The sequence below is a fragment of the Panthera uncia genome, chromosome B4, assembly GCF_023721935.1.
Source record: "Panthera uncia isolate 11264 chromosome B4, Puncia_PCG_1.0, whole genome shotgun sequence".
Taxonomy (NCBI): Eukaryota; Metazoa; Chordata; class Mammalia; order Carnivora; family Felidae; genus Panthera; species Panthera uncia.
The window spans coordinates 71,465,007-71,536,885 of record NC_064809.1 but is presented as its reverse complement, the minus strand read 5'-3'; the positions used below and the strand labels follow the sequence as shown (position 1 = coordinate 71,536,885).

The following is a 71,879-nucleotide window of genomic DNA, read 5'->3' as shown; positions in this document are numbered from 1 at the left end:
GACTACTGGATCACATGGTAAGACCATGTTTGTTTGTCTTTGTAAGAAACTGCCAAACTGTCTTCCAAAGTGACTATTGTAGTCTGCTTTTTAATTAACAATTTATTGTAGACATCTTTTCATATAAATAATAACTGCATCATATTCCAGAGTTTGTAGATACTGTAGCTTGGACGTTCCCTACTTATGGTCATCAAGGTCATTTCCAGTTTTTTACTATTGCAAACAATGCTGAGATAAACATTTTTACACATACATCTTTGACCACTTGTCCAATTATATCTGGAAAACAATCTGAAAAAATGTAAAAGGCTTGCACATATTTAGTTTTGATGAAGGTCTATATAAATGGGCACTCCCATAAGTAGCAAATGAGAATGCTATACTCCCTTTGCTTCTCATAATTAGTCCTCCTCAACCTTAGCAGCCCAATTGGTAGAAAAATGCATCTCAGTGTTGTTTTGGCTTAACTTTTTTTTTGATTATTCACAAGATTAAACATGTTTTCACTTTTGTTGGCTGTTTGTATTTCTTTGTGAATTGTGCTCATATTCTTTTTACTTTTGCTCTTGGAGTATGCAAGAGAAATTTTTTTTGCTTTCTAAAAACTCTTTGTATACCTTATTTTTGGTTTCTAGCAGGTAGTTTATTAGAATATGCATTATTAATTTAACAGTTCTGAAGACCAAAGGGAAAGAGAAATTATCACATGAATGTATACACTAACCTCAGAAAGGATGAAAAAATTAGAGTAAGGAACTATAGCGTTTCTGTGATATGTGTTGTTTAAAAAAACAAACAAACAAACAAACAAATTAACTTTTGTCGGTAGTGACTTTGATTTTGATTTATTTTGTTTTTGCCACATTCAACTTTTATTGTCGGATTTGTGAGCCATTCATTTGTGTTTTCTGGCTTTGTTATCGCGGCTTAATAGGCCTGCTCTAGTCAAAGAGTAGGAGTGTAAAAATATTTACTTAAATGGTCACCTAGCAGTTTAATGTGTGTCTTTTAACATTAAAATCTTTTATCCATTTGTAAATTTTATGTGATGTACAATCCCAACTTCTTTTTTCCAAATGGCTAGCAAGTTGTTCCACACCATTTATAAAAAGTCCATCTTTTGGCCCGCCTTATCACATGCTAAATCTCCATACATATTTGGGGCAATCTCTGATCTCAAGATTTTATTCCATCCTTCTGTGGCTCTTTGGAGCTAAGACCACGCTGTTTTAATTACCGTAACTTTTTATATCCCAGAGAATCTCATGACTCACCTCCTGCAGGTCTTTGCTCAAATACCACCTTCTCTGTGAGAGTTTTCATAAGCACCCTACTTACAACCACATCTTCTGTCTACCCCCACCCTGCCCTGCACCCTCCCATTATCTAGTCCCTTCTTTGCCTCATTCTTCTTAACACACGTCACCATCAGACAGCTTACATATTTTACTTATTTGCACATTGTCTGCATTTCTAAACTAAGTTCCACAAGAACAGGGATTTGGGTCTGTTTTATGTACTTTTGTGTCCCCAGTGCCCAGAACACTACCAAGCACAGAATAGATGCTCAAAAATAGTTGTTGAGTGAATGGCTATCTGGTAGAGAAAAACATCCTACATACAACCACTACTTTTTTTTTTTTTTTGAGAATTCAACAACTTTTTTGTACACAATGATTCTTTCATGAAATATAGAATAGATTTGATCAACTAAAAAAAGAAAAATCGATGGGATTTGGATATGATTAATGTTGAATCAAAAGATTATTTTAGGAAGAATTGACAAGTTTATTTTTGTAAGATTTTACATTTTTTTAATGTTTATTTACTTTTGAGAGAGAGAGAGACAGAGACAGAGACAGAGCGCAAGTGGGGTTGGATTAGAGAGAAAGGGAAACACAGAATCCAAAGCAGGCTCCAGGCTCCGCGCTGTCAGCAGAGAGCCCAACACGGGGCTCAAACTCACTAACTGTGAGATCATGACCTGAGCCAAAGTCAGAGGCTCAACCGACTGTTCACATTCACGCGTCCCTAGAATTGACAACTTTATAGCATTGAATACTTCCAAGTAAGAACCCACTATTTTCCTTTTGTTTTTCAAGCCTTCTTTTATGTCCCTCAGTATACTTTAATAATTTTCTTCGTAAAGGCCCTATGTATTTCCATATTATGATAGTTCCTAATCTTTAGTGATGTTTTTATTGCTATTTGCTCACTTACTCAATACATATTTATTGCTGTCCACTATGTACCAGGCATGGTTCTAGGAGATGGGGAGGCAGTAGTGAGCAAGATGAGGTCTATCCTTGTGGAGTTCATGTTCTAGTGAGAATGGGACTTTTTTCTCTCTTCTATTTTTTTTATATTTTTTTCTTTATTTATTTTTGAGAGACACAGTGAAAGTGGGGGAGGGGAAGAGAGAGAGGGAGACACAGAATCCGAAGCAGGCTCCAGCACAGAGCCCGACACGGGGCTTGAACTCGCAAACTGAGAGATCATGACCTGAGCCGAAGTCAGACACTTAACTGACTGAACCACCCAGGCGCCCCCTCTCTTCTAGTTTCTAACTGGTAATTTTGGGTATATAAGAAAGCTATTGAATTTTGTGCACTTACTTTTAACCTGTCTTCTTATTAAATTCTCTTGTTTCCAAAATTATTATGATTGATTTTCTAGCTTTACCAAACAATCATATCACCTGCACATAGTGATAATTTTGTATCTCCTTTCCAAAGATGTACACCTCTGGTCCATTTTCTTCTTTTATCCATTAGCACAGTGATGTTTTCCAATAGTCCCTGTATTTACCCACACTTGAATTTCTGGAAGTCAACTGTATTTTTACAGTCAAGGAAAAAAGTCATAAAAGGAATTTTTTTTAGTATTAGGCCTGTATAATATACCAGAAATTTTAATTTAGATGAATCCAAATATCTGATATGATACAATTGACATCAATTGTATGCAACTGGTATACAGATCATTTTGACAAAATCTTAATTTTCTTCTCTTTGCTGGCAGCTTGTTGATGTAAAATTGATAAAAAGAAAAGAAGATTGAAGTTGGTTTATGTTTAGGTGGCTAATTAATTCATTGAATCACCTACTGCTGAATCTGTTTTTGAAATAAAACATAAAACCATGTCTCTCCATTGAAAGTTAGAAAATATTAAATCTTCTTATTTCTTTTATATTACTTGCTATTTACTAATTCCTGGTACAAACACTGCGATAGCCAAAGATTTAATTTGCATCTCTAACCACACTGAAATAAGGCTCCATGAGGAAAGCTTTATGCCACATCAGTAAACTAAGATTTTCTGGGGAGTTACATTTGTCCTAATAAAATAAAACAGAGACTAAGGGCCATGATACAGCACCCATTTTACAGCTAAAGAAAATGAGACTGAGCAGCCCTACATATCTTACCCATGCTCACATAATATACTGGTCATGGAGCTCAGACTTAAACTCTGATTTTCCGTTACTCATCAAACATTCTTTCTACATGCTTTTCTTTCCACTTGGCATTATGCATGTAATTAGAAACACTCAAACATGTTTTCTCACCTACTTACAAAATTTTCTCGACTGCTACCATTACATATTATTTTACTAGGAAGTTATTTCTTATAACATTCACGTGTGGCTTTTGATTTTATGGCACCCTTTTCCTGGAGGTTCAAATAATTAATGTATGCTTGAAAAGAGTACATTCTTACAACAGTCCTGTGTGCGGGGAAGCAGAAATGATGAGCCTCCTATGATATAAATCAACACTCTAATCATTAAGAAATAGATGCACTCATTCATAAGTGTCACAAAATACTCCCAACTGAAGAGGAAGGAATATCTGAGTGGAACTGATAACAGCCAGGCCTGAAGAGGAAGCACAACAGCCCATTACAAGCTATTGAAAACTTCCATAAAAAAAAAAAAAAAAAAAAAAAAAGGAAAAGAAAAGAAAAAGACACAGGGCAGGAAATTCCTGCCCAGTAGTGTAATCTCTTACATAAATGTGCTGGCAGATAAATGGATTTTTATGATTTTGCCTACGCCCCCTGCTTATGGCGCCTTTAGATATGTCACCTTGCAAATGTATTATAACTTCACTCTAGCTCTACTTAATGGTCTGATTCAATAAATTGTAGGCTCATCTTAATCCCTTCAAAATACTCCTGGCCCTTAGCCCAAGAGTGGGGGAAGGGGTCAGTAAACTAAAATACCAAAAGAAACTTGCTATAAATCCCAGGAAAAGTATTATGTTGAGGACTCAATACCCTAATTTACTATTATCGTATGTAAGGAATTAGTGGAAATTTTAACGTATTGATTAAGGCCATAGAACTATAAGCATGGCAATGAGAATAAAGAGCTAAAGAGTAATTGAAATAAATATGTATTAAGCTCCGTGCATATGTTCAATACCGACATGGATGTTTTACCTACATTACCTCATTTCATTTTTATAGCAATACTGCATGCAAAATGACTATTATGCTCATTCTACAGTTCAAAAAACTGAGTTTCTAAAAGATGAAGTTATACAATCCATGCCCTCTCACTCCCTAGGCAGACCTAGATTTAGTAATTCCTGGCTCTACCACTTTCTGCCTACGCAACCCTGGGCAAGTCTTGAACCTCTGCGAGCCTCCCTTTCCTCACTTGTTAAATGAGAGTAATGAGACTACCTACCCCCCCACCACCTCAGGAGGTTACCCCCAAAAAACACCAAATTGCAAAACAAAGCACAGCCGGGGTTACTACTATGAACGCTAACAAAGGATAGTTGAACTAAGAGAAAGTGATGGGAACTGATTTCCAAACTGTTTTCTCGGACACTTTGTTTTCAAATGCTTGGTTATGCAATATGAGCTGTGTTTTCCAGGCAAGGTCTTTCAGGTTGAGTATCAATGAATCATTTCCTTCATATTCAGATGAAAGATATGCCCGGGTAGGTCAGGTTCCCACCCTGCTTTATCTTCACAATCCCTACGTTGCAGGTAAGCAAACAATTAGTATTGTTAAGAATTTCACTTATAGGAGTCTAAGATTCCCTCTCTACAGATATTTCTAGCATAAAAGACAAGGACTATTGTATCAGGCCATTGACCTACTGACTCTGGGTCTACAATGACAGGCTCCATGCCAGCAAAGTGAGAGAGGCAAGAAAACTAAATCCAGAGTTTTTCACTTTTCTTGTCGACTAGACTGGGTTTTCTTATTAAATCTTATGTGGATCTACAACATAAAAAGATAATAAAAGTAATATTCTATTAAACTATTTTATCAGCTCAAATTTGTTACATGTGTTTAACATAAGATTAATAAAACGAGAACAATGAGTTTTAAGGCACACAAAAAAATTTGAAATTGAAGGTTATTCACGGTAACGATACAAACCTTAACCTCAGTATCCAACTATCTCATTTGGATATTTTGTTGTTTTGTTTTCACTAAATTGAGACAAGTCTGATTCACAAGATTACACATGAGAAGAGTTTTTTTTTGTTTTGTTTTGTTTTTGTTTTTTTTTTTTTTAATTTTTTTTTCAACGTTTTTTATTTTTGGGACAGAGAGAGACAGAGCATGAACGGGGGAGGAGCAGAGAGAGAGGGAGACACAGAATCGGAAACAGGCTCCAGGCTCCGAGCCATCAGCCCAGAGCCTGACGCGGGGCTCGAACTCACGGACCGCGAGATCGTGACCTGGCTGAAGTCGGACGCTTAACCGACCGCGCCACCCAGGCGCCCCAACATGAGAAGAGTTTTTGTTGGTTGATTGTTTGGTTTGGTTTTTATGGTTGACTGTAGATTTGGTTGTTTTGTCTGTGTTCATATCTAATAGCTCATATTGCCTTTTGCCAGAGAGACTTGGTTGGAAAATACACACATAAGGAAGTTAACCTAGCCATACACATCATCGTAGTTTAATATTGTTCTGAAGGTATGTGCAGATAAAATTCTTGCTTAGCTGGAGAACTCAAGACAATCAGCTAGACAACTACTATAAACAATGAAAAAATCCAGTATGGTAAAAAACATAATATGGAAAAGCAATAGTTTTCATACATATAAAAAGCAACCAGAAGCTATAACAGAAGGAATCACTACCCAAAAAATTTATAAAAAGATACAAAGTCCTCCAGATAAGCTTAATGGCCATTTTTCAAAAGACTAAAACAAATGGAAAGCATATCATGTTTTTTGGCTTAAAAGACTCGGCATCTTGTAAGATGTCAATTATTTCAAAGCTAACTTATAAATATTGTGCATCCCACTTCTAAAATTATTAGTAGGGTTTTTTTTCTCATTCTAGACAAGTTGATTTTAAGGTTCTATCATAAAACTAAATGAGCAATAAGAGCCAGGAGAAAGTATTTAGGGAAAAATAAAAAGAATTAGGAAGGACTGATCATACCAATTACTAAAGAGAGAAGAGAGGGAGGGAAGGACAGAAGGTGGAAATGTAAGTCTATATAATTGCCTGCATCTGCATGGAACATCTCAGAAGAAATTGGCAACACTGGTTGGCTCTGTATATGCCTTTTGCACCATTTAAAAATTTTATATCATATGCATGTATAATGCACGTAAAATGTAAAAAATAAAATAATTATAATATTTAGATGTTAATTGGATAAATAAAGATTGTAATAATTTTCTGTTCTATCAAACTAAGGGAAGGATTATCAACTGCATTGAATTATCTGGAATCCATTTATGTATAGCAGGTTTACAATCTTAGTCAGAGATTACTTATACCTCTGTAATAGAAAATAGCTTATAATGTGCTATATTTTGAAGATTTCATTCTAGAATCTAGAACAGTCAAGTCTTCCAAAACCATTTCACATTAAGCCATAGCATTCAGAATAGTCATTTTAAGAAAAGAAAAAAGAAAAAGAAAGAAAAGCACTGTTTCTATAAGTGCTATCTAGGAAATACATTAAAATACAATTTTTAATACAAATATATTACTTTTCCCCTCCTGTCCACCTTACCACTATACAAATGTCTTATTATAGATTTAATGGAACAAATGAGCAATTATCTTGTACATAGTTCTTAGTCTTGAATTTCAGCAGAATTTCAATGATACTAGGAGGCATAAAATCTATTAAAACCCTTAATATTGTCCCTGGTACACAGAGGCACTCAAGAAATATTTGTTGAATAAACACTAACTACTAAAGATATTTGGTAACTTGTCTTTTGGGATCCAAATGCCATTAAGTGGATTTTAAAATTATGCTAACTGGGATATTTTTCAGGTGTAATTGATATTTTTAAGCTTAATTTTGAAAAGTTGAAATCATAGGAATTAGTACCAAAATAGTATCAATACAAAAGTAGCCAGAAAAGAAAACAAAGCCCCTATTTTCCAAAAAATATAGCAAAAATATTCTATTTGTTCTCCTATAATGACTTGGTCATTCAAGATCCCCAAAAGGTATTATTATAAAAAGACACATCCCTCCTTGCAGCATTATAATAGTAGTAGCAAAAGTCTGAACACAGTCGAAATATCCTCCAATAGAGAACTGAATAGCTATTTAAAAGAATAAATTAGGTTTCTATGTGCTGGTGTAGAACAAACAAGATATTCTGTTAACTTTTTAAAACATGTTTATTTATTCTGAGAGAGCACCTGTGCATGCACACACAAGTTGGGGGGGGGGGGGCGGTCAGGGAGAGACTCCCAAGCAGGCCCGACCCTCAGCATGAGCCCAGTCTCATGACTGGGAAATCACCACCTAAGTGGATAACAAGTCAGACGCTTAATCACCTGAGCCACCCAGGCGCCCCTGTTAACTCTGTTAAAAGCAGGAAACTGAACAAGGAGCAGAGGGTTCTCAAGTCAGTGTGTAAGGGCTGGAATTGCACACAATCCAAATGTCCCTTGAAGATCCGTTGGAGCAGTGCCAGTCGGGCGGCTTACAAACCCTCTCTCAGTAAATCCTGCATAGAGCTGGTGTTTCCTCTGGCACCGAAAGGCATTTCAATTCTTCAGTTGCACATCAGATGAAGCAGGCTTCCATTTAAGGGCCATGTTGTGTGATAAACACAGTCTTTAAAAGCTAGGCTCTCTTCAGCCATAGAAAAGAAGGAAATCCTGCAGTCTGCAACGACATGGATGAATCTTGAGGGCATCATAGAAAGTAAAATAAGCCCGTCACAGAGGGACAAATGCTGTGTGACTCCACTTATATAAGGTCTCTAAAGCCGTCAAATTCATAGAAGAGTGGTGGTTGCCAGGGGCAGCGAGGAGGGGAAAGGAAGAGCTGCTAATCACCGGGTATAAAGTTCCAGTGATGCAAGATGAGGAAGTTCTAAAGATGTGCTGTGCAACACTGCGCCATGTTGTACGTAATTAACAGTATTTATGGTGCGCTTTACAGTCTGTTGAGAAGGTAGATCTCATATTAAGTGTTCTTACCACAGTAAAATAGAAGTCCATGAAGTCTAGATTCAAAGCTGTTGGACTACAACAACATCTATCTGTGGGATTCTTGCCAAAAAATGTTTAAGCTGAATCTGTTCATGAAGAAATAATCAGATAAATCCAACATATAGGACAGTCTTCTATGTAACCAGCCTAAGTTCTTCAAATATTAAATGTTACAAAATAAAGTAAAACAAAAATATAAATGCAAAGAGACTAAGAGACACAACAACTAAATGGAATGTGTGAATCCTGAATTGGGGAGGGAAAAAAATCTGTAAAAGACACTTTCTGGACAACTGGAGAAATTTGAATATGGATTCTAGATCAGATGATATTATAGAACCACTGTATATCTTAAGGGTGTGATCATGCCTGATCACCAAGAGGTGAAATGTCAAGAGGTCTGCAACCTACTTTTATGGTTCAAAAAAATACACAAATAGTGCAGATGAATGTGACAAAATGTTAATAATTGATAAATATATGTGAAGGGTATATGGGTATTCATTGTACTATTTTTCTTTCTATAAATCTGAAAATATTCTATTTAAAAATTGAAGGAGGGGCACCTGGGTGGCTCAGTTGGTTAAGCCGCAGACTCTTGATTTCCACTCAGGTCATGATCTCACCCACCGGTGATTTTGAGCCCAGTATCTGGCACTGTACTGACAATGCGGAGCCTGCTTGGAATTCTCTCTCTCTCCCTCTCTGTCTCTCTGCCCTTCCCCCACTCATGCTTTCTCCCTCTCTTAAAATAAATAAACCTTAAAAAAATAAAAAATTGAAGGACGGGGCACCTGACTGTCTCACTTGGTAGAGCATGCGACTCTTAATCTGAGGGTCAAGAGTTCAAAGCTCCACATGGCGTGTAGAGTTTACTGAAAAATAAAAATAAAATAGGGGAGCCTGGGTGGCTGAGTCTGTTAAGCATCCTACTTTGGCTCAGGTCATGATCTCAGGCTCAGCTCGTTAGTTCCAGCCCCGAGTCAAGCTCTGTGCTGACAGCTCAGAGCCTGGAGCCTGTTTCAGATTCTGTGTCTCCCTCTCTCTCTGCCCCTCCCCTGCTTGTGCTCTATATTTCTCTCTTCCAAAAATAAATAAACATTTAAAAAATAAAATAAAACTTTTTAACAATGAAAATTTAAAAAATTTTAAAAATTAAAAATTTGAAGAGAAAAATTCCCTTTGCTCCTAACACAACATCACTACCAAATTTCCCCTTCCTTCTTACTCAACCATGTGGCTTTCCATCTCCATCCTTCTTGCCAAAATGGATTGTCGGTGCTGTTCAAGAAAGCCAGCACTTGATTCATTTCTTCCAAAAATATTATGAGGCATAGACGGTGTCTCAACTTGAGCCCGTGCTTCCTTTGTCTTTGCCTCTCTTGGCTAACCTGTGAACTTGGTGAGATCAGGAACTATGCTTTTATCATCTTTATAACCCCAGTGTTGAAACACAATAAGGGAAGACAATAAACATGAACTGAACTGAGACTTTGGGCCAGTTCACTGATCTTTAGTACCTATTGTGTTACTCTTTAATAAAGTGGGTACCAGATTTCATGGCCAGATGAAAAAAATGCTGAAACCAAATCATTAAATTGAAATTCTAGGGCTGCCTCTTCCATCAGTATGGATACAAAGAGCCATGCTTATGGTAGCTTTGGGCCACCTTAGCAGGAGTATGAAATACAAAGCCTGCCCAAAGTAGAATAAAGTGAAGGTTTTTGTATTGCCATCTGTGCATGCTGCTGGCTCTATCTGACTTCCACCTGTTAGCTTTTTATTCCTTAATACTACGCTGACAGTATTTTCTGTGGTGATAGAGCTGCAGAGCCCGTCCCTGGCAACGTAACTGTATCCTACTTTAGAGTAAATAAGAGTGTTTCAAGCAAATTGGAAACCATAGGACAGAAAGAGCCACAGATGGAACACACTGGGAACAGGAGGGGAATGCTGCATTGCTCATAGGCCCCACAGCCCAGGAAAGGAGTGACTCCGAAGTGCTGGCAGTGGACCCGAGCTGACTACAGCCATGTGTCCGAAGAACAAGCCAAATAAGAAGAAGCTCCTTCATTCTGTCACAACAAGAATCAAATCTATCCATCGTGATCGATGTTTCACTTTTTAAAAAAGGTTTCCTCTTAACTTCAGTCATTGCCCGTTACTTTTCCTTCTCCTTTCCTATCCCTTCTTTTCTCTTCAGAGATGTCTCTAGAAAAGAAACACGTAGCCCTCAACCAGTTGACATTTAAATTCTGCAGAACACTCTGAAATGAAAGTTCTTTTGTTTACAGTAAGGTTTAAGAGACACAATGCAGCCATGAAAAGTCATGAAAGTCATGATGATTGGTTAAAAACAAAACTAAATTTAAATAAAAGTATTGCTAAGAGTATTAGGAATGGCAAAAGTAGGTCTGAGGACCTTTTCTGAAAGAAAGTAAGGCTAACACTATGTTACCTGGCTTTAGGAAAATTGCTTATTCTTCTCACAGCCATGTATTCCCTTACTTCCTATTCTCCTTCTTTTTTTTTTTTTCTATTAGTCCAGGAAGACATCAGAGGAGAATACAAGAAGGTAAGAACATATATAAAACCAGAAAATGTAAGGCCATTGTTTTCAAAGCAGTGCTCAGGCAAGAGGCAGCCTGTTGAAATTCCCAGGAGATTTCTATCTACCTACTCAGCCTCGCTCTGAACAAAATATGTATAATTCCCCCAAACTGATGGGTGACCTGTTGTGTACCTACCCCTATTTACACAGTTGATCCCACGCTTCCTCTCCCAATCACCACTATCAGTTAGTCTGGGCCCAGGAGGTCAGATACTCAGATTTACCAGCTCCGGCTCCCTGCCGATACCAGAACTCTTGGTCTGGCTAAAGGAAGAAAAATAGTGACACACTTTTCACCACCAAAGTTTCAGCCCTGACTTCTTTCCAATTGAGAGTCCAATAAAATCTAATCTCTTGATTAAGTTTAAAAAAAAAAAAAAATGGAGACGTTTGTCATGGCAGAGCACACTGGCCCAAGACAGGGGCTGGGAACTGGTAGAAATAATTGGTGATGTAAAATATGTTCCCTTTCCTACCCTCTTTTGTATCTTCAAGTCCTTTCTTCTGCATCTACCTGCCCTCTCCTTTTCTTTAAATTGTATTCTAGGGGCGCCTGGGTGGCTCAGTCGGTTAAGTGTCCGACTTCAGCTTAGGTCACGATCTCGCGGTCCGTGAGTTCGAGCCCCGCATCAGGCTCTGGGCTGATGACTCAGAGCCTGGAGCCTGCTTCCGATTCTGTGTCTCCCTCTCTCTCTGCCCCTCCCCAGTTCATGCTCTGTCTCTCTCTGTCCCAAAAATAAATAAACGTTAAAAAAAAATTTTTTTTAATTGTATTCTAATTCTAGTATCGTTAATATACAGGGTTAGATTAGTTTCAGGTGTACAGTATAGTGATTCAACAATTCTAGACATCACTCAGTGCTCATCATCGGTGTACTCTTAATCCCCTTCACCTAATTCACCCATCCCCCCAGCCACCTTCCCTCTGGTGACCATCTGTGTGTTCTCTATAGTTAAGGGTCTGACTTTTTGTTTGTCTATTTTTTTTTCCTTCATTCATCTTTTGGGATCTTAAATTTCACATATGAGTGAACTCATACGGTTTGTCTTCTTCTGACTTATTTTACTTAGTACTATATTCTCTAGATCCATCCACAGTATTGCAAATGTTAAGATTTCATTCTTTTTATGGCTGAATGATATGCCATGTATATGTGCCCCATCTTCTTTATCCATTCATCTCTTGATGAACACTTGGGCTGCTTCCATAATTTGGCTATTGTAAATACTGCTCCTATAAACAGAGTGGTATATATATCTTTTAGAATTAGTGTTTTTCTATTCTTTGGATAACTATCCAGTGGTGCAATTACTGGATCCTGTGGTAGTTCTCTTTTTAGTTTTTTAAGGAACCTCCATACTGTTTTCCACAGTGGCTGTACCAGGTTGCATTCCCACTAGTAGTTCATGAGGGTTCCTTTTTCTCCACATCCTCGACAACACTTGTTTCTTGTGTTTTTTATTTTAGCCATTCTGACAGGTGTGAGGTGATATCTCATTTCCCTGATTTGCATTTCCCTCATGATGCATGATGTTGAACATCTTTTCATGTATCTGTTGGCCACCTGTAGGTCTTCTTTGGAGAAATGTCTGCTCATGATTTCTGCCCATTTTTTTGACTGGTTTATTTTGGGGAGGGGTGTTAAGTTGTATCAGCTCTTTATATACTTTGGATACTAACCCCTTATGAGATGTGGCATTCGCAAATATCTTCTCCCATCCAGTAGGTTGTCTTAGTTTTGTTGATAGTTTCCTCTGCTGTGCAGAAGCTTTTCATTTTGATATCATCCCAATAGTTTATTTTTGCATTCATTTCCCTTGACTCAGGAGACTCATCTAGAAAAATGTTTTTTGCTTTCTCCCTTTGTTCTCTTCCTCTTGACCCCTTCCCCACCCTATGGGGAATTAGCGACTCCCACAGGTGTCAATTAGCAACTCCCAAAGGCACTTGACTTACTAAAATTATTTGTCTCCTGGAGTCAAGACTATGAGCTCCCTTCTCCTTTTCACTCATTTGTCAGGTTGGTGGCCAACAAGAAGATTTGGCCCAAATTAGTATACAGCGATCCACTAGCTTTATGTGCCCTGATGTTTATTGAGCAATGCTCTGTACCAGTGAAGAGAAGAACGTCTTGTCGTTGTCTGCAAGAAGTCTATGTCCCAACAGAGGAAAACAAACATACAAACAACTAAATCTAACACAAAGAGAATCCCAGAGGTGAAAATACAGAGGGGAGTGATTTGTGGTGATCAATGAATGGTGATTTCACCAATGCTACTGGATTGTACTGCAGGAAAAAAAAAAAAAATGGTTTTTTCTAAAAACATTTAAACAGACAAAAGTGTAAACCAAAGATTTGTTGGATATCATACAAAGAAATCTTCAACCTCAAAAAGCATCTCTCCTCCCAAATTTTTTAAACGGGTGAGGCACTGCACAGTACAAATGCTTATGCTTTAGCAGAGCAGGAAGTATATCGATAGAACACCAGAGCAACTGCTTATAATGCTGTGTTCCCACCTGTGGTGACTCTTACTCAAGAATAGCACTTATTGGGGGGGTGCCTGGGTGGCTCAGTGGGTTAAGCGTCCGACTTCAGCTCAGGTCATGATCTCATGGTTCGTGGGTTCAAGCCCTGCCAGAGGGCTCTGTCCTGACAGCTCAGAGCCTGGACCCTGCTTCGGATTCTTTGTCTCCCTCTCTCTCTGCCCCTCCCCCGCTCATGCTCTGTCTCTCTCAAAATTAAATAAACATAAAAAAATTAAAAAACAAAAAATAATAGTGCTTAATTTGTTGCAAGATACTACAAAATAAAGCTGCCTAAACACGTAGGTCTACACAACATAAAGCAAGCGGGGGGGGGTGAGGGGGCAGGATATCTGACTGGGAGGTCATTCCCCTCCTTCCCTTCTTTTAGTTACCCAGGGAATTGAGGGAGTTCACAGAAAGTGGACCTGGGTGAGTAACCTAACAAACATGTTCTAGTGTTGGGCAACCACAACACATGGAAAGGGCAACACCACTGGGAGAAGGGAGGAATGCAGGAGGGAGAAGGAAGCCAGTCACAGGCAGCATCCGAGGCCCCAGAGGCCCTGACTATAAATAACCGCTTTCCCCCATGTCCCTGTCGCCTCTTCCCAAAGTTAGAGTTAGATTCCTGGCCAAAGGCTACACCATACTCCCGCGGCTTCCTTTCCCACAAAGCGACATTCCCTAATGAAGTAAGGTGGCGGCTGCCAGTGACCAGCAGGGGATTGGGAATCCAGTGTTCCCTTGTTCCATCCCTGCCTCCCATTTGCTAGGGTTTGGAGAACCTCTGTGCTCCAGCTTCTTCATCTGAAAAATGGGGACAGTGATGATGATGATGATGATAACTAGCCATCATAAAATGGGTGCTGTGCTAAGTGCCTCACGTGCATTATTCACGTAATCTTCAGGAAAAAACACTTCAAGGCAGTATTAATTATTATTATAAGTAATGATAATACTGTCTCCTTTACAGATGAAGACATTGTAATTCTGAGAGGAGTTAATTAACTAACCCAAGGTCTAACCTCGCTGCCTGAACTCTTGACTCTTGATCCTTTATATTATTGTAATAATACCTGTCTAAACGGGATGTTGAAAGGTTAACATTAATGGATATGCACACCAATTAATGCTACTGTCAGTATTTTTAACAGCTATTGCTGTTGACGGTGTTACTGTTTTTGTTGCTTTTCTCTACCTCCAGATGTTGGGAATTCTGAAGTCTATTAAGCACAAATCACCGACCCATATATACACTGGCAAGTCTAAACCGATGCCTTGGGGACATTTTTGAGCCCCAAGTAACAAAACCAATATACCTTTTAGATATTTCGTTGTTAAAATATATCTTCTGAGGATGAATGAGACATCAAGAGGGAAGGAAATGGGATTCAGTACTAGTATCTCAACTTACTACCTAAAATGCTTCCCAATGCTTATGTTTTTAAAAAAGTTCACAATGACAGGGGCACCTGAGTGGATCAGTCAACTGAGCATCTGACTTCAGCTCAGGTCGTGATCTCACGGCTGGTGAGTTCGAGGCTCGCGTCAGGCTCTGTGCTCACAGCTCAGAGCCTGAAGCCTGCTTAGGATGCTGTGTCCCCCTCTCTCTCTGCCCCTCCCCTGCTCATACTCTCTTTCCCTCTCTCAAAAATAAACATTAAAAAAATTTTAAGTCCAGAATGACAAAATGGAAGGTACATTGTTCTCACATGTTTCACTTAAATTTCCTCAGTTAAAATAATGTGTCAGATGCTAGCTTTTGACTATCCAAACCATACTTTTGCCCCACCTTATCTTTTAATTCATTTTCATTATCATGAAATAACTATGATAAATGTTTCAGCCTCTGATGTGCTAACACGCCAATCAGATTAAACATAGCAAGCGTCTGACATACACCTGGAGACTTCCCTAAGCAAAATAAAATTATTGCATCTCATCACTTCCTTCCTATTGCCAACTAATGTCCCCATGCCTGAAAGGGTCATTTTCAAGTCACGTATCTATTTATAATAATGTGTTCACTGTCTTCCTTCCTCTGGCACATTGTCTGTGACCTTGACCATTTCAGGACTGATAAAACGGTGCCATCAACATATGTTGATGAGGCTCTAGACATCTTGTAAGAGATTTCATAGTTATTAAAAGCAATAAAGAGTGACAAGGACAGTTCTACACTATAATACTGCCTGTCAAGAGAAAAATGTCACACTTACCATAAAGTACCCAGAGGCCTAATTAGGGGTGGAAAAAGGAATAATTTCCCGAACACAGTAATGAGGGGCTAGGGTAAAACATGGCAGCAAGGGAAAGTGCGTCCTCTCCAACGTGCTTGCGTGGAACCTAGTCCCCTCCAAAGGGTCCAGGTGAGAGCGATGGTTCCGTGTCCAAAATGTGGAGCATCAATGGATGCCAAGTGAGCAGCACATGAAGAGGTGCCAGTAAGAACTTCTGTGAAGAAATAAGATATTCTGAGTTTTTGAACATTTCCTAATAGCATCAATATGAAAACTAAAATAATGAATCCTCCCAGGTACCTTCTAAGAACATTAAAGGAATTTAAATACCACAGTTCCCAAATGCTCATACCCATAAACTCAAATCCATACACCCCGCAGAGCTGTAAATAAATTCTACCTGAAGGTCTCCTTCCTGTTCACATAGGTCTCCATAAAATCTAGTAGGATCCCCTCCCTTTTGTCTTAGGCTTTATCCTTGTCATTCCTATCTATCAGTGACAGAAGGTTAATAAAAATAAACAAAAACCAGTGTCCCTATAACCCAGCAGGAAGCGCTTGTGGCACCTCAGGGCCCTCTGTCAACCAGGGGCGTTTAGTGTGTCCTCAGCCATCCTTCCAGTTCATTGTAGGATTCTGGGGTGCATGGCTGTAGACAAGAAGAGTCTCGGCAGCAGCCCCACACCCTCCAGCTTGGTCCTTTGCCCTTCTTTTCGTGACGGGGCAGAGCCTGGGGCTGGGAACTTGACATCACTCCCTCTCCTCGGGGATGCTTCAAAGATGGCTTCAAAGATAGCAATGGCTTCCAAGATGGAACAGCTTTTTCCCAAGTGACTTTTCTCACCTTACAGAAAAATCATCTATTCCTCACTTCTGCTTCTCAATCTTCTGCACCTGTCAACACCCACGGCTATCCCAGCTCTGCCACTTCTCAGCTGTGGGAACCTCTCTGGGCCTCAGTTTCCCCATCTGCAAAAGGAGGGTAGTAATGGGGTCTACTGCTGCTGTGAGGATTAAATTGGTTCATGTAGAGAATGTGCTTACAACAGTCCCCTAGGACATAGTAAGCACCAAATAATTGCTATCATTTATATTAGTAGTAGTAGTAGTAGTAATGGCAGTATTCTCTGTCACCGACACAAGGGACCCCAATAGTGTTATCTGTCCCTCCTTTAGATTAGGTTGAGAGTGAATAGAGTCTGTCGTAGGGGACAGATGAAGAACAGAGCCTACTGCCAGTGCTCTGGGACCTTTACCGGAAGGTTTTCATTTTCTCTTGACAGGAGGCACTGTATGTTGAAAGTGTCCTTGCCACCACTATGGTATTAATAACTGCAAAACGTGATGAGGGAATCGTAAACATGTCAGTGACTTGATTCCATGGGTTTACATCATGATGGAAATAGTCAAGGTCACAAACAATGGGACAGAGGAAGAGAGCGGCTCCGTGATACCAAGCCCAGATTTACCCAGCTTTTTTGTAATGTGTACTTTTTAGGATTTTAGTCCTATTCACTGTCTGCGTTTGATGTATTAATTGTTCCCTGACTACATTTTGTAGTTTGTGTAACATCCCAGCTTATAGATTGAATCAGGGTGGTGACAGCAAGTGGCAGAAAAATAATTATCTAAAATCATTCCCAAGCCCAGAATGAGGTGTAGAGCTGTGGCAATAGACTGGCACATTACTTGTTTCTTCTGCCCCAAATTTCTAGTAACACTCAAAGGCTGGGGTTCTGAGATCTTTTGCCTAAGGCTTAAAATAATAATAGACCCAATCACTTATATTCTTTTTTGTTCATCCAACATTTGAAATCTTTATAGGCTCTAAAATAATATGTTCTGATCACTGAAAATTTCATTTTATGGGATCCTATCATTTCAACACATGTCTTAACCTAATTTATTTTTGTTCACCCTAAATCTAAAGAGACATGCTGGCACCAAAGTAGTTGCAGTCAGAATCATTGACATTGACTGATTTACTTAGCATTGTACACATTCTTCATAGGATGAGGGGAGATGTGTTCCGAAATGAGTAACTGAAAAATTATAACAGTAAGAGAATAATATTATACTATGAAATGTCCTTAAAAAATTAAATATGTATGTCCTTACCTTGGTGTAGATGGAGTAAAATGGTCAGAAGACAACGTGTGCCTGGTCGTGGATTGATCCACAGGCAATTCTGTTCTCAACCCATTGTGCCCACTGTAGGGGTTCAGACAACTGCCTGTGGATGGTGAGAGAGGATCAGGTCCTACTACTATCTCAAATCAACACATTCAAACCCAAAAGACTGTACAATTGGTTCTTCACTCAACTCCAAGTGATGTAGTCCATCTCATACAGTGATGGAATCCATCCTGTACCACATCAAAGTGTGGTGAGGAATAGAGAGTGGCATCCCTAGACTAACTCATTCCTAGGTACTAACTGTGGGGATGAGACCTGCTCCCTTATGTTTGGGAGCCCCAAATGGCACCCCATCAATAGTCAGTAAGTGACCACTCCTGTTGCCAGCCTTCTATGCATTCTCTCCCTCTCCCCTAGAGTTCCTCTCTCCCTGTGGTTTCCACATCTCTGGTGTCCTGACCATCAGAGCGGGTTATCATTATCTACTCCACATGGTTCTATGGCTAGATAGGGAAGATTCGGAAGATTCGGTAGAGGTGGTTGGGAAGGAGTCCCTCACAACCATCTGGTCTCTGGGTGAGACCACCTTACGTGGCAAAAGTTAACCTCCTGCTAGTATAATTTTCCTACCTTGTTAAGTTAAAAGAGGGTAGGCCTTCTTCCTAGCTTTGGGTTATATTTCAAAAAGCTGCCTTCAATTACCATATTACCCTAGATAAAGTAGCTGCCCCAATCCTCTCTATTCCATTAATTAATTTTTTTCATTCTTAGAATTTAGCATTAGATAAAATTTATATGAATTTTTTTACATACTAATTGTCTCTCTGTCCATCTTCCCCCTGACCCCAGCCCTACTAGAATATAAGCTCCATGGGAACATAGGCATCACTTCTCTTCGGCTATTCACTGTTTTATAACCAATTTCTATAAAGGTGCCTGGCACAAGGTAAGTAAGTTCCAGATCTGCATGTCCAATTGTTTATTGCTTTATCATACGGGCATCTCAATGACAACTTGGAAAAAGCAGAATTCTGCAAAGAGTTCCCAGAAAATCTACTCTTCCTCACTTATTTTCTACCACCTACCATTCTGGCCAGCCAGAAAATCCAGTTATCCTGGAATAAACTTCTCTCTCTTCTTTCTCCAATTCCCCACATTCCTCTCCTCTTTCACCACTTTCCTCCTCCTTTCCCTCCACCCATCTCACCTCCTCCATCCTCTCACCACATCTAATTGACTTTCAACTCCAGCCAGTTCTTCCTCCTCAAGCAATCCTGCCCACCTGTGTTAGAGCCTCAGTGAAGCCTTTTCCTTAACACTGCAGCTAGCAGTGGTCACCCCTGTGCATCACACCAGTGTGTCTCTTGAGTCAATCAATGCGTTTTAGGTCCTTTTAGGGTCTCACACTTTCTTGAGAATCTGATAAAAGTCATGGGCCCAAGAAAATCCACATGCCTTAAACTTCTCTGTAAAATGTCAGGACTCCAGAAAACCAAACCAGGAAGTATCATAATCCCAGACTTCAAGATATACTACAAAGCTGTAATCATGAAGACAGTATGGCACTGGCACAAGAACAGACACTCAGATCAATGGAACAGAATAGAGAACCCAGAAATGGACCCACAAACGTATGGTCAACTAATATTTGACAAAGCAGGAAAGAATATCCAATGGAATAAACACAGTCTCTTCAGCAAATGGCGCTGGAAAAACTGGGCAGCGACATGCAGAAGAATGAACCTGGACCACTTTCTTACACCATACACAAAAATAAACTCAAAATGGATGCAAGACCTCAATGTAAGACGGGAAGCCATCAAAATCTTCGAGGAGAAAGCAGGCAAAAACCTCTTTGGTCTTGGCCGCAGCAACTTCTTATTCAACACGTCTCCGGAGGCAAGGGAAACAAACGCAAAAATGAACTACTGGGACCTCATTAAAATAGAAAGCTTCTGCATAGCGAAGGAAACAATCAGCAAAACTAAAAGGCAACCAACAGAATGGGAGAAGATATTTGCAAACAACATATCAGATAAAGGGTTAGTATCCAAAATCTATAAAGAACTTATCAAACTCAACACCCAAAAAACAAATAATCCAGTGAAGAAATGGGCAAAAGACATGAATAGACACTTCTCCAAGGAAGACATCCAGATGGCCAACCGACACATGAAAAAATGCTCAACATCACTCATCATCAGGGAAATACAAATCAAAACCACAATGAGATACTACCTCACACCTGTCAGGATGGCTAACATGAACAACTCAGGCAACAACAGATGTTGGCGAGGATGTGGAGAAAGAGGATCTCTTTTGCATTGTTGGTGGCAATGCAAGCTGGTGCAGTCACTCTGGAAAACAGTATGGAGGTTTCTCAAAAAACTAAAAATAGAACTACCCTACGACCCAGCAATTGCACTACTAGGCATTTAGCCACGGGATACAGGTGTGCTGTTTTGAAGGGACACATGCACCCCCATGTTTATAGCCACACTATCAACAATAGCCAAAGTATGGAAAGAGCCCAAATGTCCATCGATGGACGAATGGATAGAAGATGTGGTATATATATATATATATATATATATATATATATATATATATATAATGGAGTATTACTCGGCAATCAAAAAGAATGAAATCTTGCCATTTGCAACTATGTGGATGGAACTGGAAGGTACGATGCTAAGTGAAATTAGTCAGAGAAAGACAAAAATCATATGATTTCACTCATATGAGGACTTTAAGAGACAAAACAGATGAACATAAGGGAAGGGAAACAAAAACAATATAAAAACAGGGAGGGGGACAAAGCATAAGAGACTCATAAATATGGAGAACAAACTGAGGGTTATGGGAGGGTTGTGGGAGGGGGTATGGGCTAAATGGGTAAGGGGCATTAAGGAATCTACTCCTGAAATCATATGCTAACTAATTTGGATGTAAATTTTAAAAAATAAAAAATTAAATTACAAAAAATATTTAGAATGTGAAAAAAAATGTCAGGACTCTAAATACTTACTGCAACAAGCATCATGGTTATTTTGTTATAACCACTTTTTTTAAGATTTTTAAAAATTTTTAATTGATCTCTTCACCCAACACAGGGCTCGAATCCACAACCCAGGGATCAAGACTCTCATGCTCTACCAACTGAGCCAGCCAGGTGCCCCTTTAAAACTATTTACTTATACACCTATCTCCCTCACTAGAATGTAAGTCCTCCTCGGACATGTTTGTATCATGTTTTATCTTTTTCCTTTAATCCCTTTGCATGTAGCACTGCGTTTAGTATGCACAAGATACTAAAAAATGTCCATGGACTACCTAGTGCAATATTCAGGTATCAGATTAATACAGCATTTCCAAATACTAGTCATTTGAGTAACACTCTCACAATTTTTGCCATATCTGCCACAACTTGTCCTATTACTTACTTACCTGCCATTTGTGGTAGATTATTTGCAAAATTATTGCCAAAGCTTCTTTCCATCTCTGGACATGAGTGCCTCTAATCTCCCAAAAAGATGTGAAGTCTATTTCTCCTCCCCTTGGATCTAGACTTGTCCAGTCACATGCTTTAACCAGTCGGATATAGCAGAAGTAATACTTCTTGACTTCCAGGTCTAGGCCTTAAGAAACTTTGCAGCTTTCTTTTGTAATCTCTGGAGATCCATCCATGATGTGAAAAAGCCCAGGTCAGACTACTGAATGATGAGAGGCCACATGGAGAAAGAGGCTCAGCCAGTTTCAGCCACTCCAGCCACTCCAGCTGGGCTGACAGGCATGAGGGAAGCCATCTGGGACCTTCTGGCCTCATCCAAGTTCTCAAGATGAAGGAATGACCCCATCGGATATCATGTGGAGGAGAAGAATTGCCCAGTTGAGTCTAGCTAACCCACAGAATCCTAATAAGTCACTGTTTCTTAAGCCACTATGTTTGGGGTAGCTTGTTACACAGCAACAGAGAACTGATTTACTGTATTTCCTTAAATAAACTTTTTTTAACAAGTATATGTTGAAAGAAAATTTTTGTCACTTCCATAGGGAAAACTAGTATCACTTTTCATAAAACTAAACACAATGAAAAAAAAAAAAAAAGAAGAAAGCAATGTTATTCACTTCTAGCCAAATACTGCTGCATACAAAAGCCTCTGCATTAGTTCCAAAGGAAGATGCTCAAATGTCAGAAAAGTATTAAAAGGTACACCGGAAGTAAACTGGAAATCTCTCTTTGGTGTAAACTGGACTGAAAGAAAATAGAATGAAAATAACATGCTCACTCATCTTGATATGTGATATTATTTAGTGTTCTATCACCAAAAATCATTATTTTGCAGCTATAGGTACTAAATAATAACCAAGGTGGTAAACAGCCATGGCAAAAATTGAGAAAGTTACTCAAATGACTGACATTTGGAAGATGCTGTATTAACCTAATACCTAAACATTGAGACAGGACCCAACTCTTTTAGTACCTTCTACACAACAACACAATGCTAAACAGAGAAGGGTTTGAATGAAAGATAAAACATAGTGCAGTCCCATCCTAGAAATACTTCTATTCTACTAGAGGAGACAAGGAAGTGAATAAACAGTGACCATTCACTAACCACGGTAAATGTAACTGTATTAGATTTACAAAATAAAGTCCATGGACTCAGACTTCAAATCTCTTATATTCTATATAAAAGTTTGAGGGTAGATGGCTATTTTGGGGTCCATAACTTTCACCAGATCCTCAAAGGGATCCCCTAGAGTCCCACTCCGTAACCTGGGAAACACTGGATTAGATAATGCATATCCATTATTCTTGGTTCAGTTGTTTCTACCTCAAGACTTTTCCAGATTGCCTGGACATTCCTTTTTAGTTTGTAATTCTGAAATCAAAACTCTGGCCTTCTCTTTCCTCTTTATGATTTTATACCTTTCTCACAAAACTATATAAAAGTTCTCTTAAACTCCCTGATGACCAACTCCCCTATAGATCTCAACCATATTTTAAGCTCTTTGAAACTAGAGACATGTCATATAACTTCCTGCCTTCTATTATCAATAAACATCTGCTAAATGAAGAATAAACCTCCTAGAACTCCTGCAGGAAGTTTTTCCTGCTGTCTAGGACTGATTAAAAATGTGTTTTCTATTACTCAGACTATGAACACTTAAATGTGAATTGAATCTGAAATGTGTGTATAATAAAATAGTCGGGGAAAGAAAGCACCAAGTTCTTCCTGCATTGTGTTCTGTGTGTACATTCACAAATGTCTGCCTGGACTGGCATTCTGTGTCTATGCCTGTTTAGGTCAATGTTGAATATTTTAAATGGTGTGGGGACCATATTTGTTTACACACTGCATGCAGCAGCCATTGCCAAGTTATTCACACACAGGGACTCAGGACCTCTTCCAGGCACGAAAGTGCTGCTGTTGATATTTATGCTTTTCTGTTTCTTCTTATATCCTATTGCTTGAACATAGCAATTTTGCTTTTCTTTGGAACTTAAATCAATGAACAATATAGACCTCTAAAAGTTTAGTACTCTCATCAGAATTTTTTTTGATTTTAGCTATGTTGGGAACTAAGTGAGCTGAAGTTCCCTCTGTTCAGAGTTCTTGAAGGTTTGACATTTAAATTTATTCTAAAATAGTTTTTGCATGAAAAACCAAGAAAGGGAGGATTGTGGTTTGTACCTTGGCATGGAATTTTATATGAGTGGGATAGAAACAGAGTGGTGGTGTTGGAGCAGTCTGCACGATTTACTGGCACTGATTGGGGCCGGAGTGGCCCAGTGTCCAGACAAGTACATCATTCATATGACTAATTCTAGCTTTGCCTAGCCTTCACTTCCACCCCCCACACATACACACCATCAACATATATGGAGATATTAGTAAAGCTATCATCTTTGAAATGATTGATTCTCCCCAATGACTCTCCATGCCTGGGCTTTTCCACAAAAGAAGCATGCCTTCAGGACAAGGGATTGCCAAGGGCAGCAAATCGACGGGAGAAGTCCTGTAAAACTTTCTGAGGGGACAGAATGAAACATCTTTCATTCCTTTATGTTCTCCAGTGGGTATGCTTCTGAGCCACTGGTGCATCTGAAAATATTATGTATATATATACACACACATTCTAAACTTTAGTATTTTTTTCTAAATACTTTTTAACCTAACATTTAATTTTTAAGGTGTATTTAAGTACCGCCTAAATATACTCCTGGGTTACTCATGTTTTATTTTAGTTCTTAAAATACTCTTTTCATTCCTCTGTATCTCTGAAATTTTTTTTAAGTTTATTTATTTATTTTGAGGGAGAGAGGGAGAGAGAGAGCAGGGGAGGTGCAGAGATAGAGGGAGAGAGATACTCCCAAGCAGGCTCTGCACTACGAGCCCAAGGTGGGGCTCAATCCCATGAGCTGAAATCAAGAGTCAGGCGCTTAAGCACTGAGCCACCCAGTGGCCTATATCCTTGAACTTTTTAAGTAATAACACTTCCTTATAACTAGGAGTTTTAACTGATTAACCATGACCTGACATGATAGTTTACAAAGACTTAATATACATTATGAATGTGTAATAGAAAGCACTTGCCACTTGGAATGTACTGCTCACCTAACATAAAGTAGCAGATTTTGAGGAAAATGCCTGGTACATGTTAAAGCCCTACCTCCAGTGGCCCCACATGATTGCAGTGACAGCCCTTGGAAGAGCAGGGAGCCAGCTGAACTCTCACATCTTTTTTCTTAGAGCTTCTTCCAAAAGAAAACAAAGCAGATGTGTGTATTTTCTTGTGTTGAAGGTAGAAGGTTCTAGAAGTACATGTTAGCTGGTGCCTGAGATGCCAACAGAGCGGATAAAGAAAATGGGGTGAATACAAAGAAGTTTAACCAGAGGTCTCCCTGGAATGATTCCTTCCAGGTTGAAAAATCTATTATCCTCTGGTTCGGGGCAATTGAATGAGCACAAAACCCTGCTTCTCCCCAGATCTAAAGAGCAAGAGGAAACTGTGGAATGTTAACGGAAAGGTGGTTTGGTGGATGAACGGGCAGGAGGGTGCAGTCCAAATGCAGCCCCTCGAAGACTATGGTGGGAGAGGCAGGTTCCAGGTGCTTTAAGCCTCTGCACAAGTAAATGGGGGTAACGAGGCCATCTGTACATTGCACGCATCTGGAGATGCCCTCCACCTGGTGAAGGCACCCTTGTGTACCTGAAGGGATTGTGCATTCACACAGTCATCCCCGTGGTGGACTCCTCTGGAGACAAGAGCAGGAAAAAGACACTGAATCTCAATCTTGGGAAGTAAATACCCCTTCCCTATTTCCTGGGTCCACAGAACCCAGAAACAGTCAAAATGTCTGGGCTCAATCCCCTGCCCTACTGTTTATCAACGCGTGACCTTACGTTAGTGGCTACGCTGGTCTGAGCCCAAGTTTTTTTAAACTGCACAATACATATAGTGCATTTAAACTGACATACATATAGTGCTTGCTTTACCAACATGAAGTGGCGAGGATAAGGACAGCCCTGGGAACAGTGCCCACAGGTGTGTGTCTATTGGGGCAGGGGGGAGAGGCACCGGTGCACACGGTTCACCAGATGTACGGCAGATGGCACTTTAGTCTGTCAAATATGCTAACTGCCCGCGAAGGCCAGCTGAGCCATACCAAGTGGACGTCTGTGCTCCCGACCACGGAGGTCCCTCTGAGCCCACACTGCAGCCTCCCTCCTGTAGTCACGTGAATGCTCATGTCCCTCCACTGGCGCTCTGGAGCCCATCCCTTCTCACCCTACTCCAAGACTTTGCTCCAGCAATTGTCTACCTATTCCTGCATCATTGAGTTGTTGCTCTCTACTGGATCATTCCCAGCACACAAATGTGCTGTAATAACTCCTTCCATTAAAAAATTTTAAAAAATGTTCCTGGTCCCACATCCTCCTCCTGCTACCATTCCATTTCTCTTCCTTTTAAGAGTAAAACTCCAACTCCTCAAAGAGTCGTAGTCTGCCTCCTGTCCAGCCCCTCCCACTCCTTCCAGAATCCATTTCAAACAGCTCTCACCCTCCTTACTTCATTGGAATAGTTCCTGTGGAAGTCACCACTGACCCCTCCCCATGGTGCTACATACAAAGGTCTGTTCTCAGCCTCCTCCCATTCACCCTGTCCAACACCAGACACACTTGCTCACTCTCTTCTTAAAATATTTGGTTCACTTGGTTTCTAGAACTTCATTCTGCTCAGAACCCTAGAAGGGCAATCCCTCTCACATGGAATAAAGACCAAAAGCCTTAGAATGGCTTAAAAGGCCCTCTCTGACTACTCTTCTGGGAATGTTCTTCCAGATAACCAAAGAACTCACTTCCTGAATCCCACCAGCTCAAATATCACCTTCTCAGTCTGCAAGTCTTTCCCTGGCCCTGTAGGTAAAATAACTGCCTCTTTAACCTCCTGTCTCCCTTACTAGAAGCTTAATATTATAATCTACATTGTACAAGTGTATGTTTACTTATTTTACATAAGCTTGTTTTGTTCACTGCCCTTTCACCAGCACCTACGACAGTATGTGCACATAGTAGGACTTTAGTTATTTATGGAGTGATCCAGTGAAGTAATCCTAAGCCCTGGAAACTGGACAGAGGCTGTGCACATAGCCAGCCTTCAATGTTTAGTTCGAAGAGGAGAAATTGTCAGAATAGAGGTGGACAGTGCTAGAGATGTTCCGTATACCCTATTTCTATCGGGCTGGATAAATCTCTCCCTGTGGGAAGGTGAAGCAGGACGAAAGCAACATGATGGTTTTGAAAAGTTTCTACAGTACCAGAGAAGATGTTCATGTCTTGTTTGGTGTCCTAAACAGAGGTGTATGAAAATGTGAGCTCTATAAAATGAAAGGAAGAAATTCAAGAACAGATAGACTAAGATGACAGGAGAAATGAGTATGAAGCTACTAGTATAAGAAAAAAAAGGCAAGGAAACTTAAAATGCCGTGTAGGCATTTTCCAGGATTAAAGTATTCCTTTGAAGCAATAACAATCATAATGGGTATTGCAGAAAATTAATTGTGCTGTGGATGGATCACTTTAGTAGCCCTTCCAAAATGCAGAACAAAGGTGAAAAAATGCATAAAAAAAGACTAAAAGTGCTTTTCCAAAATGTTAACAACGTCAGTATCTTCAGTGATTTTAGTTGTCCTTCCTACATACTTTTTTCTACATTTTCTAAATTCTCCAAACATATGTGCAGAATCGTAATAATCAGGGAAAAAGGGAAAGGAAAAAATTAAATTTAAATCTTAAATTATTTGTTTATAGTTTTTTTTCTTTGAGAGGACAGGGAAAATATTCCCTAGCCCGCTGTGTCCCTTCAGCCTAGCAACGCTATTCTTCCCCTCTGGCAGTCAACCACTTAATCCAGAAATTCCCATAAAACTTGTTTTATTGGAAGTCACTGTAGGATTTAGCTTTTTTAATATGACTAGATCAAGGGGTGTCTGGGTGGCTCAGTCAGTTAAGCATCCAGCTTTGGCTCAGGTCATGATCTCACGGTTCGTGAGTTCAAGCCCCACATTGGGCTCTGTGCTCACAGCTCAGAGCCTGGAGCCTGGATTCTGTGTCTCTCTCTCTGCCCCTCCCCTGCTCATGCTCTCTCTCACTGTCTCTGTCTCTGTCTCTCTCCCTCTCTCAAAAATAAACATAAAAAAATTTAATATGACTAGATCTGAGAAAGGTCCTAATCCCTTGGGTAAAAGTGGGAGCGCTAAGAAACGAGCATGAAACGGAGGATAGTGTTTTCTTCACTTTCCTCTACTTCTCTTGTGATGCATACACAGCCATTTTGTGTAACTGCCTGTTAGGACAGAGATTGCCAATTCCACTTAAGAGTACATATTTTGGGTAAGAGGTAAGAAACCGTGCTTGGGCTAAGGGGCCTACGTGATTGTTAGTGTTCTGATGGAAAATTTGCCTCAAGACCCTACAGCTCTAATGTGGTAGCCTTGGCTGCTTCGGCCAGCTTCCAAGACTGCAGTTAGGGCTTTTAAACTTCAATTGGCTCTGCTGGTATGTAGTGTTATTTCTTTCCCTCCTTCCCCAAATTTGCAAGCTTGTTTCTTCTTAAATGCTCCATGAGATGATGCATGAATGCATTTTATTTCCTCAATGGAAATGTAGATGCTGCACAGCTGTTAGACTTGAAATCACCAGGTGGTACTTGGAAGCAGGAACTAAGATGCTGTTGCCAGGGTAACCACACATTCTTCCAGCTATGGGAAGAGCTGCCATGTTTTCTATGCTCTTAGGAATATAGTTATAAAAGGATTGGCTTAGTGCATACGAATATTTACTATTTAAAGAGAACACCCATTTCTCCATAAGCCAGTAGAATATTTGTTGATTATTCATATGCCTGAAAAAGACATTTTATCTTTTCAGGGCATCAGGTCTCATCTTTCTTTGCCATTAGAATTGTAAGGATCTAGGGATAACTAATGTTTTATGCTACCCGTAACATACTGGCACATCTCATTTTATATATTAGATTCATTTTAAATAAGCAATTAGAGCTTGGTATTTATACCCCTGTGAATTCCGTAAGAAAATACATTTATGGAATGTATTTAATTCATCAGTTACGAAAATTGTTATCTCCATTCACAGTAGAGTCTGGGAGATGTAGAGGCTAATCCGAGATTCTCAAAATTGCAGGCATTTGACAAACCTGTAGGGTGGTTTCGGATACATCCTGGCATGTACAGGGTCCTACAACACTAAGAACAAAGCAAAAATGAAGCCAATGACATAAATATTCTTCCTTCCTTCCTCCCTCCCTCTTTCCTTTTTCTAAGATCTATTTCCCGAGCCCCTACTCTGCATTAGGACTGTGGCTGGTGCTGTGAAAGCTTCTCTAGAGATTAAACCCAGCAGCAGAGGTGCAGGTAGTATGCAGGCTCATCCACAGTACTGGATTTTATCAAACTGTTTTCCAAAGGGGTAGTGCCAGTGAAATTCTCCCATGAGCGATGCAGAAGATTCCTGTTTGTTCTACATCTCCACCAAATTTGGTTTCTGGTGGATACAAAATCCTACCTTCTGACAGTTTTAACTTTGCATTGCCCCGATCACTAAGTTCTCATGATTATCGACCATTTGAGTTTTCTTTTCTGCGCACTGCCGATTCACATCCTTTACCCATTTTTCTGCTGGGTTGATTTTAGGGATTCTTTATATATCCCATACATGAATTTTTCCATATGTTTAAATCTCTTAGTTGCTCACTGGTCTTACACTTGTTTACGTGTCTTTTAATTTTAGGAGTTTCTAATTTTAACATAGTCAAGTTTGTTTGTCCATGTCTTTATGATTTTTGTACTTTGTTTAAGACATCCTATCTCAAGTGCATAACATGTTTCCTTTAGATGTTTAAAAATTGTGCTTTACACATTTATGTCTTTAAGCCAGCCATAACTGAGTTTTGTTTATGGTATGATATAGAAACCTAATTTTCCTTTTTTTTCCCTGTTGTACCTAAATCCATTAGTGAACCATTAAGTTTTCCCTAATCTGGCCTCTCATATATACCATGTTTTCATATATGTATGTATGGATCTGTTTCTAAATTTTCCATTCTGTCCCATCAGCATGTATGGCTAAGCCTTTGTCATTACTATGCTGCCTTGATTACCCTAGCTTCATAATAAGTGTTGATATGTATTAAGGTTAAATTCTGCACCTTGTTCTTCAAAGTTATGTTTTTTTAAGGTTTTTTTTTAAAGCTTATTTATTTTGAGAGAAAGAGAGAGAACCTGCAGGGGAGGGGCAGAGAGAAAGGGGGACAGAGTATCCAAAGTAGGCTCCATGCTGACAGCAGAGAGCCCCACGTGGGGCTCGAACTCACAAACCATGAGATTATGACCTAAGCCAAAGTCTGACGCCTAACCAAGTGAACCACCCAAGCACCCCTGAAGTTTATTTATTTATATTTAGAGAGACATATGCATGCGAGAGTTGGGTAGAGGGAGAGAGTGAGGGAGAGAGAAAATCCCAGGCAGGCTCCGTGCTGTCAGCACAGAGCCCAACATGGGGCTCCATCTCATGAACCATGAGACCATGATCTGAGCCAAAATCAAGAATCTGGATGCTTAACCAACTGAGCCACCCAGTCACCTCTTCCACTTCAAAATTATCTTAACTAGGGGCACCTGGGTGGCTCAGTCGGTTAAGCGTCCGACTTCGGCTCAGGTCACCATCTCCAGCTCCGTGAGTTCGAGCCCCGCATCGGGCTCTGTGCTGACTGCTCAGAGCCTGGAGCCTGTTTCGGATTCTGTGTCTCCCTCTCTCTCTGACCCTCCCCCATTCATGCTCTGTTTCTCTCTGTCTCAAAAATAAATAAACGTTAAAAAAAATTAAAAAAAAAATTATCTTAACTATTTTGGGCTCTTTGCTCTTACATGTAAAATGTATAATACTTTATTGAACTGGTATCATCATCACAAGGATTTTATGCTACAGATTATGCAATTGGTTTTTACATACAAAGGTTAATTAGATAATATACAACCTTATCATTGGCAGCTTGGCTGCCAATTAAGTTGCATACACAAATTCTAAAAATGCCATACCCCAAAATCATGTCAAAAAATGATTTCTGTAAGGGATGCCTGGGTAGTTCAGTTGGTTAAGTGTCCGACTTCGGCTCAGGTCATGATCTCGAGGTTCGTGAGTTAGAGCCGCACGTTGGGCTCTGTGCTCACAGCTCGGAGCCTGGAGCCTGCTTCGGACTCTGGGTCTCCCTCTCTCTCTGCCCCTCCCCCACCCTCACACTCTGTCTCTCTGTCTCTCAAAAATAAAAATAAATAAACATTAAAAAAAATTTTTTAAAAAGATTGCTGTATGACTTTGGTTGATTATGAATACTGACAGGCTTTGGGTCTTTCCTCAGAAAAAGACTCAGCCATCTCACTCTACTTTGTATAAAGCTCCCATCAGCAGTCTGTGGCTAATTCTTTCCCCTCTGGATCAGTGTCAGTAGTTGGCAGCAGCTTCCATGGTTGCTGAAGACACCAGCAGAGGCCCCAGCACTGGCTTACTAGCCAGTGTGGGAGGTGAGACCGAAAAATGTCCCCTATCATCTACTTTACTCCCCTACCGCCTCCATGCTGCTTGCCCCTCAGAGTCCTCAACATTAATTGCACTTTTAGGATAGGATTTAAATTAGTCTTTGCACATTTGGAAACTTCAGGCTTGTCGCTGCCTCAATGGCAGATGTAGGAATCTTGCAGGGCTAAGATAATGTTATATGTATCTTTATACTCCTCTCACATATTTACTACATAACAGTGCTCAGAAATATCTTTTTAAAAATATAGTAACACAATCATTTAGAGCCACCATAGCTATCTCTGTCTTCATCAAATTCTGGGCATGAACTTTGAGCACATTTTATGTGTCAAGCATACTACTGAATACTTTTCATACATCTTTCCAGATTATCCTTACAGCAGTCTTGCAAGGTAGGTAATACAATCCCAAACTTGCAGGTGAGGAAATTGAATACCAGAGAAGTTATTGCCTAAGGAAGGTGCAGTAACTAGCAGTAAGTGATGAACATTCAAACCCAGAAAGTTTCACATTCCAAAGTCCTTGCTCCTTCCTACAACACTTCAGACTATGTTAAAATCTTCTAGTTTAAAACAATAAACATAACTATTTGCATTTTAGGGATACTTACTTACAAATTGCTATATGCCTATATGGTGAACAATTCAATCATTTATTTGAAATGCATTAAGTGCCTATTATATGGCACTCTGCCTGCATATTCTTTTTTTTTTTTTTTTAATGTTTATTTATCTATGTTGAGAGAGAGAGAGCACCAGCAGGGGGAGAGGCAGAGAGAGAGAGAGAGCGCGCACCAGATCGGGGAGAGGCAGAGACAGAGAGAATCCCAAACAGGCTCCACACTGTTAGTCCTGAGCATGACACAGGGCTCGATCTCACAAACTGTGAGATCATGACCTGAGCTGAAATCAAGAGTCAGACGCTTAGCCAACTGAGCCACGCAGGCACTCCATGCCCTGGATATTCTTAAAAGCCACTCAAAATTAACCTGAGTGTCAACACACCCTGAAAAAAAGTTAGAAAAAGTGAAAATATCGAATTAGCTAGGACACATTACAAGCAAAACAAACAGAAATTCAAGATTCTCTGACTGATTACTTTGAGAGGCTGCAGATATGCTAACTACTACCAATTTTGCCAAAGAATTGTATATTGTCCTTTTGTCTGGTCTGAGTTGAAAATCCTAAGAATTTTAAACCATTCCAAAAGATTCTGTATATAAGTTGGGACAAATTCACAGGCTAGCTACCAATGTAGATATTTCCCACTACGTGAATTGTGCTACATATCATCAAGTGAGCAAAAGAGGTTTTAAAGTTGTACTACTGGTTAAGTCTATGGAAAGTATGGGGAGGGGGGAAATCTCAAATTTTAGTCAATAAAAAGTGAAAAGCCTGGTTCTCTTCATAGCCTTTGGGTAGCACAGTATGTGGATCTCTGAGCTTCGGTTTTCCAGTTTGTAAAAATGGAGATCATAACCGCCATCTCAAAAGCTCAGGTTGATTAAATGTGATCATGCATTTGAAAAGTACTTTGGAAATTGTAATGCATTTTTGCATTCAATTTGCAATTGAATGCATGCAACATTATTAGATAGAAGCATGATCATCAAAACACCTGTTTCTGGAGTTAGGCTTATACTAACTTATGGGTGAGCTAAAAAAGCAGGCTTCCTGCTCATTTTAGAATGGAAAAAACCCAGGGCAGGAGATGGGAATGGAAATGACAGGTTTCTAAGAAAAGGGTAAGATTAGAACAATAGAAGTTATTTCAAGTTTCCCTAAGAATGAGAGTAAATATATTTGAAACAATAAAACTTTTTATAGGGAGTAGTCTCTTTGTGGGGGATAGTAGAGATACTACCTTCCAAATTTCAGGACCACTCAAACTGTAAGAAAATAGTCTGGGGAGGTAGTGTCAAAGAACCAAGACTTTCTGCTGTGTTTGGTTGAATTCCAAACTTCAATGGGATTTTAATCTATTGCATATCCAATGAGGAATCTGACTGCAGATAATACCGAAAAGAAATATTTGATGAGAAACAGGAGAAGCCAAAACTCACAAATCTTGTGAGGCCGCTCCTGATGTGATTCTATGTCAATAGACGGACTGGTTTACCCAGGGCCTTTCCCAAGCTCTCAATCTTTCAGTTACAGCTTGCTAACTATTGGAAATAAAAGAAAATGCATCATCTTAAATCATAAGCGTATGTAGAAAAAAAGAACCAATGGTACTGTAGAAATATGATTTATGGCTAAAAGGGTCTAATACTCTGGTGTGTCCTTCTTTGTTTTTAGACTCCTGAAAGTTTCAGCAGCACCCTAACCCTAAATTAAGTGCCTTAATAAAACCTCTGGTGAAAAACAGCCTTGGACTGTCAGCAAGGTGCTTGTGGATTATTGTAAGTTGTGATTAGCAATTGTCCATTGGATTCGATGACAAAAATCACGAAACCAGGTCTTCCCCAACTCCAGCAATTTAAGTCAAGTAAGACAGAACAGAATGAACAACACATATTCTGAGCTGAAGCCTAGGAGGGGACATTCAAAAACCTGCCTTCCGGGCTACTGCATTCAATGTAGCTTGTGTTCTGCACCAAACCCTGGGCGGAGGAGGTGGTAGGGGCTGCCATCCAGCCTGTACTCCACTTTCAAGCTCTGTCCCTGGGGATGGGACTCTGTCAGCCAGCATGATAAGGAACCTTCTTCAAGTGAAAGGCCTCACACCTCTGAAGGGCTGCAACAGCACAAGGCTAACTGACACAGAACTGTCACCTGGACTTGTGTGCCCTGCCTGGCTGACTCACTAGTGACTCCCTAAATGACTCACAACTCTTCCAATTTGTCCCGAGTAAGCCCTTCACATCATTCAACTACAAATGCTTGACAATCCACACCCTGACTCTGTCCATCACCCACTGCCGGGTAACGCCAAGGGTCTTTATCTTTAATTGGAAATAACATAAACAAATCGTGATCCAGCAAGTCCCCAACCTGAGACTTTGAGCAATGGCGTTACACTCTGCTATACCTTCCTCACCTTCTTGTCCTCCAGCTTTGGCCCCAGTTGGATGGGAGCATGTGGAAGATGTTTCACAGGAGAAGATCAATCCCAAGGAAGATCTCTCTTTTCACTTTAGTGATACGCTGCTTCTGCTGGCACTCGATATTAGCATCTACGGCACGGCAGAGACAAAGCTTGAGATTTTTTGTTTAAACAAACACTTGCATAGTATTTAATATGTGTTAGGCAGGGTTCTAAGTGCTTTCTTTGCAAGCATTAAGTCCTCACCAGTCATCATTCATCCTTTACATGTGTGAAAGCGGACGTACACAGCTAGCAAAAAAAAAAAAGCAGAACCAGGAATCAAGCTAGGCAGTCTAGGTCCAGAGTCCATTCTCCTATCTAGACTGTCTGCTGTGGTTGCTGCTCTAGCTGCAACAAAACAAGTACCTCTGAAGAATATATTTTCCAATACTTCCACCCAGTGAACAACATCCTAAAGTGTTTGAAATATACATACTGTGGTCCTTAAAACCAGATATAATACCTAAATTTTTCAAAATATGTTTAATATCATATCAAAAGAGCATATTAGAATGCAACGTTCTCAACTATGGTAAGCAAAGACCAGGTTTGCTTTGCATTCAATAACAACAACAAAAACCCCACATATTTTCTGCAGTCAAATCTGAAATACAATAAAAACCTTGGATCGTAACTTGTTCTGCAAGTGTTCCCCAAGACAAGCACACATTTGTAATAAATTTTAACTTGATAAACAAGCAATGTCTTGCAATATGGGTAGTACATGTTGCCGAACGTCATGCGATCACAGCTGAGCCAATGGTTTCTTGAAATTTGCTTTGCTACATGAGTGCTGTGGGTTACAAGCATGTTTCCAGAACGAATTATGCTTGCAAACCAAGGTTTTACCGTATTTTAAAGCAAAGTGAAATGCTCACCCTGAGCTCCCCACTTTCCAGAACCAAGTGATGCAAAAATCCCATATTCTTCACAAAAATCTGACTTGTCAGAGAAGACATTTAGCACCTTTTCTCTTCAATTCTTCTTTGTAAATTCAGGTAACAAAGTTTATGAAGTGCAAAAATTTCAATTGTGTTTAAAAAGGCAAGGGAGGGGGTAAGTCTTTAACCAGGACTTCCCACAAAGTTTACTCTTCAGAGTCACAAGCAGCTTCACCAGTTGGAAGAAGGAAACTAGAATACTACTTCTTAGATACATGTGCTCTTAACTTTTCTAAATGAAATTTCCAGGACAGAGGAACTTAACGCTCATTAAATCAGTACTCAGAAGGAACTTCTAATCATCGTCAGATACATGTGTGTGTGAATTCACGTATGTATGTGTAAATATATACATTTTATATGGTTGTAATTGGCTAGGTTGAAGCATTCTGCAAATTATGGCCAATGGAGAATCAACTTTATAAACTAAGAATGACTGGTTAATTAACTAACTTCTGGCTCCTCCAAAATTCAGAAGGGTGGATTTTTTTAGCCTAATGGATTAAAAGCGTTAAGTGCTAGGTACTTGCTGAGAGCACATCTGGAATCACTTTATCCCGAAACTGTTGTATAATGAGGTGCTAACATAGCCAACTATGGCTCACCCCCCACCGAAATGAGTGTGTGTGCCCTGGACTTAACCCCTTTTCAGTAGCAAGTTCAAATTCCAGAACAGCTTGTCCAGGGATCATGTTGGCAGGAATGTGCTTGTCTTGGAAACCTATAGACGAAAATATGCTCATCCTTAAGAAAAGTGGATCCTGCAGATAACAGAGACTGGCCAATCGGTGTTCTCAGACGTCTCAGAACTGCTGGTTCTCCTCCCCTCACCCTCTTTCCAACATCAAGCCCATCTTCTCTCCAGCACTACTTGTGACACAAAAGACAAGAAGCAAAAAAAGTTGTAAGGGGCCCTAACAAAATACCAGACCAAGACATTTGGGGAGAGGCACTTTTGAAAGAAGAGCAATTTGGGGCGCCTGGGTGGCTCAGTCGGTTAAGCGGCCGACTTCAGCTCAGGTCATGATCTCGCAGTCCGTGGGTTCGAGCCCCGTGTCGGGCTCTGGGCTGATGGCTCAGAGCCTGGAGCCTACTTCCGATTCTGTGTCTCCCGCTCTCTCTGCCCCTCCCCCGTTCGTGCTCTGTCTCTCTCTGTCTCAAAAATAAATAAAACGTTAAAAAAAATTTTTTTTAAAAAAAGGAAAGAAGAGCAATTTTTCACAATGTCACTGATGAAGCATGTGAATTTACCATAGATTTTATGGTTGTCAATTCACAAGTTTTCTGGTGGAAATCAATGCATCTAACAGCTGCATGATTAGATTTATTAATTCTCATGACATGACATTCTAAAGTGGAACGAGAAGACAGGAGACCTGGGTTCTACCACCAGTCTTCCCACTAATCAGTAGTGCAACCAGGGATGTTATGTTCCAGCCTCAGCTGCTTCCCTTCATAAAATTAGTCAAATCTCTAAAACCCCTTCCAATTCAGAATCTTACACTCAACCTTTTATATTGAACCTCATATACATGTGTATGTGTAAATATATATGTGTATAAGTATATATATATTATTCATATTTTATACACACACACACACACACACACACATACATACATACATATATGGAGAAAGAGAGAGAGAGAGACAGATGCCAAACAACCTATTGAAGAGTAAGACAGGCATAAAAATCCAGATGCTGCCCTATCCCATTCAGACAATTCTTTGTTACCATTTCTTCCTCATACAGGCTACATGGGGTACTCACTGAGACAGGCCTTGACTTCCCATCACTTTATGCCCTCCGGTCTCTCATTTCCTTCCCACTTCTTTTAAAAGCTTTTTTTTAATGTTTATTTATTTATTTTATAGAGAGAGCACAAGCAGGGAAGGGGCAGAGAGAGGGAGAGAAAGAATCCCAAGCAGGCTCCATGCTGCCAGTGCAGAGCCTGACACGGGGCTCAAACCCACGAACCACGAGATCATGACCTGTGCTGAAACTGAGAGTCGGCACTTAACCGACTGAGCCACCCAGGCGCCAACCTTCCCACTTCTTAACCACCATCACACCAAAAGAGGTATAGTGTAGAAATTTGCAAAACTGTAAAACCATGCCATCCTTCTCCCTAAATGTTTTTATTTTGAGAAATACAGCTATTTTCACTTTAAAATGCTATTTATGGGACGCATGGGTGGCTCAGTTAGTTGTTTCCAACTTCAGCTCAGGCCATGATGTCATGGTTCATGAGTTCAAACCCCACATCAGGCTCTACACTGACCATGTGGAACCTGCTTGGGATTCTCTGTCTCTCCCTCTCTCTCTGCACCTCCCCAGTCTCCTCCCACCACCCCCCGCCCCCTGAAACTCTCAAAATAAATAAACAAACTTAAAATAAACAAACAAACAAACAAACAAATAAAATGTTCTTTATGTTAGGGGCACCTGGGTGGCTCAGTTGGTTAAGCGTCCAACTCTTGATTTCAGCTCAGGTCATGATCTCAGGGTGGTGAGATCGAGCCCTGTGAGTTGTGCTCCAAGCTGCATGGAACCTGCTTAGGATTCTCTCTCTCTCCCTATCTCTCTCTGCCCCTGTCCGTCCCCCAGGCTCATGCTCTCTCTCTCCCCCCAAAAATTAAAAAAACGCATACATACATATATACATACATACATGTTATTTATATCAGCATATTATTGGTTTATTATTTTTTAATGAATTAAATGTTTAAGTTTCTAATACGGTAAATATTAACAGATATAACTCACCTGAACAAACCCTTTGTGGTCTTCCATAATTTTTAGAAGTTTAAGAGGGGAGGGGTCTTAAGACCAGAAAGTTTGAGAACAGCTAGTACAGTGGTTAAGATCACAAACCCCCGGGGTGCACGGGTGGCTCAGTTAGTTGAGTGTCCAGTTCTTGATCTCGGCTCAGGTCATGATCTCACGGGTCATGAGATGGAGCCCCACCTCAGGCTCTGCGCTGACAGCATGGAGCCTACCCGGGATTCTCTGTCTCCCTCTCTCTCTCCCTTCCCGATCCTCAAGCACATGCAAGTTCTCTCTCTCTCCTCCCTCTCTGTCTCAAAGTAAATAAATAAACTTAAAAAAAAAAAAATCACAAACTCCAGATCCAGACTGAGTTCAAATCCCACTTTTATCACTTAGGAGCTGTGTGACATTGGGGACAGTTGCTCAACATCTCTGTGCCTCAGTTTCCTCAACTATCAAATGGGGATAATAATAATAATACAGCTTACCTCATAGGATTGTCCTGAGGCTTAAATAAGTTGGTACCTGTACTGTACTTAGAACTATTGACATTATCCATCACTCTCTTTGGTGTCCTTCCCTTCCTCTTCACTACTTCCATTCCCTTGTTCTCTCTCTTTCTCAGTCTCTCTCTCCTTTTTGCTTGGTTTGGTTTGATTGATCTGGTCTAACTATTGCAGCATCTGCCGTAGGGCCAGCAAGCAGCTGTACCTGGCACTGCTCATGAGAGGGCTAAAGGTGTAGCTGCTGGGTCCCCGCTCACAACCGCCACTCCCCTTCCCCTGTGCTGGGGCAGCCAGCTGTACTTTGAGTTTGCCCTTCACAGAAGCTCCATCAGCAAAAGACAACTGGAAAATCAAAGCGAGCGACGCTAAATTTTTTAAAACATGCTATGTCAGGTGAATTAAAATGTAAAGGAGAAACTTTAGCCTTAGGAATAATCAATGAAACAGAAGAAGGAAGTAGAGAGAGAATGCAAGCAATTACATTCACTCTTTAAAAGAAAACGTGGTATTTACCCAACCTCCTTTGAAATTTTGACCTATTATTTTTCATTGCCTTCCAACACCCCTCGTTCCCCAAGAACATTCAAGCCACCAACTCGTTTAAATATTCCAATGAACCAGATTCCCATCATATGCAGGTGACTGATAACCATTTAACCTTGTGGGGGGGGGGGGATGTCTTTGAGCTTTACTAATCAATATATAATCATAATGCCTTGGGTTTTTTTTAAGTTCATTTATTTATTTTGAGAGAGAGAAATATAGAGAGGGGGAGGGGCAGAGAGAGAGAAAAAGACAGAAAATCCCAAACAGGCTCCACGAGGTCAGCGCAGAGCCAGAAGAGGGGGCTGATCTCGAGAACTGTGAGATGATGACCTGAGCTGAAAACAAGAGCCAGAAGAAGGGCACCTGGGTATCTCAATCGGTTAGGCGACCAGCTCAGATCATGATCTCCTGGGTTCGTGAGATTGAGCCCTGTGTCAGGCTCCCCACTGACAGCGTGGAGCCTGGTAGAGATTCTCTGTCTCCCTCTCTCTCTGTCCCTTCCCAGCTTGTACTCTTTCCAAGTAAATAAATAAACTTAAAAAAAAAAAAAAGAGCTGGATACTTAACCAACTGAGCCACCCAGGCACCCCCATAATGCCTTGTTTTTATACTAGTCTTCTAATCTATTAAGTATTTTTACATAAATTTTCCTTTAATTCTTGACAATCAGCATGCTATTATTCCTTCTGTAGGGTTTAGGAAACTGAGGCTCAGAGAAGCTGGCAAATTTGCCCAAGACCACAAAACTTCGAACTGACAGAAATTAAACTGGAGTACAAATGAAAGTGGAGAATTTTTGAACCCAGGGGGCGTGGAAGAGATCTTGAGCAAGAAGGGGTGGGGTCTGCTGGGGAAAGGTGGGACTGGACTATTTTTGTCAGGGGGTTACCGCTTAAGCAAATCTGTGCCACTGTGGAAACAACCTCTACTGATTCCCCAGGGCTTTTCACAGCTTTTTCGTTGCCACCATAACTCAAGCTATACACTCTCTAAGAACTTCAAGATTTACCTTTATTTTTTTATATACTAACTTGCACAGACTACCTTGGCAATACTGTTCTAAGGAGGAGTTTAAAAAAGGTATGCTAGTATGTTTTATATTTCGGCTGCTTCTGAATAAAGTGTTTGTAAATTGAGAACTGTCTGTATTGCACGTGTGATGTCATTAAATATAGATTTGGACATTCCAAAACAATCTGGCATTTGTCCTTTACCAACATTACTGAGAATCTGAGTTTCTCAATCATGCAAGCTTAAAATGTACAGCCAAATCTAATGAATGTCAAACTTGTGCAGTGACTCAAGTTGATTAGACCACTTTTACACAGAAAAAAACTAAGATTCACAAAGGATTGGTTGGGGGGGAATATTCACTTTAAGGGAAACAAAGAGGAGTCCTTTTGAACCATCAGTTCTTCTGAATATGTTTAAATTTGCATTAAATTAAACACAACTGTTAAGGAAGAAAATTTTATTCTATATGAAATAACAGACATCTGAAATATGTGATGCTGGGGTGCCTGGGTGGCTCAGTCAGTTAAGCGTCCAACTTCAGCTCAGGTCATGATCTCATGGTTCGTGGGTTCGAGCCCCGTGTTGTGCTCTGCACTGACAGCTCAGAGCCTGGAGCCTGCTTCAGATTCTGTGTCTCCCTCTCTCTCTCTCTCTGACCCTCCCCTGCTCATTCTCAGTCTCTCTCTCAAATATAAATAAACATTTGAAATGTGTGATTTTTTTTTTAAGTTTATTTATTTTGAGAGAGGTAGAAATAGCATAAGTGGGGAAGGGGCAGAGAGAGAGGGAGACAGATAATCACAAGCAGGCTCCACAATGCCAATGCAGGGCCCAACACAAGGCTCGAACTCACAAAACCGTGAGATCATGACCTGAGCCAAAACCAAGAGCTGGACACTTAACCAACTCAGCCATCCAGGCACCCCAAATATGATGTTCTTTGCATGTAAAAGAACTAAGCAATCTGAAATATTTTTTAGTTTACAGTGACATAGTTAAGCCAATAAAAGTGTTCTTCTACCTATTTTTTTTTCATTTATCAGTTCTGTCCAAAAAAACTTTCTGCAGTCATGAAAATGTCTATTTCAATACCATCCAATAGGGTACCCACAAGTCACATATAGCTATTGAGTACTTGAAATATGTACATACATACATATATATATGTAGTTAATGCTATAAGGAACTTGATTTTTAATTTTAATTTTAATTAATTTAAATTTAAATAGCTTTGTGTGGCCAGTAGATGTGCATTGGACAGAGCAGTAATAAGGTCCCCTTCAGCAAAAAATCCTATGATTCTATCATTCTAAGGATCCCAAATTGCGAGGTCAGGATTAAGCCTATGGTTATTAAACCTCTGACCATTAACTGGGTCCTGAAATAAAATTGGCTAACTAGACACAAAATTTTTCAGTTGTTTTTGTTATTTAACATCAAAAAGCTATAACATGCAAAATAACAAGTGGGCCAATGGCATATACACCCACTCAAACAAAATGTGTATTCCTAGCCCTGGGTAGTTAATATCTAGTGGTAAACTTAGATAAATATATACAAAATACAAGGAAAAGTAAGAAAGAAGGGAAGTTGGATGAGTTCACTACGGACCAAGAATGGACAGAGACTATGTTCCCCATGCATACATTGGTCTCCTGGTTTCTGTTAAATCCCAACTCAGTATATTTTTACAAGAAGGTGGAAGGAAGAGGGGTGCCTGGGTGGCTCAGTCAGTAAGTGTCCGACTTCAGCTCAGGTCATAACCTCACAGTTCATGAGTTCGAGCCCCACATTGGGTTCTGTGCTGACAGCTCAGAGCCTGGAGCCTGCTTCAGATTCTGTGTCTCCCTCCCTCTCTGCTCCTCCCCCACTCACACTCTGTCTCTCTCTCAAAAATAAACATTTAAAAAAAATTTTTTTTAAATAAAAATAAAAGAGAAGGTGGGAGGGAGGGAGGAAGAGAAGAAGGAAAGAAATCCATAGTATCTTCTTATTGAACTATCCAACATTCATGTTTCTTTTGGAAATTTCCTTTTCACTTCACATTATGTCATCGACCATTTCAAGGGTATTCACTTCTCAAGCACATTTCAATCAATATATATTTATCAAACACTGACAACTGAAGAGTCTCATCCTCATTTTCCTGGAGGTTTTACTATTTACTAGGGGTTAAAGGTATTTGAAGACAAACCCTTCCGAGAAAAAGAAGTTCCTAACTCAAATATTTCAATAATATTCCATGTAAGAAAAATGTAATAATACTGCCCTGGAATGCATGATTTCTTCATAAGTTTCTTTTTAAAATTGTGTGTGGTTTTCCACCCCAACTAAATTTAGACATCTCTTCAAAATAAACTTCAGGAAGGCTAAATAAATAAAGGGGGGGGGAGGGAATTCCACCAAAATGTACATTTAATATTTCAGGACAATTATGTTTGTTAATGGGAAATTTCCACACCGTAGTGACCACTAGCATGGGATTTATCTCCAACTGTCTGGCTTCAAATTCCAGTTCCTCCACCTACAAACTGGATGGCCTTGGGCAAGTTATCTAACTTCAATTTCCCGACCTCTAAGGAATGAGGTAAGGTGTATAATAACCCCCACCATACAGTGTTGATGAATTAAATATTCACGCATTTATAAATAACTTGAAATAGCACCTATCCCAAGCAGTGTACGAACATTAGCTATTCTTTTTAGTTACCGTAATTCTAATTGCAGAAACCTATGGGAAAACAATATACATAGTTCGGGCACAAAAGTTAAAACCGAAGTGGAAAAGGCATCCAGCAAGTTCAGCAGCTTTTGCCTCGAGGTGGAAATGAGAGGAAAAGGCCCCAGAAGAGGCCTTGGGGGAACCTCAACAGAGCAAACCCACAAGGATGCCTTCCCAGGCAACGCATTTGGTAAACAAAGATCTTAACTTTCTAATTCAGGCTAGTTTTTTTTCTTTTTCTTTTTATATTGTTTCCAAGTCTTTGATGGAACTTGAGGAAAAGGAAAAGGTCACAATTACTCGAAAGAACCTAAAAGGACACGAGAGATGAAACAGTAGGGAGTACTTCTGTAATAAATGTTTCCTTGCAAGAGCAGCGATAAGGGCGGGGTGTCTGTGTAATGTCTAATCAACACAGCAGAAGGGTAAGAGGAAATCTTTGGTATGCCAATTCCAAAAGTCGTCACGGGGGAACCATCTGGAACCAGCTGCACGACAACCCCCACGTCCACCGAAGCCTCAAGGGTCTCCTGGTGGGTCTGCGGGTTTAAACGGACAAATACCGGTGCCTGTGGGTCTCCCAGGCCACGGATGATGGCCCAAGGCCGCACCCTTCCTTCTGTCCGTCTTTCCCTCTCTGCCTCCCTCCGGTGCCCGCTTTCCAGCGCCGCGGCTGTCCACGTCAGGAGCCACGTACACAGGCACAGACAGACTCCAACAGGGCGTGACTGTTTCCCACACTGCGATCTCCCAAGCGGGGCATCCCCCAGCCGCCCGGCGCGTTCGCGAAAACCCCGCAGGACCTCAGCCCCCCTGTAGCTTTCCTCAAAGCACCCCGGAAGAAACCTGCCGTTTGAGGGCTATCTAGGTTTCCCCGTCGCAGGCAAGCGCTGGGCTCGCCCCGGGCGAGCGTGGCCCGCGAGCACTGCCCGCGAGCGCACGGCAGCCGCCCAGCAGGCCCCGGCCACGCGGGAGGGGCCTCCGCACCTCCGACGTCCTCCTCCACCCGCCTACCCCGCACATCCCTCCTCACTCTCCGCACCGTCCTCGCCCCTCCCCCGCTCCTTCTCCTCCACTGTTCACTCGCTCCTCACCCCGTCGCTTCCCCGCCCGGGGCTCGGGAGGCGGCGCCTGGTGAATCACCGTCACGTGGGCCCCGGGTGCGCAAAGGCGGGCTGCGCCTCGGCGGCTCTGGCGCTCCGCGCCTTAGTGGAAAATTCCCGGAGACCTACTGGGGCTGCGCGCCGGAGGCCCCGCCCGCCGTCGCTTCCCTCCTCGCTGCCCCCCTGCCCCCGTCTTCCGGCCGCGGCCCGGCCCCGCCACTGCAGAGGTTCCTTTCTCCCCCGGGAGCCGCGCTGCGCAAGCCCCGCCCGCTGCAGCCCCCGGGCTGGCGCCGCCCGCGCCGCTCGCCCTCGGGTTGGCAGCCCTCACTTCCTTCGCGCCCCTCCTTGGGGCTCCGAGCCGCGGCGCGGCCTTGCCCCCGGACCTTGTGTGTAGCCGGCTGGCATCCTGAGAAGCCAGGAGCGGCGTCCTGGCGCCTCCGCCTTCGCCGCTGGGGCGCCGCAAGCCCCCTCAGTCCCGCCACCCCAGATCCGCATGACACGCCCTCCCCCCACCTCGGGTGGAGTGAAAGACAAAGGGAGAAGCCGGTTCCGATGGGCGTCTTGTCTTCCACTCCACGCACTGCGTCGTCGCTCAAACAAAGCACGTACTCGGCTCGATTTTTACTTACCCCTACTTAACCACCAGGCAAATAAAAGTTATTTTCCCTTTCCCATAACATTCCTCACTTGGTTTTTCCAACCACGAATGAAATTTATTCCTGAGACAGCAACTTTGGAGAGTTAGTTGACCTCATCCACCCAGGGGTGACAAATGGCTACACAATGACATTATTTCACTCAAAAGGGGTGTGTTATGCGCGTGGTTCACCTCAAGAAAACAAATAACGTTTAACGGTTTTAGCGACTGGTTGGTTCTGGACTGTCCTTTTGGGTGGAAGACACTGAATGGGGTGGGGGGTTGAGAAGTGGTATCAGCGCCAGTTGTCCCAAAATGGGGTTACTTGGAACTGGATGCAGGCGTCTTAATCAGACACAGGGTGCCAAAGATTTCAGCCAAAACTGGGAGTTTTACCTGAGTAAGGATTCCAGAACCGAGCTCAGATAGGCTTTTCATCTAAGAACCAGAATTACAGGTATGTTAATGTTAATAAACCCCTATTTGAGTATCTTAGCCTTGGGCAAAGAAAGTTTCAGAAACTCACTGAAGGCCGAGAACGAACGAACCTAAGTCCATTGTGGACTAAGAGTGTTTTAAGCAGAACTCATCATTCAGTTTCTCTTTGGACAAGAAAACAGACCACTAACAAGCATAAAAATAAAGGTATTTTTAAATCGCCTTATTTTGGAAAATGTTAAGAGTCTGAAAATTTTAATTTTCAAAGAACGGAGCATAGTATACTATTCGGTAAAACATAAATCTTCTCTTTACTAAGTATATGCCCATGTTGTCTTCTAGCTTAATTCTTGATTCTCAGTGAAAACTTGGCACGTTCTGAATAACCTGGAAGCATGTACGTGAGAATTCACGTCTGCGATTTTGTTTTCACATTTCACTTTCCAAGCCACTTACTGCTAATTAGCAGGTGTCAGTGAAAGAACTATGGTCAATAAATCCTTCATCTTTCTGCAGTGTGTTCGTTCACATCCATTATTATATACCACATCTAGCAAAATAGACCATCCTAGGGTCACATGAAAAGGCCAATGGGTAAATACCACAAAAAGGTCATTACTCAAGCCATTCCTTCCCCCTTTGCTTGGGGAGATGAGAAAAACAGCGAACTGATACTCTGGGAAGTTCTACAGTCCTGACGGAATTGAATACATTTATACTAAGATATATGTAAAATTCTCTAAATTTTTTTTCACTTTTAAAGTTGAGTTTCTGTGGGCACCAAGATTTTCCTTTTCTGACTGAAAAAATGAGGTGTGTACTTCACACAACGGTAATGCTTCCAAACATATGGCTTCACGATATACATCTTATGTTTTTTATGTATGACTATGTTACCTAATTCTGGTCATTTCGACCTGAGACATCTACAGCAATACTTCCAGGGAATGTTATTTCTCATAATAAAATTGACTCACGGAACTGACATTCCTTTCCTTGTCAGTGGATGTGGCCCTGTCTGCATATGACCCCTGAAACCACTGCAGTCAACATGTGACCATGATAGGGGACATCTCCAGCATGTCAAAGATGTCAAAGTGAAGAAATGGTGAGCTGTTAATCTTTGAGGAGGTTATCAAGGCCAAGAATTAACCCTATGACTGCCCTGTCCATGGACTTCCTATTATATGAAATAGTATATGAGTCCTTATAACTTAAACCATTTTTAATTGCATATTGTGTTTCTTGCAATAAAAGGTTTTCTGCTGCTCACAACATCTCCGTGGTGGCCAGCCTCCAGGATAGCCCTAACCATCCTCACCTCCTGGCATTCACATCTTGAATAGGGCTTGCCAGTCAGGCCATCAGATAACTACAGACCTAGCTGTCAGCTGACTGACAGCAACCTCATAGGAGACTTCAAGCCAAAACACAAAATTGAAACATGCCTAAAGTCACCAGGGTGCTCACAATTAATAGTATTGCTTTGGGGTTGAGAGCTGTCTTACAAAGATAAAATAAATACAACATTTCATTTATTGAGCCCCTACTAAAAACAGAATGCCAAGAATAAAATACACCAAATGATAAGAAAAGGAAAAAAAGGGGTAAAGAGTCAAGTGAGGAATTTGTTGAGGAACTTGGGAAAGGCAAATGCTAAGAAATATGTAAGTCATTGGAATAAAGGGAGGGCTGTGGCTGGGGAAGGGTATTTCCTCACAATGCTAATATCAGGACCAGAATTTTGAATAATACTATCCAGACAAGAATGTCAGCCTCTGTACGTTGCAAAAGGTCATATTAATTAGGTGAAATGAAGCCATTAGAAAGCAAGTCTTGGGATCAGTTCTCACACTGTCTTACAGAAGACTGGGTTCAAGAAAAACCTGCCCTTTTCCACCATCAAGCTATTGCAACAGATGTTTATTCAGTTTCTTATTTGCTAGGCACTGAGTTAAATATATGAATTCACTAATTCACAGAACTCCTTCTGTATATCAGGTGCTGTTCCAGGCACTAAAGATTCAGTGATTAGCAAAACAAAGGACTTTTCCTCTTGGAGTTATTTCTCAAAGGGGTCTGGCAGAGAGGCAGGAAGGGGGAGATCATAAGCAAATAAACAAATGATCAAATAATATGTTTTCATACCATGAAAAAAATGCAATCAAAAATAACATAGGACAGTGGTGAAATGGAGATTTCATGCAAGGGGCAACTTTTGCTAGGGAATGGTCAAGGAAGTTTTTTCTTTCTTTGTTTTTTGAGGAAGTAACATTTCAACTGAGACCTAAGTGATGAGAAGACCACCACACAGATCCAGGCAAGGAGATTTCTAGGCAGAAGAAAGAGCAAGTGCAGAGCCCTGAAAAAGGAATAACTTAGAGTGTTTTAGGGACAGAAATAAAATCAATGTGGCTAGTATGTGGTGAAAAGAAAAAATGGTAGGAGGTAAGGTTGAGGAAGTAGGCAAGGGCACAACCAGGCAATGCCATGGTGAATGAGAAATATGGAATTTTATTCTGGTTGTGAAAAGCAGTCACTGGAGGACCTTAAGTAAGGGAAATAATTTATCCCTTTAAGCAAGGGATTTTATTTATATTCTGAGATCTTCCTGACTGCTGGGGGGGGGGGGGGGGGGGGGGAGAGAATGAACTGTGAGCACCAAGAATGGAAGCCCAGAGATGAGTTAGACTGTGGCTTTTGCAATGATTCAGGAGAGAGGTAACTAGGACCAGAGCAGTGGAGATAGTAAGAAGTGGCAGGATTCTGAATTTATTTGGAGGCAGAGCCCTCAAGATTTGCTGATGCATTGGCTATTTGAGGAAAAGAACGGCTCACGATGACTCCCTGGTCTGGGGCCTAAGGCCCCATGAGGAAGTCATGCATGGTGGTGTTACTCTTCTAAATCATAAAAATGGGAGAGGAACAGTTTTGCTAGGGAAATCAAGAGTTCTGCTTGGGCCAGTAATGGATGAGAGAGATGCCCTATAGATACACTAGATAATATGTTTCCTCCTGGTCCTAGAAAACCTCACAAACTCTTTACTCCTCCATTTATTCATTCGACAAAGTATTGTCAGGCACTGTTCTGGGTGCTGGCACTAACAGTGATCAAAGCAGACTGTTAACCTTAAAAATAAAACTGCCAGTTATTTTACCAGCAAAAATGGGTTTATTTGGGAATGGCAGAGAATTACAATCCAGGACACGCAAGCCAAGGCAAAACCATAGGCAAGTCCAACAAACAAAAGAGAGGAACCTTATTTTATGGAGAAGAAGGAGGAAGTTGGGAGGGGTTGTTTTGAACAAAAGTCCATTGGAGAGAAGCAAGAGTTCAAGTGATGACAGTTTCTCATCGGCTGAGTTACAGGGGTGGTTAACCTCGTATAGAAGATGCAATGTACTTCTTCTCATGTTGGGGCCTGTAAATGATGATTCTTTCCTGTTGAGAATTCTTCTGTTTGGTCTGTAATTGACAATTCTTCTCCGTAATTGTCACTGAGTGGTACCAGCACCCCCTACCAACCTCCCCTTCTAGCATCCCCAATCCATATAGTAAAGTTTTCGTTTATTACTTTTCACAAGATTAAATTCCAGCCTTCAGGAGCTTCCATTCTAGTGAGGGAGCTAAACACATAAATAGGCAAATAAACAAATATAATTCAGTTAGTGATTATAGAGAAAAAAACTTATTTAATTCATCCATCCACTCAGAAAGGACCTTCTCTTTACAAGCGACTAGGCTGGGTATGATTAGCCAGATTCTACCCTGAAAAGACACTAACATAAACTCTGGTACATAGACATCACAAAAAGAAGTCCCACAAAATATACTTCTAAAGCACGAAGTTCAAAGTACAATGCAATCAATTTCAAATGATAGCATCAAATAAAGAAAAATTAATGAAAGGTGTGGTATTCAAGCTGAACCTCAAAGGAAAGATAGAGTTTGGACATATGGTAGTGGCAGGGAGCTGCCTACCACAAGGAATACTAAGGGTGGAGGCTATAAATATAGGCCACGGCCAGATGAAAGAAAGCCACGAAAGCCCACCTGAGAATGAAACTCCATAGTTGGAAATGGTAGGGTAGAAAGAAGTAAATATCTCAGCCCACTTGAGGCAAAGTACAATGCTGGATAAATAGAATTTTGAGGAACATCTTAAAGGTCAGTTGTTTAACAACTGGTTGGGAAAGTTAACTCCTTATGCCCTCAGGAAACAACCCCCCCCCCCCCCGTGTTTTGTCAGGTGATAATGGTCAAATAATTCTACAGAAGAAAACTACCTATCCTCACTAGAAAGTTCTAACACCCTACCTTGACAATGCATTTCTGAAAATCCACAGCTGGGGCGCCTGGGCGGTTCAGTAGGTTGAGCATCCGACTCTTGATTTTGGCTCAGATCATGATTCTAAGGTTGTGGGATGGAGCCCCTTGTAGGGCTCTGAGCTGAGTGTGGAGCCTGCTTAAGATTCTCTCTCTCTTTCTCTCTCTCTCTCTCTCTTCCTCTGCCCCCCCCCATAAAATAAAAAATGAAAATTAAAAAAAGAAAATCTAAAGTTGACAACCGATATTTGTGATTATTTTTCTGTCTTAGGTTTGCTTTTAGTAATGCATGGTGCCCCATGCATTTTAGCTGAAAGCATAACAGCAAAAACCTAAGCACGTCAGGCCTCCATTGGAAGTCACTTGACTTAGCAGATAGACCTCAGATCGGCCTTTGAAAAACAAGATGTTTTTCAATAAAACAATAAAAGAACAGATGTTTCAGTACCTCCCCCTCTTTTTCTCTTTTTCGTCATTTACTGTTCAGGTTCTTATACAGAAGTCAGAACAAGACTACAGCCCTCCCCCCCAGCATATGCACTCACATACACACACACACACACACACACACACACACACACACCCTGAATTTTGCAGGTTCGCCTAAGTGTGAGTGGCAGTACAAACCACCAAAAAGTCCAAAGGACAAGAGATCCAGCTGTGAGGGTGCACCTTGCCAACCATAACCACAGACCCTGAGGGCTTCCTTAGCACATCTGACTGGGCAAAGGGACTCACCTGGATGAAAAAGTGGTTTCAAACCTTTTGATTTTTATCAGTTGAAACCTGATATAAAGAAACTTGCAGGGAGTCCTCTCTAACCCACCACTAAGATTGCTCTCCTGACAAGAAGAGTTGATTGGTGTTATTAGGGAAAGAATGTGGAAGAAAGGTAAGTTTTTTCAGTCCTGATTGTGTGTCAGATGCCAAACCTGCCTTGGGGAAGTTCACCATCTCCCCGGGGAGAGCAGACTACAAACAAACTCCAACAATTTTGAGTACAAGACAGCACAGGTTTAAAAAGTCCAGCACCACATGGTTTAGAAAAGAGTTCCTGCAGAAAGAGGGGGTAGCCTGCGGCTCCGTGACTAAGCCTTGGGTGATGGTGAGGGCAAGTTGGGCACTAAAGCAAGAAAGCATATTGTTTCTGTGAGACTGGTCTGACCACCAGAAGGGGTGGAGAACATAGGAGTGCAAAGGGGAAATCGGGTCCTCCCTTGTCAATCACGAACACTGGTGCAGGCCCAGGGCATCCGCAGCCTCACGTGCCACGGAAATAGACAGCTGTACAGATTTCCTCAGGAAAACATTGAAAGCAAAAATTGTGATCACACCCAACTCTTTCCTCTATGCCCTGCCCAATCTCTCCCACGTCCCCAAAAGGAAGACAGCAGTAGGTCAAACTCGTTTGTTTATTCATTCATTCAACAAGCATTTCTCCTAAGGGGCCTTTGTTTCCAGCAAGGGATGGACTCTTGCCTTTCGGCAGCACAGAGTATTCCGCAGCGAAGGGGCCCCCTAGTTGCCTGGCTCAGCAAGACCACATCACCACTGGAAGGGAAGGACGGCTCGGTCGGGAGAAAGTCTCCCAGACTAGCACTCCAGTGGAGGCAGCGCCTTTGTAAATACGAGGGAAGAAAGGCGAGGTGAGAAGTGCTCTCAAATTGGGTCTGGGGGTGGTGGAATGAGCGAAATGTGTCTGCGAAAGGAAAACTGGGAACTCCTACACCTTCTCAGAAGAGCGGCTCCCCCCACCCCGGAGGCCCATCTGGGATCCCCTTTCAAAGGGTCTCTGGCTTGCTGGTCGGCATGTAGTTTTTCCCCTCCTAGGGTTTTCCACGTTCATACAAAAAGGATAGACCGACATGGAGCTGGCCCCACCAGGCTAGTTTTGAAGAGTGAAAGCAGGTCTAGACGGAGAAGAAAGAACGAGAACAGAAATCGACCATGGAGACAGCGTTGCTGCGTTAGTCCAAGTTTGCGAGAGAAAAACCCCAAGTAAATCACAAAATAACAGGCAGGAGAGAGTTGGGTGGGCGGGATGTGTCCCCAAAAAGCCTGGAGGAGAAAGCAAAGACTGCTGGTAACTCGGACGGAAGGGAAATGAAGCAGAAGGCTCCTTATAGACAACCGCATGTGTTGGGCACATATCGAGGTTGACATGAACAGGCCAAGATGAGCATGGGGGGTCTTTCCGGGCTGACTAGGAGACCGGAGAGAGCGGGGTTTGGCTCTCCGGAGGGCTGGGGGCGCCAGCGGGCGGAGCTACGGCCCCGAATGGGCCGCGGGTAGAGGGGTGGGACGGGGCGGGGCCTGCGGGCCCGGGCGGGCCGGGGGAGGAGCCCAGGTGGTGTTGATATACAAAGAGACAGCACCCCGGCGGCTGCGGCCCCGCCCCCTAACGCGTCCTCCTGGGCGGCCGCTATAACCCGCTGCTCCGCGGGCAGCTTCAGAGCCGCGCGACGCCGCCGTCCTGGAGCACTTTACCTACAGCACCGCTGGCAGCCGAACCACGCGTTCCCGTACACTCGAGCCTTTCCCTTGAGACGGCGGACGCCGGACGATTGGGGCGGCAATTTGCCATTTCCTTTTTTTTGCTAAAATTATTTTCCCTGCCTATTGTTGGGGTTTTTTTTTGGTTTTGTTTTTGTTTTGCGATTTTTGTTTAGCTGAGAAAACCCCACTGAAGGCGTTTTCGTGACGTCTCCGGGATACGAGAGCCGAGACCACCGAGGTAACGCGCGCGGGGGCGTCTGTGCAAAGGGCGCGGGCCCAAGCGGGAGTGGGGGAGGGGCGTCCGGGAGGGGCCGCGGGTGGAAGGCAGCTGCGGGGGTCGTTTCCTCCCAGGACTGGCGTTTGTGGTCGGCGGGGCCCGTCTTCGACCCCGGCCCGTAAGGGGGTCGCCGCCCTCCTCCGGACGGGGGAGGGGCGCGGCGCGGGGGCCGCGTGCCCGCCGGGAGGGGAGCCGCATCCTCCCGTTAGGGGGAGGGGAACCAGCCCGGCCCGCGGCCCCGCTGCGGCAAGTCTTGTGACTGATTTGCATTAATAAAAAAATTAAATCGAGGGGTCCTGGAATTTGGGAGCAGCAGAGGTGGGTTCGGGCTTCTGGTATACAGAGGCCACGGTTGGGGAAGACGGGCCAGGAACATTTGATAATCGGCGATCGATATTGCATCAGTTTCCTTTCCGGGCATAGGAGGGGCCAGCCGGGCGAAGCGCTAGCGAGCCAAATGCCTGTAGACGAGTGTGCTCGAGGGCACGGGCGTGCGCGTGTAAACAAACCCTCGCCGCCTCTGCTTGCTGGGGAACGGGTGTTCTCCCCTTCTCGAGAGAGGACTCTTGTCAGCCCTTTATGCCCTCTTCGAGTCCGCTATGTGCCGCAGAGGCATTTCCCCGTGTGGGGACCCTGGGCACGAAAGGACGGATTACGCGCACTGCTGTTGCAAATCCTAGAAACGGGGAGCTGTGCGCCTGGGGTGCGCGCACACCTAACCAATGCCCGGCGTGCCTGTGCACGACCAGAGAGGCTGGAGGAAAAGCAAAACAGCCCCCTTGCACCCCACTCCTCACACTTGGGATAATGGAGAGGGTGCAGTACCAAAATCCGTTGGAGAGGGTCCGGAGGGAACGGGCCTCTGCGGGCACATCGCCGCGGTGGGACCATCTTTGTTCTTCGCGGCTTCGCTGTCTGTACTTTTCCGCCCCTTGGCGCGCCCCCGCCCCTCTCGCTCGGCTGGTACTTTTCCACTCGCCTGGCCGGGGATGAATCAGCCGCGCTGCGCCTCCCCGCGGCGTCACGTGACCACGGCGGGCGGGCGGGCGCTGCAGTCCTGACGCGCCGCCTCTACCTTCTTCGCAGGCAGCCGCGCGGGCCGGTGCACTGCCAAGGACAAAAGGAGCCCAGTGTTGATCGCTGTACCCTATTTCCTCCCGGTGCCAGCATGAAGAAAGCCGAAATGGGAAGGTTCAATATTTCCCCGGATGAGGACAGCAGCAGCTACAGTTCCAACAGCGACTTCAACTACGCCTACCCCACCAAGCAAGCTGCTCTGAAAAGGTAGGAGAAGTTGTGTGCTTTTTTTCTTAAAACGGCTTGGGGGGGGGGGGTCCGGGGTTCTTTACCCCCGACTCTGCTTCTGTTGCTTTAATTTACTGTAGCATTTGGAGAGTGTGTAATCTCTGAAAGAGTATCCGATTGTCGCAGTGACAGTATTTCGTGTGAAAGTCGACTCCTACTTAATTCTTAGGCGTTTTAGTAAAGGTGTGTGACAGCACTAAAGGGCAGTCTGTGTTCAAGCATTCCGTTGTATATTTCAAAAACAGTTCAGGTTTACCCTTTTTTTTTTTAACCTCACAGCCATTATGCAGATGTAGATCCTGAAAACCAGAACTTCTTACTTGAATCGAATTTGGGAAAGAAGAAGTATGAAACAGACTTTGTAAGTTGAAAATAATAATTTGTGTGTCTGTGGCTTTATGGAGTAAAAGAATAGTTTTACGTTTAGATTTCAATCTAACTTGCCCAAAGCTGGTTTTCTCCATTTAATTATTGTTATATGTTTGGTTATCGTTTTCCCTCTATGTAGCATCCAGGTACTACTTCCTTTGGAATGTCAGTATTTAATCTGAGCAATGCGATTGTGGGCAGTGGAATCCTTGGGCTTTCTTATGCCATGGCTAATACTGGAATTGCTCTTTTTATGTAAGTATGTGTAAGTAGTGAGTCTGCCATGCAGGGCAGTTAATATGACGATAAAACATACTTTTGGCTCCAGAGATGGAATTTACAGTTGAAGTAGTTGACTTAAAAATCATTTGTGTGAAATTTAAAATGAAAAATCCAAAAACCTCTTTATTCTGATGTGTAACTGCATGATACCAAGAAAGCCAATTAGGAAGAAGTAGGACAACACTTTAATAATTAAACCAACAGTCTTTAAATCAATTGGAATAGTTAAAAGTTGTAACGGGTTGGATTGTGAAGAAGAACTATTGATAAATCCAAGGTGGTTAGAAATTTTGTTCTGGCAAAATGGAAAGCAAAAATACTAATAAGCATGGTACTTCCAAATTGGTTTATAAATGAGTTTCCCCAAGAACCTTTGCACAAGGAAAACAGACTTTTTAAAATATATAGGGTGTGGTGGTATTTGCTTAACCTGGAACATGTTTGTTCTAAGAAAAGTGAGTCATAATTTTCTGGACACTGAAAGAACCCATATGTGGTGTGGTTTGTTTTTTTTGTTTTTTTTTTTCCCTTTTTAATATTTATTTCTTTCAGGTCTGTGTGGTTGCTACATGCCATAGCAAAGAAATAAATATTTTAATAAGTACTTGCTTTTAAATGTTTTTTTTTTTTTTTCCCCTAGTTGCCCAATTAAAATTACTTATTCCAGTGCTTTCTAGCATCAATGCCTAGACTAGAATTTTGGCGCTATAGAAGACAGTGGTTGTTAACTGATGTGGGGTCACTAATCCTTGGAAAATAAGACAAGTGTGGACATTATGTCCAGAAAAGAAGAAGTACAAAAGTACATGTAAATTTGACCATACATTTTCAGTGATGTCTGTATCATAGCTGTTAAGTACCTATGGGCTCCTGGCTAAGGCAAGTTCTGTGGAAGATAGTGTGATTTATTGTGCAGATGAGGAAACTATACCTTACAGGGAGTATGGAATTGTCCCTTTTGTGACAGATGTGTTTTAGTTAGCTGACAGGTGCCATCTACTCAAGTTATTTTCTCCAGCAGAATAGCATGTTCATGAAAGGAAAAGCAGAACTTTGCAAAGTTCTGCTTCGTGGTGAAATTCCACACTGAAGTTAAGCCTGGCTTTGAGCATTGGAAGCTAGGATTCCAGCAGCTTGCTTCTTTAGCATGAAGCTTTTGAGAATTCTTACTAAGGGGAAGGACCAGGAATTTACATCGAAAGGACCCTAGAGTTTCAAAGTTTTTACTGGGGAGCTTAAATGGCGTCATTGTTAAATATTTGAAGTCCTTCCTGGCTCTTATAAAAACTAGAGACAGTCTTTAAAGGCTGCTGGTATGGTTATATGTTATAATTACACAAGACAAAATGGCACCTGTTTCATAAGTGAAAACAAAATTCTGATGTTACCCTTGCACTTTTGAAATTACCTATACTTTGGTAAAGTCTCTGTGTTTGATTAACCTTTTTAATAAATGGTTAAATAACATCAGGAGTGATGAAGTGAGTGTTTAATCCCATCAGTATCTTACAAGGTATATTTAGAGGATATAGAGGTATGCAGGTAAATGGGCCAAAAGCCACGTGGCTGCTATAGTCTGGTTAAACAACTCTAGCTACGCTTATTAGGCAGACTCAGTCTTGAAATTGAAAGTGACCTCAAAGGTTATGAAGTCCATTCATCCCTCATTGTAATTTCAGTGTAAGAAAGAAGGGCTGAATTTGTCAACATACTTTGAACATTGCTTTTGATTAAACCAACAACTTTGTACAGTTAGAAGTAAAAGTAAGGCTGATGGTGTCATTTTTCCACCTCAGACTAGACCCCATGAAACTTGTGGCATGAGAATGGCAGTTTTAATGCCACCACCTAGGTTTTAACTAATAGACATCCGGTTCTTTGCCAGACCTGATATGGTACCATATTCATTGTTCGTGTACAGAATCAAAAAAAGGGGCTCTCTTGTTTGCAGAGTTTTCTGTGCTTTCTCTGGTTTTGACTTTTTTTGTTGTTGTCCTTTTTAATAAAAAGAAATCCATACTTTTCTTGGCTTGCCCAGGAGGGGAGGAAAGTAAAGCTGCAATGAGAAAGAACTTGTGCCCTTAAAACTAAGTGACATTAGGGAACCTTTAGTTCCTCCCTATTTTTTAACTTTTTTTCTGTTCCACCAGATGGAGGGGAGGAGATAGCCCAGTCAACTGATAGCCTGCTTGTTCTAGCACAGGCATTGTTTAAATTTGTCATATTACTGGGCCTGTATTTACACCATGGTGGGCAATATGGTATATTGTCACAGTGGTTACTTCTCTGACTTGTGCCCAGTTTGTAAAGCTGTGCCTGACTATCTCTTTTCCCTTTATAGTCCCATTCCTCCTCTTATTTATGTAGTCCAAGTGGTCTCAAGATCTTTCCTGAACCTGTCTCGGTTGCATTTCACAAGTGCCTTGTGGGCTGGGTTTACTGGCAGATAATTACCACCATTTTATAGATAAAAGGAACTATTAAAATGCAGAGAAGTGGCAAGGATACAGTTAAATATTACAGTGCCAGAATCAAAGTTCAAGTCTCATGAGTCCACCACCTTAAAGTTGAGCTTTCCTGGGTCTCCTGACACCTTTGAGTCAGTAGGTAAACCCCTGCTTTAACCAGTATTGTAGAACTAACACCTGAGACACAGTGCAAGTTTTTAGTACCAGGTAAGAAAAGATGACACTCTAGCCAGGAGAGTAAACACCAGTCCTTGGAGGCTTTCTGTCTAGCGCAAGAACTATTAGGACACATTACGTTCCATATTTAATGTGTAGCTACAAGCAAAAGAATGGTCTTTAAATACAGCTGTGCTTATTGATAACCCTGTGCCTTTTCCTTCTCTTCATCAGAATTCTCTTGACATTTGTGTCCATATTTTCCCTGTATTCTGTTCATCTCCTTTTGAAAACTGCCAATGAAGGAGGTATGGTAGCATTCTTGAGATTTCTAAAACAATTTATGCCTGTCACGATTTTCTCCCTTCATGCTTCTGTGTTCTTCATATTACAGGATCTTTATTATACGAACAGTTGGGACATAAAGCATTTGGATTAGTTGGAAAGCTTGCGGCCTCTGGATCAATTACAATGCAGAACATTGGAGGTAAGGATTTTTAAAAGGTGATTTGGGTAGACTTTTTGCTCTTTGTGTAGCACAGAGTGGTGACACGTTACTTTCGGTGTCACATGCCACATTTTGCACTTGTAATGGTATAATTTTGTTTTCCTCCAGCTATGTCAAGCTACCTCTTCATAGTGAAATATGAGTTACCTTTGGTGATCCAGGCATTAATGAACATTGAAGATACAACTGGGTAGGTGCTAAGTAAGGTTACTCATAAGAAAAATTATAGTCTAAAATGGTTAGATACATTTTATCAAAGTTGGATACAAAATAATTACCAATAATTTTTCCGTAAGTGTTCCTGTTGAAATTGAGCAAGAAGTCCCCCATCAACTGAGCCGAACTCTTAAGAAAGAGGGCAGATTGAAGCTAGTGCTGTAACTCTGAATAACTTCTGTAACCTGTGTGTGAAAACAGGTTTTCTAGAACTTCACTTTTTTATATTCATTGAGAGATTGTAGCTGAATAACACATACTCCAACCTAAGGTTGAAGCTTTGAGTAATGTTAAAGACCAGTCCTGTCTGATTTTTTGTAAATTTGAAATTCTTAAAGCTTAAATCTGTTCAAAATGTATAATACCAGAAAATGTATGACCACACTGTGGAAACCTTATCCTTGTAGCAAAGTTATTCCTCCCAGTGGAGGAACAGGTTTTTATCTAAAGTAAACATGGGGAAGGATCATTCACTTGCCCGCCTGCAGCTCATTATCTCAAAGTAGAGCAATGTGGTTATCTCTTTGGCTTGAGAAATTTAATAAGCCACCTTAAACACTAGTTTTCTGTGGGGTCTTTGTTGCCGAAGTAAGTGGAGTAGAATTCACAGGGCATTTAGAATTTGGAAACGGCTATTTAAAAGAGGGTATGGTTGATTACCTAGAAAGGAAGAGACCTCGTTAGAACTCTTAGGACACATGGGTAATCTTTTCTCTAAGTTCAGAAGGGGCCTTTTGACTGTTTTTGGAGTCAAGGTGGGTCAAGGTGTCACAACATACTTTTGACAACCTGGAATAAATCCTGGTTTGGGGAATTGGGTTTTGTTGTCTTTTCTTTGCCTGTGTATTTTACCTAAGTATGAAAAAGTCTCCTTGTTGACGTGTTGAATAAGTACTTGTGCTAATGGATGTCTGAAAGAAACTTGTTTTAAATTTTCTTGTCTCTAGCATTAAAAATTGCAGGCTCTAAAGCTATCTGTTACAGAGTTGGTGTACAATTCTTCTAAAAATGCTTCAAGATAAGATTACTGGCCTAACAATGCTGCTTTGTTCCTTACATTAGTATCAAGCCTTAAAGAAGCATTTTATGTTATGAATCAGCTGGCAGCCTTCCCAGAGCAGACAGTGGGACAAAAGTTATACTGTTCACACCCCATTTCTAACCTGAGTGAATATTCAGCTAGCCCAGAGTTAGACATTTATTCCTGCCTATGCTCTGTCTGTGAATAAGCGGCACTTTTTCCAAACTTGTCTTTTTTGTGTGTTTATTTTTATAGTATTTCTATAAAATGAGTCCCAGGAGAAGATGTGTCTAATGTTTTGGGGATTTTCGTGATTGGTTTTGACCTTGTTTCTCTTTTCTTTAATTCAGACTGTGGTATCTGAACGGTGACTATTTGGTTTTGCTGGTGTCGCTGGTGCTCATTCTTCCTCTGTCACTGCTGAGAAACTTAGGTGAGCAAACTCCTCTCGAAAGAATTGAAATGAGCCTCTCACCAGCTAGTTGGCTTGCCCTTAATAGAAACGGAAAGCCAAAAGGTCCCCAACACATAACTTTGGAAGCGGGAGAATATACCCCTGTGTAGGCCTTTCAAAATCCTGTGGCCAGGGGCTAGAATGTCTTGTTGACATTTGATAATATCTCTGCTTCATAAATAATCATACAAAATGAAAGTTTCCACTCTTTCAGTTATTTATTTTTACATAATTCTATACCTGGGTATATAAGAATTAGAAATTTCGTATTGTGTTTATACTAAAGTCTTCTAGGCAGCATTGAGTTATTTAGTTGAGAAAATATATTTGCCTGCAATCTGCTGAATTAAAGTTTAATTTCTGCCCCTCTTACAGGATATTTGGGATATACCAGTGGCCTTTCCTTACTGTGCATGATGTTCTTTCTGATTGTGGTAGGTATAATTTTTCTGTAACACTAGAGATTCTCTTATGAGCCCAGTCACACTATTCAGTTTAACAAATGCAAAATTATTCAATTTAACAAATGCAAAATAATGTTTTCAGGTGATTTGCAAGAAATTCCAGATCCCTTGTCCTGTGGAAGTTGCCTTGATAATTAATGAAACTGTAAACAGCACCTTAACACAGCCAACAGCTTTTGCACCTGAGATGGTATTTAATGTGACTGATGACGATACTTGCAAACCACGTTATTTTATCTTCAACTCCCAGGTAACTGAATATAGTCTTTATTTCCTTAAAGTAAGATTTTAGGGAAGAAGAGAGGGAAACTCTCCACCAGAAATTAATTCCCAAGGAAAAGGGAGGAGAGTTAATAGCTACTCTTCAACCATGAGTAGCTAGTTATTGAATTATTGAGGACTGAGAAGAAAGCCGTAGGTTTGTATCTTAATATAGATGGAGAAATGAACTAATCCTATGATGTTAATAATTGACACATTTAGAAGTTAGGATGTTGGTCACACTTAGTGAACAGATTAGAAGGGAATCTAATTATGCAAGGGAGACTTTGAGGTTCTGATCCTAAAATTCATTAATACAAAATAGAAGCTGCAAAACTGTGGTAACACAACGTGTTCCATGAGGATTTTAAGTAAATTTTTACTTTTTTTTGCAGACTGTCTACGCTGTGCCAATTTTGACCTTTTCATTTGTCTGTCATCCTGCTATTCTTCCCATTTATGAAGAGCTGAAAGGGTGAGTGCTTTACTTATTTTTATATACATTCGTTGGGAAAGTTAGAAAAGTATTAGATTACTGCGATAACTACTGCTAAAATACAGATTTGTATTTTTCTCTGAACTTACACAGCCGCAGCCGTAGAAGAATGATGGATGTGTCCAAGATTTCATTTTTCGCTATGTTTCTCATGTACCTGCTTGCTGCCCTCTTTGGATACCTGACATTTTATGGTAAATAATGTCTGGATTTCAGAAAAAGACACTTTGTGAAGTAAAATCGATACGTTCTTGTGTATAATCTATCACTTGTATTCTGTCTATTTTGGTATATTTCATATCTGTGATGAGAACCTGAATTTGGAGCTTTAGACTATAGGAATATAGTGTATTTAATCTGTGACTTCTCAAGTCCAGGTTCATCTCATTAGTCATGTGATGGCATTTGTATGTGATGCGCTTGCACCTAAATTCATCCTCCCCACCTCCTCTTCCAATCACCTTTCTGTTATACAACACAAACTGTAAGCCAGACCATGGGATTTAGCTATTTAGCTCCTGTTGTTTTTGATGGGGGTCATGTGGCTAAATCTGCTTGGTATTTAGGAAAATTTCCCTTCAATGTTATTTTAATTGCATTAACCCTAATTCCAAATTAATCTTATTAGCCTCTTAGTTTATAGTCGTTTTGTGAGTAGCTAATAACTGGTGCAAATTTGCTGTAAGTTAGATTTGTTAGATTTTCTACCTGATCTCTAGAGGAAATGGCACACTTGAAGCTTTTTTTTTTTTCTTTTTTTTGTCTTTCCCCATAGAACATGTGGAGTCAGAATTGCTTCATACCTACTCTACCATCATAGGAACTGATATCCTCCTTCTCATCGTTCGGCTGGCTGTGCTAGTGGCTGTCACTCTGACAGTACCAGTAGTGATTTTCCCGGTAAGTAATCCCCTCCCTGCTCTGCTTTCATTCAGTAGGAATGCGTTTTTAAACATGTGGAGATTTGTGAGCAACACCAAGTTGATGGTCGTTTTCGAGGGATTTTTTTTTTTTTAATACTTCGTAGATTTTCCAAACATCCTGGGGCATTTTTTCCATAATTGAAGATCTAAAATGATCTTCGGCATCCAGATGTTAAGGAAACAGCAGCAGAGGAAGGGACACAATTTAACAATTTAGAAAGCTGCTTTTTTAGATACATTTCCCATTATTTGGGATTTTTTTTTTTTTCTCCCATTAATTCAAAGCTGGAATTGCAATTTCTGTCTGCGTTTTCTTTTGCAGATCCGGAGTTCCATAACTCACTTGTTGTGTGCAGCAAAAGATTTCAGTTGGTGGCGTCATAGTCTCATTACAGTATCTATCTTGGCGTTTACCAATTTGCTTGTTATCTTTGTCCCAACTATTAGAGACATCTTTGGTTTCATTGGTAAGTTTGAGCAAGTGTCAGAAGTTTTTTCACATATCAGGGATTTTAAAGTTTAAAAAATGAATGACAAGCGACTCACTATTTGTCAAGACAATTTGTCAAGAAAATTTTCTTTTACAGGTGCATCTGCAGCTGCTATGTTGATTTTTATTCTTCCATCTGCCTTTTATATCAAGCTAGTGAAGAAAGAACCTATGAAATCCGTACAGAAGATTGGGGTGAGTGAGATATCCTGACTACCAGAAACTGTAATCTTCTAACCAGAATTTCCTCACCTGGTTTTAATTTTAGTCTCTTAGCTGTTTGTTGTGGTTATACTTCTGAGTTTCTAGCAAATAGTTCTATAATGGTATATTCTGCATACAGGTGGAAGGTTGGGGGACGGGTGGTGAAAGACCATTTTGCTTCTAATACAAACCTAAGTTCATTGCAAGAAAGCTGTTGAGATATTTTAGAGAGAGGAATAGAGATAAAGAGTGGAGATACTGACTCAGCTTTCAGTAGTAGTTTAACTGGTGTTTGCTGGAGTGCCCCTTGTTACAGACACTCAAATAGGCCTTCTTAAAGGAGAGAACAGAACTAACCATCTTCAAAGCAAAGCTGTGGGGAGCTGTCACAACACTTCAAAGTGCCATAATGTACTTTAAAGTGGAATAACAACTAATTTTACAAAGAATATGATATGTTAACTGGTGGTGGGGCTATTTAGGGAGAAGACTGCTTTTTAGTCGTTACTCTGCTACAATTCGAGTCTGATTAAAGAACTAGAATTGCTTATAAAAAAAAAAACTGCCATCTTGTTTTACTCAAAATATATAGTGGCAATAATTGAAGGGGGTAGAATTAGGAGTAAAGTTACTCCTGTCTCTTTGGAAAACTTCTGGCTCTGATGCAGGCTGCATTTTAGGATGACTTCGGTTTGATTCTGTGATTGAAGTTTTTGCTTTAAAAAATGCAAAAAACCCAAAACAAAAAATCAGTCCCATTCTATTACATGAAGGAGTTTATTAAGCAAAGAACATTTATTTACCTTTTCATTTGAGACAAAGGAATGAAAAAGCAAAACTTTGGAAGATTTCAAAAGTAGACTTATTTTGTACTGCAGGTAACCCCCTGGTACCTTAACAACAGTTTAAATATCTTTAGCAAGTTAGCAAGGTATGTGAAATGCTGTCAGCGTAATTTTAGTAATTACAAGACTTTTTAAAAGTAAGAAGGAATGTTGAGTGGATATATTTCTTTGCTTGCTGATCAATTTCTCTTTGCTCATTGCAGGCTGTGTTCTTCCTATTAAGTGGCATAGTGGTGATGACCGGAAGCATGGCCTTGATTGTTTTGGATTGGGTGCACAATGCCCATGGAGGTGGCCATTAACTGGCACCACTGAAACTCCCATAGTCCACTTGATGCCAGTGTTGAGTCAACTCAACTCACTATGAAATTTCACCTAATGTTTTCAGTTTCACTTCCTTTTGAAGTGCAGATTCCTCGCTGGTTCTTCTGAGTGCAGAATAAGTGAACTTTTTTTTTTTCTTTTTAAAGAAATTATTCTGTATACTAGAAATGGATATTAACAACAAAACCACGAGTCTCGGGTTAATGGAAGTGACAATTTTATTCCATTCCAGAGAATGGACGAACTCTTAACTTTTATCAAGCCACATGTTTGGCTGTGTCATTGTTTAACTTGGATATTTTATGATTTTACTTGAATGTGCCTAATGGAACCATTCGATGTGAGAAACAGTTCTTATTAATTTACAGCAAAGTATTGAAATAACCATTGAGGAAAACACTATTATGTTTTTGTACCAAAAATATTTAAAGACCTCAGAAGCACTATTTTACTTTTAAAAAAAAATTGCTTTTTTTTTAAACCTTCTCCAAAAACAACTGTCAACAAATTCCATTAAGAAAAACTCACTGGTATTTAAAAACAAATGTTAGTATTATGAAATGATTTGCCTTTTTGTAGGCATAATAAGCCAAATACTTTTTTTACCCAAAAAATTTTTAGAGAAAATGATGTAATGAAAAATTGTACCATGAATAGGAGCATAGTTTTTTCCATTCAGACTTCACCATTAAAGAATAATTGAATATTGTTATACCAAATCAGGTGAACTTGTTCATCACTTTTCTTCTGTGGCCCCAAATAATTTGCTTCATTCAGACTGAGATATTTATGGCTTCAGTCTGTTAGAATGGAAGATACAATGCAAATATTTCTGTGGAAAGTAAAATAACTAATTTTGAGGTACCAAATAGTGCAATTGGGTAAAACAGGGTTTATTCAGTTGCATCTGTCTCCAGAGTTGTATTGACAGCTCTGGGTTTTTTGGGCCAGCCCTTTTTTGACATTGCTTCCAGCAGTGGAAAATGAGCATTTGATGGCTACAGGCCAAAACTATTCTATCCAGAGAGTGCAACTTTTCAAAATGCTCATCTGCTCCTGGAAGTGTGAATTACTTGATAATGTATGGCTTAGTTGTGTTCATGTTTTGTCTACAGTAGAGGTCTAATTTCACAGGTTACACCGATATTTGGTATAAGTTCTCTTTGTCTAGGCCACTGGGTTTCTCATGCAGTAATTTTTTAAAAACTCATTTGCACTGGATTGTCATCTCATTCTTGTACAACACAGAATTGTTTACATCCAACAAGTGGTTAGCTAGGGAAACCAGTGCAACCTGAGTGTAAGGAGTTGGTCCAACTGCATGTGCACCCTGCCATTTCAATGCCAGTTAGAAGTGAAAAAAATTACTTGGCTTTAAGAGCACATTTATTGTACGTTATGGTGTATGGTGAATATATTAAATAATGTGGTACTTTGCTCATCAGGCATAATGTCTAAAATCCAGTATATACATAATTCCATTAGTGGTTGAGGGAAGCAAATAATGGAATCATTAATTGGTCATCTGGCTCTTAAGGTTTTCTCTTGAACTAAGCATTTCTAGTTGTAGGCAAGGGCCAGAAATGTGGCAGACATGGTTTTTGTTACACATTCTTGTATTATATGTGAGTAAATTGCAGACAGGATGTGTCTGTAAAGACCCTTGTGGATGGAACTGGAAGACGTCTTGTAGTGCTACATTGGGTGAAACCAATGGTCCATTTTTGTTTCTACAAAAATTGAGTAATTGGGGACCATCTAGAAAGGCAGTGAGAAGATGGATTCTACAGCACTGCTTTCATTTAATTGGGCTTTGGCACTCCCTTCAAATCCAGAACCTCACCTCTAGTTCAGACCAAGAATTGGCACTTCTACTTGAGTTCCTGGAAGGATTGCCGACTTTGTATCTGAGACCTGCCAGGGAATATACCAAGTAGAGTTGTTTTCTACAGTTTACATCCTTTCAATGTGGGAGAAACTACCATGGCAACCAGAAAGGAATGGAAAAAAGAATTTTCTTCTCACAGCGAATTGATGTGGGGAGGCTCCTTCAATCCTCTTTGGCTGTTTGAGGTTCAAAATGAACTGCCTAGAGTAAATTGCATTGCATGATATTCTTGGAGCTATCTTGTCTGCCTTGAGGTTCCTAAACAGTGAATTCCCATTAATGAGCAGTCTTCAGTATTAAAACCACTGTCTTGTCACCTCATTTTGCATTACTGTCTTCCGTGGATGTTTCAGTTATAACTGTAATGTTATTTATAGAACAGCATTAATCCATTAAAGCTAACCTATTTTTCAATATTTATGATAATCTGTACATACATTGTCTGTCCATATGTATTTGTAATATATAATGTATATAATGTCAGGTTTGGGTCTGGGTTCAAGTGTATATATTCCTGTAAGTTTCTTAACTGCATTTTGATGAATTCACATTATGTATCTATAAGAATTGTCCCCAAAGTACCTGTACAGAGATTTCAATATAAACAAATTGACAAATTATGTAAACACTAAAACCTTAAAGTATTCTTTAAGTTGTATTTGCAATAAACAGACTGGATGAACATCACATTTTTTCATGAAAACTTGGTGCAAATTCAGATCTCTTATTTAAATTTTAAATAAGGTCTAATTTTCAAAATGCAGTAGTTTCAAAATGTGATCTAGTGTAATGAAATCAAATGTGATCTAGTGTAATGAAAGATCTTTGAGAACCTGGGTGTGTTAGCTTTATGTATATAGTGTAAATACCCCCACTGTACTGTTAGAGGCCAACACTTCCACTAGGACTTGTTGGCAAAGAGTGCTACACCGTTTCAATGAAACAATGTATGTTTGTTTTAACTGAACTAAAATAAATACATGCTTAATCCTGAGTAGTCCTGTTTTCTTTGAGGTAATGGGATAAACAGTCTCTGATGTATTTTACATCAGGACCTACTGAGGTGTCCATATAATGGTAAGGAGTATGATGAAGAGAATGGTCAGAAAGAAGTTTTCAAGTTCCTAAAAGTGTGAAGAGGGAAGGAAAAACCTGCTGAAAGGCCTCCCAAGGACCCAGAGTTGGGCCTGCTGTGGGTAGGCCAGTAGTGCATCAGGATCACCTGGGAGCTTTTTATGAGTGCAGCTACACAGTCTGATTCCATAGGTCTGGAGGGCAGCCCACAGGTCACCCCCACCCCCACCCCAGAAACCTACCCCAGCTGATGCTGAGGCACAGATAAAACTAAGGAGTGCTGAAATAGGCCTAGGAAGAAGTCCCGTGGAGTTCAGCTTAGGTGAGGTCCCAGGAAAGCATCAGCACTGTGGCTGCAGACGAATCTGCAGACAGGCTGAAGTTTATCTGAGTGACACTAGATGGGAGAGGGGTTGCTAAGATACACACGGTAGTTCAGGTATGGCCTACTGATAGCCTTCAAAGCTTAGAGCATGTGCAGTGAAATATCCAAGGCCAAAACAAAAGAAGATACAGCACCAGGTGTGCTTGGGAGTGGTTGCAAAGGCCACAATTTTTCCGCAAGTGCAATGGTTAAGTGGGAGGGCATTATTTGTGGTTAGAAAGTGGAGCAGAATATGCAATGCCTCCGAATTAACAAAAGGCTTAGAGGTGTCAGTTACTCATCTGAGTGTTCATTGCACACCTACTGCATACAAATAACATGCCCTTGGGAAAGATGATGAGGTTGTGTGTCGCACTCCAGTTTTAACAGAATCCAGACGCTTTGAATGAGCCATTCCAAAAAGAAAAGGGATACCGAAATGAAGCAGAATACCAATTTAATTAATCTGAAACTAGGAATATATTTGGTGGGTAGGTCCACTCAAGAGATGAAAATACAGTTCTATAACCAGGTAGTTAGCTATTCCCAAAAGATCTCTCCAGTAAACCTGAGGAATATTCTAGGAACACTTCTAACTAAAGAACAAGAGTAGTCTGTCCTGACTTGGAAATACTCTTTCCTGGACAATTGGCTTAGTTACGTTTCTGGTAACAGTAAAGAAAATCCATTTAAATTAGGTTAAGCAAAAATGATGGCAAAGGAAGAGGACTCAGAAGGAGATCAGGTACCTCAGAGAATTAAAAGAAAAACAGGCTTCCCAAAGGTCAAACACGAGATTTGTTCCAGAGACCTCAGTGACAGAAACATGTGAGACTTCACTACAGAACTCTGCAGTTAGATTGTGAACAATTTCCTCAGCCAACTTCTCTAGATAAACATTGGCTAATACTGGGTCCTGATCTCTACTATAGCCAGGTTGGCAGGGTGACACAGGACAAACAGGGCTACCAAGACCCAGCCCCGTGGTTGGGAGAACAGTTCCCTGAGGAGGAGGAGGAGGAGGAGGAGGAGGAGGAGGAGGAGTGAAATGGTCATGGGCTGGAAATAGGGTCACCAACTGTCACAGCTTTAGCACTAGAAGTACTGCATTCTAGGAAACCCCTCAGTCCAAACTGGGATGGTTGGTCACCCTAGCTAGCAAGGCATGCAGGAAAGTGATAAAACGGCTTTGCAGTACTGATAATCTCATTTTCTCTAATTTCCTTTTTCTAGCCTCCCAGGGAGAACACCAGTCTTCTTTTACAACTCTGCCCCAAATCAATGGATTATATCTTCCTCAAATTACTTTTTTTTTCTGATTTCCCTCCCCCCATGAGTCGTAAGTTTCATAAGAGCAGACACCTGTCTTTTCATTAATATATCCCCAACATTCACAACAATCTAGCACATCACACATAAGTTGAGAAAAGGCTCCAAGTTTTAAGCAAAAATTTACTAAATGCTTGTAAAATAAATACAGCAAGTACCATGAAATTAAACACTCTGACTTAAAAGATAATAGTTTCTTCATCTTCAACCAATAGCCTATGACAGGAAGGCTTCTTGCCTAGCCTGTGATCTGCCTCCAGGTGGCAGAAGCCATCTTTAACCTCTACTACATACATGTGATTTTGCGATGGTGAAATCTATTTCGAATCCTAGTCAGACTTGGTTGTGTTCCACATATTGTGAGGGAAAAGTTCACACAGCAAGTCTGGTTGGTTACTACTTATGTCTTCAAGGGAACCATGAATGTCTCTTGGCCAACTCCTGGGAATGTGGACCTCAGAAAGTTTTTTATGCTAGTGACTAATGGTATTGTTACATATACCTAAAGCAATGGACCATGCTATCCTGGCTTTTCAGGTTGCTCTACCCAGACACCAAGATTAATGACGTGCACCTGGTTTCATTGTTGAGATCCTGAGTTTTGGCTGCCAAGACTGGTTGCCAAGCAGAATATGCCTACGTAACCAGTCCCCCATAAAAGCCTTAGACCTTGAGACTCATTTTGGCTTCCCTGAGCAGAGACATTCCACACGCGTCCCTGTAGTTCACTGCTAGAAAAAAAGCACTCATTCCTGTGTGGCCTCAGACAAGGAAGTTCTTAGGACCCTGTGCCGGACCTCTCTGGATTCCAATGTTACGTATCATTTTCCTCTTCCTTTTGCTCTGTACCCTTTGCTGTAATAAATCTCAGTAGCGAATATTACCGGCTATTGAGTCTTGGGAGTCCTTCTGGTGAGTCACCAGATGAAACACGTATGGTGTCTGTTTCTTCTCTACACCATCAGTTTACAAACCTCAGTATCTCTTGCCTTCTCCATGAAGAATCTGCTCACAATGAAAGCCTCAAAGCATCACTGAGCAAGTTTGACTAAATATTGTTTGGAATGTGGGTGTTCAGAGGATTAGACAGTAAAGGAGATTTTTTACATTACATGTCCTACTGTGTGCCACTTCATAAAATACCATTTGACACATTTTTTCTCCCAAGTCCCTTTGGCTGTGCTGTGCACAAGAGATTCTCTGTCTGGCCTTCCTCCCACAACACACACACAGCCTGTCCTTGATGCCCATAAGCAATTCAACTCTGTCTTTGAGCAATTCAACTCTGTCTTCAAACCTGCTTATCCTTCTCAAACGAACAAAAGTTTTGAAGTCATTAAGACTCACTTTCCTGAGACGGCATTTTACTGGACTCATCTTAGCAGTCTTCCTAACCACTTACTTTCCCTGAAAGGAGTTCTGGTAAGTTCAACTTCCTTATATGATTATATTAAAAATATCTGATGTAGGGGCACCTGGGTGACTCAGTTAGTAAAGCATCCGACTCTTGATTTCAGCTCAGGTCATGATTTCACAGTTTGTGAGATGGAGCCCCACATAGGGCTCTGTGCTGACAGCATGGAGCCTGCTTGGGATTCTCTCTCCCTCTCCTTCTGCCCCTCCCTGGGTCAAGCTCCCGCCCACACACAAACACACACTCTCTCTCTCTCTCAAAATAAATAATACACATTAAAAAAATATATCTGATGTAAGGTCCAATCTATCAATGAGATAAAAGCAGAGCTGTGTGGGTTGAAATGGTGAGGGGTGAGGTCTAGAGCCTAACGGCTCTGGCTCCCAAACCCTTTATACCTGCTTCATCTCTCCACCATGGCCCACAAGGTGCTACTTTAATCTAAAGCCCCATGAACATACTTTGAAAACATGAGTCTAAGTTCTTTCAGAAGAACAAGACCCCAAGATACCAAGAACCTGCTGGCCTGAAGTTCAACTACTGAGTCACCATTTTCTAATAGTCTCTTTCTCCCCTATTGACAAGATGGTGGCCCAGGCATCCCGTCTACAACCCAATCATCTTTACCTCGGAACAGCCCACTAGTCTCATGATTGACACTGGGTCACACAGAGGCCAAGTCTCCTTGATATGTATATATTGCTGAGGAAACACTCATGTCCTTCCAGGTATCTCTAATGTGGGACAGGTAAAGAAATCAAAGTAGAAAACAGACATAGATGTTGAACAATCCATTTCCTGTCCCCTAGTCAACAATGATGCCATTGCCAAGAATTGCCTTCAGTTCGCTGACAGAAGGTGTGGTCTTTTCAGAAAGGTAGGGAGAGAAATCTTTGAAAAAAACAAAAACAAAACTGAACTCTGGTTTGATCTAGTTCTAGAGGTCTTTAGTTTTAAATGGACAAGTGAACACAAACAAATCCTGTGAATCATCTGTTTCTAAGGGGTTTGGGACATTACTTCTAGGTCCTCAAAGTAGAGCTTTAAGCTTCTAAAGCTATATACATTGTTACTAAAAATGTGGCAAAATCACACATCAATATAATTTTTTAAAGAGAGGCATCTGGTCAACAGGCAGTAAAAGGAACCAGATATATTGAAGAGGCCTATTTTAAGGATGTAATTCCAGTACGCAACTGTTTATTTTTCTTGAGGGGAAAAGCATCCCATAAGTTTTGGTAAATGATGAATTTTCTTTCAGTGTCTCCAATTTACTGCAGCCTATCATGGAATCGTGCTGTTTTCCAAACCAAAAATAAGCTATATTTCTTTTTATTTCCTTTCATTTTCTTTGTATTTCTCCTTTAAAGTGACTGAAAATCTCAAGAGATATGAAACTCAGGGTTCACAACCTTTTTGCTCCAGAGAGAGGGATTGTATTTTTAAACTGATCCCTAAATAGAAAGATCCAAAGAAGGAAATATGTGGAATATGAAAATCTCTTCTCAAAATGCATGAGAGCCTCATAAATTTGAAAACATTTTTCTCTCATAAACTGTTCCAAAAAGAAATGTTTAGTACTTACCGCCTGTACTAAAGGCAATGAAGCAAGAGAAAGTCCTTCTTGCTTGTGAGAGAGAACCTAGTGAATTGCATTTTAAACAAGCACCCTTTCTTCTTAACACACACACACACACACACACACACTACACTACACTACACTTAAAGGTCTGGGGGTAGTTGTGCAAAGACAGGTTCAAGTTCTGGTTTGCCATTGCTAGCTGTGTGATCTCGAGAAAGATCTCCTTAAACTGCCAATGGCCCAGTTGCCTCACTTTGTAATAAAATCTAACGTAATTCACATCATTTAGTACTTACCACCTGCCAGGTGCCATGCTGAGATAATCACGACAATCCCCTAAGGGAGGGGCTTTTTTTTTCAATCCAAATTTTACCCGAAGAAGAAAAGTGAGGCTTACAGATCCAGTCTCAACCTTAAGAGGTTATGTAACTTGCCCAGAAAGTGAGGGAGTTGAGACTCAAGCCTCAGTCCTGATGTGCCATTAATTAATTTGCTCCCAAAGTAAGGATGAATATTATATGTCCATTTTTAGGGTTGTTTTGGAGATGGAGTGAAATAACCCAGAAAGTGCCTTTCACTGTGTATATCACACAACGGAAAACTGTAAACATTGAGAATAAATAAACTACAGTTCGTTTTAGTAATACCTTGAATGAAAAATGCAAAGCCTCAGAATATCACATACTTGCAGCATTATGTTCTTTTCATAAGTTTCAAAACAACAACTAAACAGTATCTAGACCAGCCCTACCTATGTGCTGGATACAGCGATTAGAGAGAGAGTGATATACGCAACATTCAAGACAGTGGTTGTTTCAGGAGGGTTCTGGAAAGGGCAGGGTGGGGCAAGTATGCAGAGAGATGGATGCTGTGGTCAGCGCTCTAGTTCTTTGGTGTTAGGGGTGGGGGGTGGGAAAACTGACAGACAACAGGTGGCCAACTTGAACCAATGGTGAATGTGACTGATTAAGTCAATTATGTGTTTCTGAGGCTCACAACAAGGTGACTTTTACATGTCTGAACTACATGAAATTGTCAATTTTTTCTCAATTTTCACCTTCACAACTGGAAATTTCAAAATTAGTTTTGAACTAATAAGATCTAATCAATAAATATTGGGGTTTTTTTCTATTTATCCCTTCTTGAGCTTGCTTAATATGATGAGGTGCTTACACAGACTATAGCACCCTGAACTCATCAGTGCCCCTCAGCCGAGGCTCCAAGGAAGACAGGTGTCTCCATCCCACTACCAATTTTTGGCCTCTGTGTCCCAAGGGCTCTGTCAAAGTGATAAGTTCATTTGGGGTGCTGAATAATCATTGAATTAATGGTCACTCAAAATCTCAATGCAGTTCAACGGGAGAAGAAAAAGATTACACTGTGTGGGGAGTAAGTAGAGGGGACTGGGCACAGAGAAGTGAATCAGAACAGATCTCAGGCCCTGAATGGTTGGTTCCTGGTCATCCCGCCTCTCATAACAAGGG

General features: G+C 41.0%; 2 protein-coding genes across 4 annotated transcripts; both read left to right on the top strand.

Annotated features, from left to right (window-relative positions):
• The first annotated feature begins 31,020 nt into the window (after positions 1 to 31,020).
• Positions 31,021 to 45,373, top strand: LOC125919839 (uncharacterized). The gene is made up of 4 exons (XM_049626675.1): positions 31,021 to 31,078; positions 34,149 to 34,290; positions 43,564 to 44,877; positions 45,201 to 45,373. Exons 1-3 carry the CDS (start codon positions 31,021 to 31,023, stop codon positions 44,420 to 44,422), a joined length of 1,059 nt encoding a protein of 352 aa, XP_049482632.1. The 3' UTR covers positions 44,423 to 44,877; positions 45,201 to 45,373.
• Positions 45,374 to 51,828: 6,455 nt separating this feature from the next.
• SLC38A2 (solute carrier family 38 member 2) lies at positions 51,829 to 65,626 on the top strand. 3 transcript variants are annotated; one of them, XM_049627232.1, is made up of 16 exons: positions 51,829 to 51,919; positions 53,045 to 53,242; positions 53,543 to 53,624; positions 53,772 to 53,887; positions 56,773 to 56,846; positions 56,933 to 57,025; positions 57,155 to 57,236; positions 58,634 to 58,716; positions 59,113 to 59,171; positions 59,284 to 59,451; positions 59,858 to 59,937; positions 60,052 to 60,152; positions 60,734 to 60,858; positions 61,204 to 61,348; positions 61,469 to 61,566; positions 62,624 to 65,626. In XM_049627232.1, the coding sequence occupies exons 2-16, from the start codon at positions 53,127 to 53,129 to the stop codon at positions 62,720 to 62,722; spliced, it is 1,521 nt and encodes a 506-aa protein (XP_049483189.1). In that variant the 5' UTR covers positions 51,829 to 51,919; positions 53,045 to 53,126; the 3' UTR covers positions 62,723 to 65,626. The 3 variants fall into 3 exon arrangements, with proteins under 3 accessions (XP_049483189.1, XP_049483190.1, XP_049483191.1); XM_049627233.1 differs by having other exon boundaries at positions 51,831 to 51,919; positions 53,126 to 53,242; XM_049627234.1 differs by lacking the exons at positions 51,829 to 51,919; positions 53,772 to 53,887 and having other exon boundaries at positions 53,147 to 53,242.
• The last annotated feature ends 6,253 nt before the right edge of the window (positions 65,627 to 71,879 follow it).

What these genes read in the sequence shown, in the direction of transcription:
- SLC38A2 (XM_049627232.1), top strand. Translation starts at nt 53,127, where the DNA reads ATGAAGAAAGCCGAAATGGGAAGGTTCAATATTTCCCCGGATGAGGAC. An exon ending in AGACATCTTTGGTTTCATTG is followed by an intron (nt 61,349 to 61,468) that starts GTAAGTTTGAGC and finishes TTTCTTTTACAG; the next exon opens with GTGCATCTGCAGCTGCTATG. An exon ending in AATCCGTACAGAAGATTGGG is followed by an intron (nt 61,567 to 62,623) that starts GTGAGTGAGATA and finishes TGCTCATTGCAG; the next exon opens with GCTGTGTTCTTCCTATTAAG.
- LOC125919839 (XM_049626675.1), top strand. Translation starts at nt 31,021, where the DNA reads ATGGTTGCTGAAGACACCAGCAGAGGCCCCAGCACTGGCTTACTAGCC. An exon ending in CTTACTAGCCAGTGTGGGAG is followed by an intron (nt 31,079 to 34,148) that starts GTGAGACCGAAA and finishes CTTGTCCTCCAG; the next exon opens with CTTTGGCCCCAGTTGGATGG. An exon ending in TACGGCACGGCAGAGACAAA is followed by an intron (nt 34,291 to 43,563) that starts GCTTGAGATTTT and finishes TCCCCGTCGCAG; the next exon opens with GCAAGCGCTGGGCTCGCCCC.